This window comes from Crassostrea angulata, chromosome 2, assembly GCF_025612915.1.
Source record: "Crassostrea angulata isolate pt1a10 chromosome 2, ASM2561291v2, whole genome shotgun sequence".
NCBI classification, from domain to species: Eukaryota; Metazoa; Mollusca; class Bivalvia; order Ostreida; family Ostreidae; genus Magallana; species Magallana angulata.
Genome location: NC_069112.1, coordinates 21,638,481 through 21,709,908, shown reverse-complemented (window position 1 = coordinate 21,709,908; position 71,428 = coordinate 21,638,481). Strand labels below are relative to the sequence as shown.

The 71,428-nt window shown below is 33.1% G+C and overlaps 4 protein-coding genes, 1 long non-coding RNA gene and 1 pseudogene across 6 annotated transcripts in view; 3 read left to right on the top strand and 3 right to left on the bottom strand.

Moving 5' to 3' along the window:
* Nucleotides 1-6,023: 6,023 nt before the first annotated feature.
* On the bottom strand, nucleotides 6,024-9,721 carry LOC128174022 (tigger transposable element-derived protein 4-like). Its single transcript, XM_052839669.1, has 2 exons — nucleotides 9,659-9,721; nucleotides 6,024-6,905 (listed from the first exon to the last, which is right to left on the bottom strand). The coding sequence occupies exons 1-2, from the start codon at nucleotides 9,719-9,721 to the stop codon at nucleotides 6,024-6,026; spliced, it is 945 nt and encodes a 314-aa protein (XP_052695629.1).
* A 1,145-nt stretch (nucleotides 9,722-10,866) lies between these two features.
* LOC128172554 (uncharacterized) lies at nucleotides 10,867-17,614 on the bottom strand. Its single transcript, XM_052838309.1, has 3 exons — nucleotides 17,476-17,614; nucleotides 11,889-12,036; nucleotides 10,867-11,560 (listed from the first exon to the last, which is right to left on the bottom strand). Exons 1-3 carry the CDS (start codon nucleotides 17,539-17,541, stop codon nucleotides 11,073-11,075), a joined length of 702 nt encoding a protein of 233 aa, XP_052694269.1. The 5' UTR covers nucleotides 17,542-17,614; the 3' UTR covers nucleotides 10,867-11,072.
* Nucleotides 17,615-18,999: 1,385 nt separating this feature from the next.
* On the top strand, nucleotides 19,000-53,561 carry LOC128172549 (uncharacterized). The gene is made up of 4 exons (XM_052838305.1): nucleotides 19,000-19,114; nucleotides 21,313-21,762; nucleotides 24,416-24,625; nucleotides 51,834-53,561. The coding sequence occupies exons 2-4, from the start codon at nucleotides 21,369-21,371 to the stop codon at nucleotides 52,484-52,486; spliced, it is 1,257 nt and encodes a 418-aa protein (XP_052694265.1). The 5' UTR covers nucleotides 19,000-19,114; nucleotides 21,313-21,368; the 3' UTR covers nucleotides 52,487-53,561.
* Nucleotides 25,520-28,487, top strand: LOC128172550 (uncharacterized). The gene is made up of 2 exons (XR_008242308.1): nucleotides 25,520-25,920; nucleotides 28,187-28,487. It is a non-coding gene; the product is annotated as an uncharacterized LOC128172550 (long non-coding RNA).
* Nucleotides 53,562-54,758: 1,197 nt separating the features above from the next.
* LOC128172899 (uncharacterized) lies at nucleotides 54,759-63,022 on the bottom strand (annotated as a pseudogene).
* Nucleotides 63,023-68,646: 5,624 nt separating this feature from the next.
* Nucleotides 68,647-71,428, top strand: part of LOC128173260 (uncharacterized) — a 3,775-nt gene continuing 993 nt past the window's right edge. The window contains exons 1-2 of one of the 2 annotated variants that reach the window (XM_052838976.1): nucleotides 68,647-68,883; nucleotides 69,379-69,434. In XM_052838976.1, the coding sequence (XP_052694936.1) occupies nucleotides 69,394-69,434 (41 nt within the window). In that variant the 5' untranslated portion in view covers nucleotides 68,647-68,883; nucleotides 69,379-69,393. Of the gene's footprint in view, nucleotides 68,884-69,302; nucleotides 69,435-71,428 lie in introns of those variants that run through there. The other variant, XM_052838977.1, reaches the window with a different exon arrangement.

Genomic DNA, 71,428 nt, shown 5'->3' with positions numbered 1-71,428 from the left:
GGCAACCTTTAAAGGGGCATGGTCAAATTTCATTTTTCTGCTTTTATTATTTACAATGCTTTAGGAATACATTTCTAATGATCAAATGAAATTTGGATGTCAGTCGATGAGTTTTAATCAAGATACAGGGCTCACAATTCTTCGTGATGAAACAGGCTCCTGCCCTGCTTTTGTGACATAGATTCAATATACCAGTAAAAATACTTTTTCTACCTTCCTATTCATTCTAAGCATAAATAAACAGTTCCTATCGATTAACACATTTATCTGAGGTCTAAAACTGGAATTTTCACTTCAACATTCAAAACGTAAACAAACGCTTTGTTTACATTGCAAAGAATTGTAAGCTCAGTAACTCGCTTATAACTCAACAAATGACACTCAAATTTTGGTTGCCTATTAAAAATGCCTTACTGAAGCATTGTAAACATTAAAATCGTGACCATGTCCCTTTCACAATAAAGCTTACATAAGTATAATGTATAAATGACCCTAACCGGTCTCCGTACAATACATTTAAACAGAGTGAATTTTCGTTTACACACCACACTGAACGGCACAGGTAGCTAAACTTCATTTTTTACTAAATATTTAAACATAACATGACACTATTAGACTAGAATGCACAAAAAGTGTGACATACACGCGGCACTATTGAACATATAACGCTATAGTTACTTTTAAATTGCAACTCTTGTTCGCCTTTATAGTAATATGAAGTATAACTATTATAAGCTTTAAGATTCACTAAAACGAAAATGATTTGATTAAAAAAGCAAAGATTTAACTTACCCCGTCTAGAGATTAAGTTTCCAGGCAATTACAGAATTCTATGCGTTCTCTTTGCACTTTTGTGAAATTTTTCCTCTCAGCATCATGGTTGTCATTCTGTTGATCCTATGAATGAAATGGCGATTAACATATAAACAATCAAAGCAGTCAAGAATTCAATTAAATGATGTTTAAACCTTTATGATGCACATGAATACAAATTGCATTACATACATGTATTATGTTCTGAATCTTAATAGATTTTACAATACCAATCAAACGTTTGAAATGAACCAAACCAAATATATGACGTTATAGCCTGTGTCAAATACGAAATACAGAGACATTACCGTGCAAGCTATATAGATACTAGCTAGACACAACTGAAGCAATATGTGGCAATTTACATGTAACTCATAAGAACGTTACCTATATGATAACATATGGGAATATACCGTATAACGGGTATTTTCTGCGGTTTTTTATTTTTTGCGGTATTTTGCGGATAAGAAAAATCCGCAAAAATTCAAAACGCAAAATATTCTTTTATAAAAATCACTAACTTTGACACTATTTAAAATACAACCTATAATTTTCAAACGTGATCAGTCAGTTATTAGGGGGCTCTGCGTCGTATTTCACACCTAATTATCTCATGTTACCTGTGCGATATCAATTATAGCTGACCAGATATAAGGACTGTGTGTTTAGTCGAGTATGAAATAAAAATGATCTGAGAAAAGTTCCTAAGCAGTATTTAGTAGACTTGTAAAACAATTGAGAGTTAGTTCTCATTCACCGTGAACACGGTAAGAATGTCGATTTTAAGATATGTAAAGCGCGGAAGAATTCTTCCAAATCCTAACGGACAGTTATCGGCAAGTTTTTACCCTAGATCGATCCAAGAGTGTAACACAAGGCTGTCTGAAGTTATGGATAAATCTACAACACCAAATTCAAGCAAAAAACGTGGTTCATATTCGACCTATTCGCCCAGGGACCGAGCCATAATCGGGAATTAGTTCTCGATTGGTTCTCTAGTTTACCTTCCTTAAGGCAAATCCGGTAAACATATGTATTTTTTTGCGGTCTAATGTAACCGCAGAAATTGAAAACGCAGAATATAATTTGATACTTTTTAGGGGTTAAACCGCAAAAATTTCAAGCTGCAGAAAATACCCGTTATACGGTATGCTATTATTTTTCTTTGAAATTATTTTTTTTTTGCACTGATGTAAGGTTAATAACTGTGTTAGGCCAGGGATTGATCAATGTTCAATATTTGCAGGGAATTGAGCTGCAGGACACTATATATATTGTATTGAATGATTTTTGCCTGACTAAGAAAGGCCAGGAAAAGTCGTCGACGAAACGTAAAAAGTGTTTGAATATTGAAGGTGAGGAAACAGATACCACAATGCGTTTTACAGAATATTTTATTTAATTCGTCAACTTAACGACCGTTTAATATTTAGTTCAATGAACTGAACGATAAACTCATGTCTTTAAAATGTAGTCACCTTAAGTTTCTATTCAACATTAAGTCGAATGAGATCATCAAGTGTTTGTAAAAAAAAAAAAATAAAGGTCATCGTTGAAAAAATTGATTTGGTTTAAAATGGGTTTTTGATTAAAAAAAAGCCAACACAGAAAAATATCACATATCTATGGTCTTCACATCACAACCAAAATGCTTAACTGTTTTCTGATATATCAGTGATATTTAGACATAACAATATGTTTAAAACTTAGTATTCATGTTGGTACTGTTTGTCTTAGTTGATTTAAAATCAAATGGGGAAAAAAATTAAAACCCATAAAGATTTTCCACCTGAAAAAAAAAAATAATAACGCAACCTTTAGCAAAGAGTATGTTTATTCATGTTATAACAATAGTATTTAAATCAACAATATACAAATATTGACTGAGGTTGAGGGCATCATGGATTATACCGACGCGAAGCGGAGGGCAATATTTCCGTCCCAAGGGGGCTAATATAATCTACGTTGAGTGAAAACACAGTCAACATTTGTTTTGTTATATGAAGAAACAAACCAAAATTTTAGAAAGTAATTGAAAACAGATCGCCGTAATTTCTCAGCTCAAGAAAGAATTCACGAATTCAGTTTTGTGCAAAGTTCATTTCCAAAATATCCTCAGCATCAAACGGCCACCGGTGATATTCCGCCGACCGTAAGAATTAACATACAGATGTTCTACCTGATTTTACTTCACAGTAATTTGCAAATCCTTATATCCGTTATGATAGCAAACCGTCGCATTGCACATCCGTTGTTTACTTGCCTTGACTGACTGTCTATAATGACGTCACCTTGTTTTGGAGTCGCGAAGAGTTATTCGCGTCATCGTTTCCGAATCAATAAATCAGAGGCGATTATTTGAAATAGAGGGAATGTTCTCTAGATATTATTCCTAGCCGGTCAATATCAAAAATATATTGACCGGTCAATATTTTTCGGACGAGCTAATATTACAATTATTGACTATTTGTCTATATAGAGTTATATAGTGAGAATATACTACTGAATATAACAATATGATAAATATCTTATATTATATGTAATATATATGATTTTGAACATATTCATGCACACATTACATTATGAAAACTGTTTTTTAAAGTTAAATTCAAAATTTGATGAAACTATTAAAAGCAAATACATCTACACAAACATGCATGATATTAACACACAAAGCGCTCATTATCTTACACATACCCATACAATATTAAATGTATTTATGATCATAAATAAATACGGAATTAAATATATTTATATAATCATATCATAAGGACATTTCTAACACACACAGGTGTGACATCATAAAGATGATTAATTTATCTTACAAAAATAATCACATGTACATGTACATATCTTAGTTAAAATTTATAGCACATAATAATTAATCATTACATGTTTAACTAAAGAAGAATTCATGCTCACTGATTAATTTTAATTAATTAATTTCAAAATTAGTTGATGGCATACCTTTATCACACTTGTCGGAGCCCCACCCGTCCTGACAACCTCCTATGCAAGTCCCGTTTTCTTGGTGACACTCAAATGAAGTGTTACAATGACTACTGCAATTTTGATCGCAGTACTTGCCATACTTACATAAATGGTAATGGTAAACCATGTTTTCATTGTGCACCTGTACAAAATATTCATATGGAATTGTAAACAATTACAATAAACATTATGCTACAATTCTTATTTTCGTTAGATGAGATTTTAACTGCACTGCAAAATAAAATTCCATTTTTGAATGTAATTGATGCCATCAGAAGTGAAATTTTGAGTATTTTGTATTTGATTGATATATTCGTTAATTTATCTAATATTTAATTTATTTCGTATGTGATTCAGATACCATTGCTAAAAGCAAAGTTGAATATTGCCGAATGTTTACAGTTAAACTCAAGCAACATAAAAGAAACATTTCTTACAAATAGGCTTTGATGTCAAAGGAATTTGTAAAATTGATATTGAAAGCTACTTTACAAAACAAAACAGAGTAAATAGTACAAAAGATATTCCACTTTATTTGTAATTACACGGTCAATTCTTTATTACACTTGTTTACATTTTACAAACGTTTTGTGATTCTATGATTACTACAAATCAAAATAATGAAGGTAACAATTGATTTATGAAAACATTACCACGTTAACAATTCAAATTATTTAAAACAAATGTTATAAGAAATTTCGTAACGTTAGGTCTATGATTTTCCAGACTATTTGTTTCACAACCTATAAACCTAATCTACAGGATAACGTTGCACAAACAATAAAAAAAACCATGAAATATTGAAAAGGAATCCTATTCTCCTCAAGGCTAACATATAGTTAATCGAAATATAAAATAGACATCCACTTAAACTTTGTGCTTGAAGTTTATATAGAAAATACGAGGTTATTATGATTGCTGTAACATACATTTTAGATAAAACATTTACCTTGAGGGCAAAACATATAAGGATAGTAAGCACCGCAAATACATGATCAACCTAGTGGGTCACACCTTGAAAGATGGCACCCTGAATTACACTTTCTGCAAGGTGTGCCGTAAGATCCTATTGGACAACGTTGAAAGAAAGGATTTCCGTATATTTAACAGAACAACTGTATTGAGCATGCAAGGGTTTATCTCATACGTTAAAAAAATGACTTTTGATATGCTTTGACCTTAATATTGCCAAGATGACGTTGTTTTGGGCATCAGTATTTGGAGGTCATTTACAATCTTTATTTAAATTATAAGGCTGCTTTTATATTTCAATAATGGACAGGACAGAATAAAATTGTTTTGCATAAAGTAACCTTGGATAAACACAGTTGACTTTGATTTAAAGTGCCCAATCTATGCAAACTCTGTATAAAATTGCGTAAATTTCCCTCAGTCGAGATCATGGCACGCTATTCTAATTTTTAGACCATACCGAAGCTCAACGCTTAACTATACATGTAAGAGGGAAAATAGAAGAGCGAATGAACGTATCTTGAACGTACCTTTTTGAACTATCATTCTTAAAACAGGCATATGACATATGAACATTTGAGTTAAACACGAGGATAACTGAATTAATACACTTTAGTTGATTGTGTATAGGATTAATAAAACTAATTTCAGAAGTATTTAAAGCAAAACATTCAAATCATCTTACTCCTCAATGTTGTTGTATCAACAATTTCTTGAGAAGTATATCATTGAAATCTGTAAACAAAAAAAAAACATTTAAAAATACAAAGATAATGAAGGTCAGTATTAATCCCTCTGAATTGTGATTTGAGTTAAAGTTTTCTGCAACTAAAATACAGTTAAATATCGATATCTCGAAGTTCGGGGGACCACGGAAAAACTTCGAGATATCCGGGTGTTCGAGATATCCGAAGTCGAAATTCTTCTACTCCATTAGCGTTTTTGTTTTTGTCCTGACATGGTAACACAGGAAGTCCTTATATGCACTATAATTTGAGAACCGGTATGAACAGAAAAAAAAGACGGAATATTGCAGCGATGTTTTATTTATAGACATTTATAGACATTGCACATATACACTTAAATAAGAATTTATATGAAACGTTACAATTATTTTAAATAACAGTTAATCAAACATACAAGCATAATGTACATGTATACAACTTTTCAGAATATAAATAAATCACGTTCACACTATTGTCAAATCACATAACACACATGATGATATTATGGAACACTGTCAGTCTTTAATTCACATCGCGATCACTGGCACAGTCACTGAGGAGCGCGGTGAGGGTACTCTGTACTAAAACAGATGCACGGACTTGTGCTGAAGTCACTCGTCGATGTATCTTCTGATAGCTGGGAAGCAGGTCCTCTGTGTCTTCTGTCATCTCGATCCAGTCGTGAATTACTTCGAGGGCGGCGTCGACTTTCTGTAGAGTAGGCTTCTTCTTTGGTGGCTCCAATGGTTCTGATACTTCTTCTTCTTCGTCTTCTTCTGCTTCTTTGTGTCTAGCTGCGATGATGTTGTCCACGATGTCTTTATCTGAGACTGCTTCTGTCGTTATCACTGTCTCGTCGATCTGGGCGTAGTCATCAAACGGCACACGAAGGCGGAGGGCGGCTAGGGGGATGTCATCTTCTGGATCTTCCTCATCGCTGTCAGGGGAATCTGCATGCTCATTGGTGGCGGCACTTACGAAGTTGGCGTGACGGAAGCAGTTTTTGATGGTCTTCTCTGTGACTCTGTCCCAGGCCTGGTATAGCATCCGTAATGCGTCGAGTACTGTTATCTGTAGTTCTTTGTTTCTTTTGATGGAGTTTAGCTGCTTCATGATGACGAGCTTTCGGTAGTGGATCTTCAAATTCTGGATGATACCCTGGTCCATAGGCTGGGTCTTGCTGGTGGTATTCGGCGGCAGGAAGAACAGGGTGATGGCTTTCAAGTCTTTAACCTTGGGGTGGGCGGGGCAGTTGTCAACGATCATGGCGACTTTTCTTTTCTGTCTCTGGAAGCGGCGGTCAAGCTGCTTCAGCCATGCGGTGAAGAGCTCAGACGTGATCCAAGCTTTCTTGTTGGCTTCGTATGCTGTCGGTAGGGTTTTGATGCCTTTAAAGCATCGCGGCTAGTATTAGGATTTGTTGTCAGTTTTTTGATTAAGGAAACTTATTTCCTCAACTATTGTTTTAAATATGCACAATGGTCACACTGGATAGAAAGATTGCAATAAAATTATCAACGAAGCTGCATATACTTTTTGTGATCTATTTGCACTTAAATAGACAATTTATATAAAAGTTTCAATTTAATGTGGAATAAAAGGTTAAGTTTATTTAATATCAAGAATTTCATAAAATTTATCCAGTTTTCTCAGATATGTATTCAGAATCATTTGGACATGATAGAATATGGGGGTCAGTGATGTCAAGTTTAAGATATAGGGTTTCAAAGATAAAATTCTCGAAAAATTTAGCTTTAAAATATTTCAGACATTTTATATATATATATATATATATATATATATATATATATATATATATATATATATATATATATATATATATATAACTGTTCCGAGACACAGTTAGAGTATTCAAACTAAGCAGAGTGTAGTGGAATAAATATCATTATTGAAGTCTTAAAGCTTGGTTATGTAAATGTCAACAATACGGTGTGACGATGTATCTATTTCGTAAATGTCCGATATTATATGCAATGTCAACCCCACGCACGGATCAAAGTCTAAAAACTGGAGAAAAAAAAGGATTCCTTTTATATATAGATAGCTAGAAGCAATCAACATGATGAGTTTGATGTAAAATAATTTTAAAAATGCTGTATTTCTACAAAATATAGAATATTCAAAATCTGAACACCATAATTTCATCATTATAAACCGTCAACAAATTTAATTTTGAAATAAATTTGGGGAGAGCCGTTCGTTAACTCCTTGTCTTGTTTATATTTTTAACGTAATTATTAAATGTTTCCCCCGGAAAAATGGCTATATAGCAGTTTTCCCCCACGGAACAATGGCTATATAGTGGGCTTTCCCCCTTTTTATAGCCAGATTACCCCCACGGAAAACCTCCTATATAGTGGATTTTCCCCAATTTTTACTTTCCGGCCATGTTTATTGCGGACCATTCGTGACAATAATTTGCAATAATTGATATGATATTAATTTCTCACAAAAAAGGATAATTATGGCATTTATTTATACATAGAATAAAATACATGGTTTTTCAACCCCAAATATGAACTAAGGCATGCGCCTTAATAACATTCATGTGTCATCATCGTTTATTTCACCTGTTCTCACACCTTTTTGGAACGCCTTTTACACGGATTTCGGAATACCTCGAATCTTTTTCATCTAATCGATGCTTATCTACAGTTTTGACTTCGACGTTATGAACACGCGAGAACACATTTGAGCGAAAATACGCCGGTTTGGAACTTTAATTTCCCAATGAATTACCATCAATGTATCAGCTTCTCCCAGGGAACTAACTGACCAATCTTGACTGAATTTTGTAGATGAAGGAAATAAAAAGTGGAAATGTATTACTCCCTTAGTCCAAAAGGCTATCAATTTCAAATGAATACCGTTAGAATTGACGACCTTAAAAACAATTATATATTTCTTTTTCTAAATATCAAACGGGAGACAGCAATGATATGATGATAAACTGAAATGTTTTAGTTTTACTTTGATTGATGGGGTTCTAAATCATGGGTAATGGGTGTTTTAATTATGTATTAAAAGCATGTGTAAAGTAAGTGTTTACCATTTCGTTTTAAAGTTAATCATGTTCATATTTTAAGCACATTTCTACGAAACGCGAGATATTATGATGTAAACATTTAAAAAAACAATGAAATGTCTTCACAACCTGAACAATGTCGGTATCTTTGCTGGTTACTTTGGAAATTGTGAAATGGAGCCTGAACTATCTTTATGTTTATATTGTCACTCATCATTTGCTAATTTTTCCACTTTTAAGTTTTCAACGTGATTTATAAATATACAATTTTTAAGACGATGCCATATAAATCAAGATATACGATTCAATTACCTAAATATTTTATACTATTTGTTTCAAATTTTTGCAATAAAGATTTACTTGTGTACCATATTATTTCTTCGAACAATTAAACAAGGGTAATTAAAAAAAAAACCAATAAACAAACAACACATTTATTGTGATGAGCTGACTTTTTTTAAATATAAGCTTGTTTTTCTAATCATCTAACAAGTAAAAAAAGTCGTATATGCGCATAGGTTGGTTATTTATTTTTGATTTTAGGTTTCTCCTTTTATGAATAAAAGTTAGTTGATTTATTTATCTCATTATTTATTATATCATTAGTCATCGTATGAATTGACTTAATGTTTTGAAGAATAAGGAATTTGTAGATGAAGGAAATAAATATACCGAAGCCACTTAGAATACTGTAGTTTCCTCATTTAACGCAAGTACATAGCTCTGCGTTCCCGCTGTTTTGTATCAAAACGCGAGTATATAAATTTTTAAATCGCGAATGCAACACCTTTATCTTAATCTCTCATATTTCTCAACTCTCAGAAAATTACAACAAGATTTAAGAAATCCCCGAGGTGTGCTTTTCGCGATTTTATCGCATATATCCCTTTCTTCCTCGCATATGATTAAGAATCTACAGTGCCTCTTGTTCATACGGGTATTTTTATTTCTTTTCAATACAATATCCGTGAAGATATTTTATTTTCAGCTGTGTATTGTATTATTGCAAGCTTCAATATTGTTGCTTCAAAGAAAATAAACATCATTTAAACCCTTGGTATTTGAAAAAAACTAGTAAAGAAATAAACTGCATGAACATCTTGGGACATACTTTAATAGTTTTTTTTATCTTTATTTTCAGCTGAGGTGAACTAAGAAAAGGATTGGGGTCCATGTTGCCCTTTGCCTGTCGGGGCCCTAGATAGACCTATATGGTTCAATAAGCAAAGTTCAAAGACGTTTATAAATTTTAAAACTTTTAGGAAAATAACGGAACCGTAATATTACCTTGCTATTAAAGTTTTTTCTTGTTCCTGTTAATGTAAGCATTAGTTATTGCGAAGAAAAATTTAGATAAGAAAACTACAACGAGATTTTTGAGTTATCAATTAAGAAAACAATTTGGGACTTTTATGTTAAAAGTGGTTAAAAGTGAAAAAAAAAAATGACTATATGATATGATGTTCTCTCGTCCAAGTTGAAATCGCAAAGTGAGAAATAACATCTTAAACTGGAAATTGCAGTGGATTCCGGGAAAAAAGTACACATCTATTGATTTCAAACGATCACAATCTCTTATGATTGCCGTTGCTGATACCCATACTTACTTATTCCTTTCTGTACTTTAGTTAATATACAGTTTATAGGATTTAGTCATGTAACATGACTTTGTCCCTATGACCAATCATGGATGACACTTTGATTTTAACTTTTAATATTACATTGGCACCTTGTTATGTGTTTATATTCAAATCAATGAATCGTCTAAACAATCTACTTAAACATCATTAAAATAAAAAAAAATAAAAAAATAGAGGAAGGGTACGTTTGGTACGCCCTCGTTGCATAAACCTTTTTTGTAGAAATGATCCCTTTTGTCTTCCTATCTTTGGTTTTTGATTTGAACTGTGATCAATTTACATGAGATTAGTAACTTCTGGATCAAAAAAATATCGTCAGCAAAACCAAACCTATCATTCGTCTGTGTCAATGTCTTATGATTCGGTTTCATCTGAATGAATTTACTGAATAATGGATGTAGTAGCTATTGATGAATAAAAACAAATGTTTAATCACGTTTGAAATGACATTCATGATTTTTGTACTTTTTTTTACAATTCTTATGAAGTCATTATTTGTACTAATGTGTTTTCGCCCTATGACCAACTACGCAAAATGGCAGTGAAAGTCCTAAAGTGGTTTTCTTTCAAAATATCATATAAACAATGTAAGTTGTACATGTATAAGCACACCTTTACACAATTTTAAGTGTTTGGAAGTAATGGAAAATTTTAGAGCATGCGTCTTGTACATGTTATCAAAACAATCGTTTATTTAGTTTTTTCATACATTTTTATTAACCTTTTTCATTAAAGCTAGAATAATAGACATTTAGCTTTTTATTTACCAATTGTTTAAAAAACTTTGAAGTCAAGATATAGAAAAAAGCTCCAAATTAAGCTTCAGTTCAAAGAGAAACACTGAATAAAATAAATCCGTCAAAAAATGGTAACGGCCGCCATCGGTTAAAGTAGTGAAAACCACCACTTAACACTCCTGTCAACGCTATACAAAGGCCTAACGCGAACCTCTACATAGAGATTTTTTACTGTAACCCCATCACGTCTTAGGTTTTGAGTATTTAAAATGATGTCGTACGAGCCCGTTGCCACATTATTTGCAAAATCGACATAGTCCATAGCGCTGCTAAGAATAGCGCCATTTTGTTCCAGTTGAATCTTGAAATCGTAGTTGATGTATCTTCGGTCGTTGCCAGAAGTTTCATCGCGAGTTGCCGTGCATGAGTATGTTGTGAATTGGCCGTCGATGTTCCTTGTGATGCCAACCTGCCAGTCTGTCTCTCCGTATACATAGCTTTCTGATGGGTAGTCCTCTAGACTGTCTCCCAGAAAGAACATCATTTGTTCCGAGGCGGTGTCTGATTTGTACAGTATGGCCCTCTCTGTTACGGGGACTGTTGTTTCAAACTCGGATACACCACTAAAATCGGATACTGCAGAAAAACAGGTGATTGTTTGTTCAAAATGCTAAAAACATAGATCATCATTGCTTTAGAATTATTTTTGCAATGACGTAGAAACTTAGGACGAAGTTGACTAAGTGATGAAATAATATACATGTACACATGTAATGGATTTGTGTGTTAAGTATTTTTACCTATTAACTATTACTGACTAAAAATCCCTAACTTTTAGATTTGATCATATCATAATCTTCTTCAATCAATAGAGTCTAAAAATACCCACAATCATCCAGCCTTTGTAATGGTACGTTTTCAGTATTTCATTGAAATAAAACATTTAACATTTTGTATAAATTACCTTGGACACGCGTTGTATCTCCTTTTCCAGTAAATTCAATGGTCGTATCGTGGGGACCACGGACTCTCACGTGACTGGTGGAGGTAAACTTGTAAGCATAGATGGGTTGGATAGCCATCTTTTTCATGGGTCGAATCGTGGTGAGTACCTATAAATACAAAGTATCTATAATCATAAATAATCCAGGGTGGGTTTTTGTTTTTGTTTTGTTTTGTTTTGTTTTGTTTTGTTTTTTATCAAAACGCTAAAATACTGAACTGTAGGTTCATATCATGTTTAGATAAAATGATTTTTTTTAGCATGCATCTACGAAAGCCGAGAAGGATCATTCGAGATTCGAGATTCGAAATACGAGATTCGAAATACGAGATTCGAGATTCGAAATTCGAGATTCAATATCTAAATTAACCAATCAAATCAAGGATCTGAAAATATGTATCCTAGCGACATCAAACTGTTCTAAATAAAAATCATACGTACATGCTCTTATATACAAATAAATGCTATGTTCACTTCTCCCTTCCTAACTAAATAATTATTTGTATTTACTTTTACACAGAATATCTAAGTAGACTAGTAATAATGCAGTGTGCTTCGCGGATCTAAGTGATTTTGTTTGCCCTGGTGCATTTCCACCTGATGAGTTTGAACCCTAAGGTATTTCACCACCAGTAATAGTTTAAAACCCCGGTTTTATTCACCCCTTTTGTGTAAAAATGCGGTTGTGGTAGAGAACTTCATAAGCTTGCTAATTTTTTCTGTAGGGGGTCCTAGGCCAATTTTAAAAAATTTTACTATGTAAATTTAATAAGCTCCAATTTTCCCGAGGAGGGGGTCCAGATCCCCTGACCCCCTCCTTTCTAGATCCCCGCATGAAGATTAGTACATGTATCTAAATAATCTAAATGTAAATAATCTGTCCTGTTTCACTAATAAATATAAGCATTACTTATCGTTTTTATGTATGCATACAGTGATACACTAGTACTATGATTATTAACAAATCATTGAGATATTATCACATCATACGGAATTATTAATAAATACATTTTTTTTCCTTTTCCTCAGTAAACAACTTATTATGAGTCTTACTTTTGGAATTGTTTTCAATATAGAAGGATACCTACTCTCTACAATTAAAGGAAGGGATGATAGGGTGCCAATTTGTTCACATTGCCGACTTCTTGTGCAGAGAACAGTAAAACCTTTTATTTGATTGTGCATGAATATTTCAAAATTAATTGTTGTACATATATTTTGTTATAATTCATTCATTGATATATCAACAAGAAAAAATAAAAGCATATGTTTCTCCGTAGTTTCCTACCCCCCTACCCCCCACCGCACCAAAATTGACAATAATTACATATTAGTCATACAAATGTTTACTTTTTTTGTAAGTAAATCTCTAAAGATGTAAATAAGCACTGCAAACAAAGATGTGTGTATTACATATACTACATTACACTTAGCCAGATAAAATGTAATCAGGATGAAGCTACAAGGGGTGAGTGGTGCAAATTTACCAATTTGTCGCCATACACACAGAACACCAAATAAAGAAACTGTGAGTGGTGTGTGGAATGCATAAAAGATGGCGGCAAATTATCTCAAATAATCAGTGCAAAAACCCACAAATAGGCTGTTATTTGTTACATATCCTGCAAAAACATTGATAAAAAATGTTATCGTCCCATAACATAGCCGATTAAGTTAATGTGTACATATGGTCTGACGTACATGTAATTCTATAATATAGAAGAAGGCGGACGTATCAGGCGGGGATCCAGAAAATTAAATTTCAAAAATGATCGGTTGAATTACATTAAATGCTTTGAAAATTGTTTTAAACTATCGCACGGGTCAAAATGCGTGATAGAAGCCATGTACAGTGTAATTGGAAACTTTCATTTTATATCAATATGTAGTATTACCTATTATAACAAATGAGAGTATAGCACAACTGCCACAAGCAATACATGTCCTTTACCGGCACCACCTCCCTCCCCTTAAAAAAATGAAACAATTGTCGTTTTATTTGCTAAAATGTGTGTGGTTCAAGATCTTTTTAAAGGACATACCCGATTAGAATTGAAAAAGAGTCGTACGTTTAAAACTAATTTTGTTAAAATTTTTAGATTCATTTGGTTATATTTTAGTCCATTTGGGTAAATATATGCACCAGCGCAGCTCTAATTTATATATAATCAGGCCATAAATTCAAAATATTTTCAAAAATTAATAGCTTTAAATCCAGTGGATGAAAGAAAAGGAAAGCAAGTCGAACTCGATGAGTGCTAATACCTGTGTTGAATGAATGGTACAGTAGGATATGCGCAAAAAAGTCCCGTCTACTCTTTCCTACCCTAAATTAATGGAATATTAAATCCAATTATAAGACTCAAATTAAAAATCAAGTACGGATATGTACCTGTTTATCAAAAGTAAAACTACTCATAATTTATCTACAGTGCATCGTTATGGAGCTACACAGAAAGTTTTATATTAATTTGCCGAGCCAAATAAAAAAAAACCTGGAAAACGAAGAAAAAACAAAGTGGGGACAGAATAACTGACAAATTAATTAGGACTATATAGCCCCCCCCCCCCCCCTCTTGAAATGTATATACTGAAAAATATTATTGGCGTGCAACATCCGCACATAATTTAAAGAAAATTTCATGTTTTTTTTTTATCATTTTCGCTAGCTAATGTAAGACATCACAAATACCACAAACCCCCTCACGGAAAAGGAAATGCTATGTGATGAGAGAGAGAGAGAGAGAGAGAGAGAGAGAGAGAGAGAGAGAGAGAGAGAGAGAGAGAGAGTCGATGTAAATCACAGGTGCGCTAACACCGTTAAAATTAAAGCTTGCTAGTTGGTCTGCCCTACCCTAGCTACCTCCTCTCTTTTCTCGTTTTAGAGGCTTAATTATTGTCTATATATGCTTGTAACAAATCAAACCTATTTCAAGTTCTAAATCAAACTGAATTTGACACTACAAAACTGTCTGTCTGTCTGTCTGTCTGTCTGTCTGTCTCTCTCTCTCTCTCTCTCTCTCTCTCTCTCTCTCTCTCTCATATCAACAATGGCATTGCCATACCCTACAATACACTATTCTTATCTGGATTTTTGTCTTATATCTTCTATGTCTTATATCTTATTATATCTTCTATGGTTTAAAACTTTATCATAACCTTTATTTTGACATGTCGATTATTTCATTGAGTTTCGTTTCATAGCTAAAACATTTAGATTAAACAGATCTTTCTTCGCGAGCCGATTTTTACACAGTTGGGGCGAACACACTTCGGGTTAAAATTGTTCGGGGGGAAATACATACAGGGCAAACAAACCCACTTAGATTCGCAAAGCCAACAGTGTTATTTCTAATTTAATTGTTTATACTGTGTGGGGTTAATTCATCAATGTTAATTTAACCATTTTATAACCACTATATAAGAGCTATTAAGACATTTATTTGTAGGAAAGAGCATGTACGAATGATCTTTATTTAGAACAGTTTGATGTTGCTAGGATACAGGTTTCAGATCCATGATTTGATTGGTTAATTTAGATATTGAATCTCGAATTTCGAATCTCGAATCTCGTATTTCGAATCTCGAATCTCGAATGATCCTTCTCGGCTTTCGTATGCATCAGATGAATACTGTGGAATCATTTTTATTCGTTGGGGTCAATGTTTGTGGTTAGGAAAATATTCCTTGTTCGTGGTGACGTAATTTCATTGGTATTAATTTCGAATTTGTAATAAATGCTAAACAAATGCTTGTATAACGTTCGTGGGGATGTAAGCGCGTGTGCTAGGGTTACCCACGAAAGACACGAACATTAGTCCCCAAGGAACAATGATGATTTAACAATAGCCGTTTTCATCCATCGAATCGTGGTAAGTATCAATAAAGATTCATAGATTAAACGACTATATCAAAATTTTGAAACACACATACTGTAGTTTAATTACGAAGGTCCAGAATGAATCGTGTCCAAAAGTCCCTGTTAAATGGCGAATCCTCGAAATACTTATAGAAGTTGAACATTCAAATCACCGAATTTTGGCTTTTATTTTTTGATTCATTTTTAGTTAAAATACATTTGTTATCAAGTCTTTAGCCTGTCACATGATAGAGCTATTGCTATATTGCCACAAAAACATTAAAACATTTTTAATCTTAACTATTGACTGGTGCCAGCCTAACACTTTTTAGCTCACCTGAGCTGAAAGCTCAAGTGAGCTATTCTGATCACATTTTGTCCGTCGTCTGTCTGTCCGTCTGTCTGTCTGTCTGTCTGTCTGTCCGTCTGTAAACTTTTCACATTTCGAACTTCTTCTCTAAAACCTTTTAACCAAATTCAACCAAATTTGGCTCAAAGCATTCATATGGAAATATGAATATAAATTGCAGAAATGAAAGAAAAAATTTCATTGAAAGCGGAGAAAGCCTCAAAACTGTAAAAAAAAAATTGACCTTTGTACATACATCTTTACAACAATAAAACATAATTCATAATATTATTAAAGACAAAAACATGTCTCTACAATAATGTTTATCCATAAAACTATACTTTGATCTTTAAATTCAGGAAACATTTCGAACGTTGATATATACCAGCACCATACAGGGGGCACCGTTGTCTTAAAATCAGTCTAACGTTCGAACCAATATTGTCGAGAACAGGCAGCCGTTAGTTCAACATGTAGCTCAAGTACTGACGGTATTTTTTTTTTGAGACTCATTGGCGCCGTAGGATGGTTGGAAAATGAGTTTATTTTACTTTCTAAATAAATCATCATTAGTGATTTCAAAATGGCAATGTGTGATCATAATGATAAATTCGTTTGAACTTACGGATAAATGTCCGCAAGCTATTAAGATAATTTGATGAAATGAGCATTTCGAAATTCCACATTTGCAAATTATAGCAACACAACAAATGTTAACCTCCTCTCGAATGAGATCAAAGTGAAAATGCACATTATGTGCTAACTACTGTTGAAAAATAGATATACAAATCAAACTAACATTTTTTTATCATTTTTAAAGGAATTTACGGTAAGTAGCTAGAGAATATAAAACTATTTGCAATTTTAAAAAAAAATGAAATTGCTAGAATTACTGAATTAAAAAAATGTGTATCGGGTAATAATACATCTATGTTATCCTTCCTGGTTGTGTCTGTGGTTCTCAAACATTACCGACTAAAAATATTATATATGAAATAATCGGCGAATTTGCCTTTTGCAAATATAACACGTAACATTGCAGTTGAAGGGATAAATCATTGGTAAAATGAATTAGGATTGTCCAAAAATTATTCATTGGATATACATTAAATTTCTAAATATGGTCTTTTTAACCTATAAATTTTTATTAAGTAAAAAACAAATCTTTAAGATTTAGCTTCAAAAAAAAAATACTCAAATGTCTTTAAAATACAGAGTTCTTCACCACGAGAAGGTAATTATGATACAAATAAATGAGTTCCGCTATCCATCTTTCTTAAATAATTTACAGTATCGACTAGGAAAGTCCTAACAATAGAAAGGTCAAATAAAACACTTACGGAAATACTGCATTGCAAACACAAGCACAGTGTTAACAGCCATAGAGACTTGCTTGGAGAATCCATCCTCTCCCGCTGTCAATGACTGCTTTGAAAATCATTAGATGTAAGCCAGCAAAGTGTATGCAGTTATATAGCCAGATAGGCAACAACTATGGAAAGGTCGAATAAAATTAAGGATAATTGGTCCATGTCTATTTTGAAATAATTTCAAGTTAATGTCAGTTATTTCGAAACCCGGCATAATTTAGTTCAACTATTAAACAATATCAATGTTTTTCCTACTCATGTCATAGCAATTTATATAAATATACGATGTAGGAAATCATTTTTTTTTTCTGTGTTTGCTATAATAATTCATGATAGATTCGGATGTCATGTATTTGCAATGTAGCCAGTCACTTTAATAGTATTCGCATTATAACTGCCTTATATGAAATTTGCTATTTTCGCCAGGATAGATTTGCCTGTTACATGTAATGGTTGTGTAAACCCAATATCAACTGGTCTTTCCTAGGGCTCAAGCCTGTTGAATATAAAAACCTTAATATGTGATTGATGATGTTAGCCAGTCCATTGAAAAGTTTCCCCATTAATACTATACAATATAAACTTGGGTATTTTCAAAATGCTAGCTATGCATGTAAATTGCAGTGTGGACGCAATTTTGTTCGATAGACAATTGGATTTCCCACGTGGGGCCCAATCCGGATGAATTATGAAAACATTAAAAATATAGAGTTTATGATGTAAGCCAGTCCTAATAATTGTATTTTCAGTATAACTGTGTCGTATGAAATTTGCTTTTTTCACCAGGATAGCTATGTACAGTGTATGTTGATGGTTTTTGTAAACCCAATATCTTTTGATGGTGAACTTGTCTATTCTAGATAGGGCTCCATCCTGACGAAATATGAAAGCTTTAACAATATTGAATTTCATTTTGGAATGTTAGCCAGTCCATTCAAACAAAACTGTAATTAGTTGCATTATAACTGCAGAATTATGTTAAATTCTATTTTACCAGATTATCTACTGTATACAGGGAAATATTCGCCCCCGTTTTATTTTCGTCCCTTTCGCCCTCGTTGTCAGTGGGCGAATTTAAGACTGGGTGAATTCTAGGTCTCAAATAATAAAAAATAAATAATGCCAGTGACAATTTTTTTTTACTATTGTACTGCGTCTTTCGAAAATATAAGGAAGTTACGTTTATAAGATTACTTACGGCAGTTTTAATAGTGAACAATCAAAGGCTAATCCACGCAATTTTGCCTATAGAATATGTACGAAAGAAACCGATCCGGGAACTGCATGTACTGTACGTTTTAAACTGGTAAAAAATTAATATATTGCTAAATTAAAGTTTAAATTTGATAAGGTTAATTCGCATAAAATGCCATCAATGTTATTCAAAGATTCAATTCCTCTATGTAAATATTTCGAAAATGTAACTTTGTTGGATTCAAAACTATAGAAAAGGTCGAAATTACCAGGTCCGAAAGTAATGGCGATCGAAACGATACTGTTTCAAAACGAAAGTACGGTGCCTGACGTCACGAACAAACTTTACAAAAAATGTCAGTCTCATAACTAATCGTAAGAGAAGTTTGACAGCTCTTAGTGTTAAAAGCTTAAGGTAAGCGGTATTAAGATTACATTAAGAGAATTTCTTTCGTTTTATATCGGCCTGCGTGATATACACTTAACACTTCTTGCAAATGAACTTAATTTACTGTAAGTTCTGAAACTTTGTGTCAAGGAATAGGAGTTTGTTGTGGTTGTGGGATTTGTAATTCCCTGTGTGGTGGTACTGGTAGCCTAAGAAAATTAGCCTAGTATTTATCGTTACGTAGCAGCCAATGTGGTTGAACCTATAACACCGTATAGAATCTATCTGCCTAACGCGGGAGAGTCGACAAAGAGTATAGGGGAGTCTAGCTGCAATAATGTAGCCCTCTCCGAAAAAAATAATCAGGAGAGGGCTACCTTAAAGCTTGTTGCAGCTAGGAGGAGTCTATTCCAACGTATGATTTTCTCCGCTTCGGAGATGGAAGGGTTTTAGGTCATGCCTCATGTAATTACATGTTATAGTATATGTATATTTCTCAGTCACTATCTGATCACTGATGATATCCGTGGGTTGCCACTGGACTTGCCTGTCGCCTCGTCTAGCACATGTCCTACGTCTTCTCTCGCTGGCTGCAGACGGTAGAATCCTTGCTCGTGCAGATTCCCGTGTGGCGACGTCACGGGCTATTAGATAGCCCGTACGGGGAATGAGTCCCCAAACACTACAATGTATTTATTTCAAGTAATTCCAAAAATATATATGTATAGTCTGCCCCAAAATATTTATGCAGCACATTTGGATGATTTTTTGATAAAAATACACATACCTGTGAAAGAAGTGCAATTGGAATCGATGAAAGGGAAAATGTCCAAGATAACTTCATTCAAACATTATCATTTTTCACTCGTAAAAATTCACAGGAACGAAAACAGATTTTCTACGGAGATTTTTATTGGGGAATGTTGACATCTTTTCTCCATTTGGAAGTCACTTGGAATACCTCGCACACTTTTTCAGTGTTATCATCCGGGCTTAACAATGGCTGATGCAATGCAAAATCTCTGTAGACTTTCTATTTTTACCTGTGTATTGAAACCCGACAAGCTAGAGGGGGCGTTTCAAAAGGGAAATCTTTGGATTTTTTAATACCATTGATTGAACATCGTTTTAATCAAGAGGTATTTATAACTATTCAATAATTTAAGAAACTGTGGGGAAAAAATAACTTGGGACATACTATAGATCTACTGTGAAGAAGAAAGCGATAGTCAAACTTTGTGTTATTTATTGGTCCAAGTGTCCTTTGCATCTGTACTCTGTTCCAAGTTTTTGCTTCCACAAGTCTTTGTGTAATACTGTCAAACTTGTATTAAGCAGTCACATTTGGGAGGCACACAAAGTGACCACTTACATGTAACAGAGGTGACCTTTGAATAGATCTAGAAACTGAAGAATTTGTCATCATCAAAAACCTCAATAAAACAATTATTAGCCTCGTTGCGATCATTTTTGACACCTATTTCATGAGATTATATAAAAAACAATCACTGTAAATGCATGTTTAAACAATTTTACTTTTTTGCCATCTGTATGATGACTATCTGAACTGCCAGTTATATATTACATCAATTGATTTGGCCTCTTTTGCTTCAGGCATATAAATATTGTGTACATAAGTTACCTGACTTTCAGAAGCCATGGTTAAAATCCCCGGGTGTAAATCGTGAGACTGACCAAAATGGTTGCCTAATCAAATGCATGTTGAAAGTTCAGTTTCGAATCAAAACATGATGACTGCTGACCACAATAGACAGGTGGCTGCCTTTTAGAGGGCAATCATATAGGATATTTAACCGGGAGGAAATAAAATGACAGCATTTGAAAGGTGACCACTTTGGCAGTTTTGACTGTATCTCGATATTCATAAATACCTTTGTGCCGAAATTACATTCATTCACCAAAATGAAAAAAGTCCAGATTATTTTAAAGGCTTCAGGTTTATACATATCCAAAAATAGAAAGTCTATCATGGGGATTTTTACATTGCAAACAGTATTAAGGATGATAGGATTAATAGCTTTAAAAATTGTCACAATTTATGCAAGGTGTTCTGCCAGTTTTAGTATTGTACATGCTTTACTATTATGAAATACATGCTATACGTTTAAAGTAATCCAGTATTTCTTTATGCTTAACATTTTGATTTCATTGGCATTCATTCTTTGCTTTGTGGTATTATTTTTATTTTTAATTTTTAACTTCAGAATTGGAGGAAGGAGTTGGCCAGCTTTTCTGATCCACCCCATCCAAAAGTATTGTCATGGCAACTTCAAGCACAAATGACTCTTCTGTGTCTACAAGTCTTGCAGCTTCATTACCTGCAAAGGCAAATTATGACTTCCCAGATATTTCTGATTATTTAAAAACAGAACTAGCCATAGCACTTGATGGCCTATGTTATGAGGCATACAGACAGTCGGTAACACTTCGGCCAATCAGAATTCGTAATTGTAACGCAGCGGATTCCAACCGCGGCAAATCATTCTCTGAAGCGTATTGTGACGTAGAAATGGAGTCGAATAAAGCATTCTTGTTGGGAGATATATTCCGCCATGGACTTGACATGCTTATAGAATTCATAGAAAATAAAACAATACCTGAAAGCAAGGAGAAGCAAATTGTGTTAAGGAAGTTGCTGTCATTCATTAAATCAAGTAAGTGACATATTTCTGTAGAGGGCTGTCACTAAGTTACACCTCAAATTTGAACCAGAGAAACTCAAAGGATCCATTACTATGAGGCCATTCTTAAAAAAAAAGGTTTGTTTGGAATTGACGCCTGGAGGTTTCTAGACCCAGGGGGGAGGGAATTTTCTTGTTAATTTTTCAAACTAGAAGTTTAACTAATTTTAAGAATTGGTTAAAAATAAAAATCTCCTGATAAAAAAAAAGTTGTTTATTTTTTGCAAATAAAATTGGCAGGAGGCAATTCTAAACAAACCCTAATTTTATTTTGGCCTTACAAAAAAAAAGGAACCAAAAAACCCCCCAGATTTTCCAAATTTCATGAAAAAAATTCCCACTTCATTAATTAAAAGACAGGGATTATTTTTTTCTTATTAAAATATACAATAAAATGTTTCAACAGCATATGTGATGTAAAACTTGGAATTTTAGAATGTAAATAAATGATAATCATGATAAACAGTCATTTCAATGAGAATATAAGTATGTTCAATTTTTCCATTATGACTATAAAAAGATCTATGTCAACGATTTTCCAAATTGAGAGGGTCCTGTATTTCTTGTACCAAAAAGTGCTGTCACAGCCCTACTATTAGCTAAAAAAAATAGAATACTAGGAACCCTCCCCCTACCCCCCCCCCCCCCCCCCCACCCCCTTTCTAACTTGTCTCCAATAAAACATCATATTCCATGTATTCATTGGCAGGTGAATTAATTTAAAACAAGCAAATTGAAATTACTTGTTGCGGCATGCTACTTTGGTCTGTTTTTGTAAGGATGGAATTAATTAATTGAAATATATTGAAAAGAGAAATAACACAGCCAGGAATAAAAATAAACACATTTACAGTAGTAAACTAAGTCTTGTATTCTTTAATTGATCGTCTAATGTTTGATGTACCTACGGTGATAAAGGGTGCTTGTATGGAAGTGCCAGAGATGACCAGTTTTGACCAGTTTTAAACATCATTTCTAAAATGACTTTGATGTAAGCATGAAATTATCCTATTAATTGTGTTCTCCATAATCACATAGGTCAAAATTTAGTTTAACTGTATCATTATAGTAAACTTTACGTTTATATGGTTTTTTATACCCCCGCTCCGAAGGAGAGGGGATATACTGTTTTACCCTTGGGTGTCTGTCTGTCTGTCCCTCCGTAACAAAAATTTCTGTCGCATTTATCTCAGCAACTATTTATCGCAGATGCTTGAAATTTTTACAGTGTGTGTTAAGGCATGCCATATCGTGGGATATATTTTTGTACCAATCGGATGTCAACTTCCTGTTAAATGATGACTTTGTTTATTTTTAGCAATTTTCAAACAAATTTATCTATAATCACTTTGAAAATAGTCAAATTTTATATACTACGAACAATTTAGATATTTTTGTAGCCTAATGTATTCCTACGCCAGAGTTAATATAGTCTCGTTCAACAAGACGCTCGGCTGTCTCTGTAAATCTGCAACAAGCAGAGAGGGGGCTCTCTTGCTTGACGGATATTAACGGAGACAGCCGAGCGTCTAGTTAAACGAGACTAATAATTATAATAATTGCAAGCTTTTATATAGCGCTTTTAAATTGCCTAAGCATTTCTCAAAGCGCTTTACAATTATTACCCCAGCAGACCTTAAAGCATTCCAGAGCTTTCTCAGTGCGGCAGCCGTTAAGACGCTCAGACACTCGCATTCTGACAATATCTTTCACTGTCTATAGCCAGGTACCCATTTTACACTTGGGTGGAGTGAGGAAATACATGTAAAGTGTCTTTCCCAAGGACACAACGTCGGCCTGCTGTGGCCAGGATTCGAACCCACAACCTTTCGGTCATGAGTCCTGCACCTTGACCACTAGGCTACCGACGCCACAATATATGAAATATGAGACTAGAGTTCAATATCAATAGTGCTTGGATCCATACAAGTTTTAGAATTGTTTCGATAACTAATTCATACTAGTAGTTGAAATCTATCTTTAAATATTACACAACATGATTCATAAGGGATTTCTCGAAATTTTTGTCATAAAAGTCTAAAAATTCATATTATAAAAAAGTGCGTAATTAAATACAAACTAGAAACAAATTGACACTCAAGATAGATTGATATTAAAATAAATGATAATCGATAAAATCAACTCCCATCAGTACTTCAGTACTTTGGGTTTTTTTTATATGAATGCTGCATATTAATGTACATGTTTTCATTGAGAGGATCGACGTTTAAAAGTATCTATCTTGCTGTCTTAAAAACATGTATATTAATACATGCTCATACATGTATATATTAATATATACACATAAAATAATATGCTTATTTTTGGTAGATAATTTGGTTACCAAATTACCATAAATAAATTTACATGTTGACATTTTTTTACAATTTCATATATATAAATGAAAAATTATGCAACAAAATATAAACATTCGATAAAACGTACATGACATTGTATATAAATTTTCTAGATAAAAAATAGCTACTGGCAGGTAATAGTGACTAGTCTCTTTTATTACTAGTACATGTACCTCAAATTAGAAATATGGTGAATAAAGGTTTATTTTGTTTTAGTTTAATTAATATATTTTATATTAGGTTTTTATGTTTCATTTAAAATGTTGCAGTTGATGAAGGCAATGGTTTACCTGTTGATGACCTTGAGCAGCTGTCAGAGACAGAGTTATCTCTTCTTTTGGCCAATCATTTTTATGGGAAGCTGGCAACAACCAATCGTTATTTGATCAACAAAAATCGCGCAGATCAATGTAAAATTGGTTGCCCCTGCGATCAGCGCAATTGTGAACTTAACGGAACCTTTGGTGATACTAGTTTAGGTATGGTATTTTTAGGGTCTTCCGTTTTCCAACGGAAGACCCTTTTGTTTTTCTTCGGTTTCTTTTTAGGGTTTTCCGTTTTTCAACGGAAAACCCTTCTGTTATTCTACTGTTTCTTATTATTATTTTTTTTTTTTTCCCGCAAATTTTGTGCACGAGATTTCTCGAACATTTTTTGTCTGATTGCTATGAAACTTTAAGGGTATGTAGATGATATTAATATCTCTAGACGTTTTTTTCAAATTTTTAAAATTCACTTCCGGTTATGAGTTATTGCCCTTTAATTGAAAATTGGGGGGTCTTTTGTCCAGAGTTGATCTCGGGAACTACAGATGATAGATGCATGAAATTTTGCGAAATTGTCGGTAACATTTTATAGTTTTGCTGGCATGAAAATTTTGGTAATTTCTTTGTTAGTTTTTGAGCTATTTGTCGCCAAAGTTTAAGATTTTTTCGGGGCTGAAATTTTGTTGCTTTTTGTATTATAACCTTTAAACTAAAAATATTTTGTTAATACATATAGAACAAAAGTTGTTTAGAATAACGAGAGCTTTCATTTAAAATTAAGAAAAAAGGGCTGGCCCCTATAATTAGGGGTCAGCAGCTCATACACGTATTTTTCTGATAGCAAAAATCGTTATCATTTTATGAAAAAAAATTAATTCAGTTATTGTTAATATATTAAATAATGTCATTTGGTATCAAATTTAAAAAGTTCTGTGCCCTATTTTTTTCAAATTTCATAAAACAAATATGTGTGAATCGTAACGTTACATGAACGAGTTAATTTGTCTACATAGAGACACAAGCGAACAAATGCCACTTTAAGGCCCAGGCATATACTGCATTACGTTGTGTTGCGTCTTAGATAAATAGTTGTGATTCAATTTCATTTTTTTCATCTATATCATTTATGAATTCAATGAACACACATTATTTTAACGTTCTGTGTGCAACTATTTGTCGGGGCGCCCCTGTTTGTAACCCCCGCGCGCGCGCCGAATGTAAACAGTAACGAACGGCATTGTAGAAAAGAGAGAGCCGTAATGCAGAAGAGAAGTTGTGTATTCTTTCGACGTACAAATGCATTTTCAATTTACTGTGAAACATATGAACATGCACAGGGAACAATACTACATATTTGTTTAAGGAGGATATTTTTCTCTTGGAATCGTTTACGAGGAAATTCTGACAGCCACACTTCTGTCGACGATCAGCCGTTGATAAGCTACGAGTAATAAAGGGGAAAAGATGGACATTAAAGTGTGTGATTTATGTGGATGTTACTGAAGAAGGTGAGGCTTTTACTCCTTTTAAAGTTTAAAAAAGTTAAAGTTAAAATTTAGTATATAGTATAGATGTACATGTAAGTACGTGCACACTGTTTGTTTTTGTTATGGTGTGGGTGTTTGTTTACTAGGCTAACGTGTAATTTTTACATGTTTCATGGATGTTTAGACTCGCTCGAGGTTCATGGGGGACTGGAAAGGGTAACTGAATTTATCTATTGAAAAATATAACAGATTGTGAATTTTCAACTCAAAATTCAAAGCAGGGTCTAATTAGAAACATATCATATATTCTTGTGCAGAAGACTCCAAATGTAGTCATGAATATCCTGTAGACATAACTTCAAGTAAATAAAATTGTATACTTCAGACTTCAGAGTTAAAACATGACTTTAATATCTTTATGATGCCAATCATTGTATCATTAGAAAGGTTTAGCAGACCAACGGGTACCCGGTACATGTACTTGTACATGTAGTTTACAAGTTAAAACTATGCGTACCATTCTACCAGTTCACATAATTTTTCTTGTTTAGCAGTTATGATGTGTACTTAAATTGTCCTTGTTAATGTTTTAAATGTAATTTTTTATTCTCTTTTTTTAATCTGACTACTGGCAGTACTGGCCTGCGAGCAGTTCTCGTCGAGGACCATTTCTCGCTGGTGCACTGTAACATCATATTTTCGTATATAATTTTATGTGTTGATAAAATGACGTAACAATGCACTGGTGAGAAATGGTACTCGGCGAGAACTGATCGCACGCCAATATTGATTAATTACAGACAAAAACTGAAGGTTGCGCGTGTTATTTTTTATTGAACGACATTGTTTAAAATAATTCTTTATATATGTGATGATCAGACCGGTTTGAATACCAGTGCCAGATAGCTCAGTTGGTAGAGCACCTGACTAGAGATTCAGGGGGCCCAGGTTCAAATCCCGGTTTGGTCCTTCATTATTTCTCCCATCCTGTTACAATATTGGTGTTGTGACCAACCCCAGGAACTAACAGGTTAACTCCTGCCAGGGGTGATCTTCGAGGGTGAAGATCATTTAAGGGGGAAGGAATGTGACGGTCAGACTGGTTTGAATACCGGTGCCAGATACATGTAGCTCAGTTGGTAGAGCACTTGACTAGAGATTCAGAGGGCCAGGTTCGAATCCCAGTTTGTTCCGTCGTTATTTCTCCCATCTTTTACATATACATGTATATCAGATATATGACAGATAAGGGTCATCACATGTTTTGCAAGATGCAATAAGCGTCTAAGTGTTAAAAACCTTTACTTTACAACACAATACATATAAGTGAATATTTATGTTTCCTGTTATTATTTGGTGTGGTTTTCTTGACAGTGTCGCATAAACAATTTACCCGCTCCTAAAACACAAACTTTCTTTTTGTGGATTCAGCTTACCGCTGATTGGCTGATGTTGCAGCAGACAAATAAGATATGCACGCACAAAACACAATGAACTTATCAGAGAATGAGTTGAGTTTATTTCAACTGTTGGAATTTGGGGTTGTTTTTTTTTAAATGTATACTTGTGACAAAACATATTTGTGGTACATACAGCTGTAGCTTTGTGAAGAAAATTTTGGTTAGACCATATATACCTATCATGCAAGTAAATGATATTTACAAAAAACTTGCAATTTATGGCGCATGAAATATACGCTAGTTTTATAAAGATTGACATACATGTAATGTACCACATTCTGTGAAAAATAATTTATTAAAAATTCTTCATTAAGTTTACTCATACATGTTTTATGCTTATTACACATAGTATTGTTTTTAAAACATGTAATTTATAAGAAAATAAGCAAAAACCCTTGCTAAATTTATTTGCAAAAAAAAAAAACACAGTAGAATTGATAAAAAATGGTATACCAGAAGCTAATACCAGTACATGTACTTTGACGCTGTTCGGTGGGTAATATTCGTTTGTAATTTACGAATTGAAATATTGACTGTTGCACTACAAGTACGGTAATAAACTCTCTCTCTCTCTCAAACTCTCTCTCTCTCAATTTGATAAGTGTTTATACCTATGAAAATTTTTTAATATTATATTATGACTTGATATGCAAATTTTTGATCTTGTACTGCCTAAATGTTATGTCATGTATTGGGATAAGTCATACCTATTACACTGCATGGTCAGTGTATTTTTTCCAGAAATACTATGCATATGTTAATGTAAACACAGCTATTACTAGTACATGTATGTAAACACAGCTAATTATTTTTTTTTTTTATTTCAGCTCAAAACAGACTCTTGTTGCCACATGGCTTTCACCGGTACCTGTTGATTCTTGTGGGTCAGCTCCTGAGATTAACCTGTCACCTCTATCCACATGCATATTCCTTGTGTTCTACAGACTATTTACCGGTAATTCAAATTAAATCCGATAATGCATAAACAATAATGGAACTTGAAGAAAGCATCATGCCATGTTGTGGTTTGTGTTTGATAAGAAATTATGAAAACAAAATTAAGGCTGTTTATAAAGAAATTCATAATTGCTGTGAAAATTTGTTTTTCAATAAAAGTATGCAATTATGTTTCCTTTATTTTTTATTTCATAAAGATATTTAGATGTGTTTACATAATTGAAAAATCCCCCCCCCCCCTCTATTTAATTGTCTGCATTAAGATTACATGTAGGATATGTAAATGTACATTTGACTTTGAAATAACATCTGCTATGATAATTACTTTTGAAATGAACAAGAAACAACCTATTTCTACCTTTCTAAGGTATATATGCATAAAAAAAAGTAGAAAAACATGTCAAATTTGAAAATTTTTCATTGAAATCAACTCAATCTGTCTCCAGCTACCTGGGTGTGTTTGAATTTAATTTTAATTTAAGGCAGATGTCTAACTTGTAGGTTGTAACTTACTGTTTTAGCATGGTTAGAAGGAGACTAGAAATCAGAATAGATTAGATATTCACTAAATATGATTGTTAGCTTACTTTTTTCACGAAAACAAGAAATCACAAGCAGGACAGCTGTCTATTTGTTAATTAAAATGGTACAAATCATACAATAAACAAATAAAGATCAAATTTTAGAATCATTGATGATTGTTTTCATATGTGTGAGAAATTACTAAAGGAAATTGCCACACGTTTCATAAAATTAGGTAAAACATTTCAAACCCTGACTTTTTATGAAAATCAAAAGATTGGGGGGTGGGGGGTATACATGTAAGGGTATTTCTAAGTGATGTGAAGCTTTTATCATGATTATATCATGTAGGGGTATGTTGTATTGAATAAGGTTTCTTTTTAAAGGTGGTTGAACAAAAGTTGACCTCTAAAAGGTCAGGTAAAGATGTTTTACTATGGAGAACCCTGTAAATCTGTGTTTACTAAAGGAAATTGGAAATGGTGGGTTCACTTAAATGGCCATATTTTTATTAAACCTCAATGGAATTGGCAATATGTGGTATTCTTTTTCTCAGAATTGCATTAGCTTTCTTAGTCTTTTCATAAAAATGTTAGTGTACTAAGTTAAAGGTACAAGGAACAGTTTCGGATAAAGTACCGTCAATATTTTTCACTACTGAATTCAAAATCCACTGATATTCCCAAAAATTGACTGACATTGTCTGACATCTACTGTATAACCACTGTACCCTATTGTAAATCCACTGTACACCCACTGTACAGAGCTACTGTACCACACTGTATCCCACTGTACCCCACTGTACAGAGCCACTGTACTCCACTGTACTCCACTGGACAGCACAGTACCTACCCACTGACCAGCACTGTACCTCACTGTACACCACTGTACGGGGCACTGACCAGCACTGTACCCCACTGTACACCACTGTACAGGGTACTGACAAATACTGTACACCACTGTAACCCACTGTACCTAGTATGTTTTTATAAGTTATTATGTTTAAACAATAAATTGAATATTTACTTTATTTGAGACCAAAATCTGGATTTGTTTTGATCCTTTCCTATTGCTTACAAGAGAGAAAATGGGCTTCTATATCTTTAATTTCATATATAATTACATGCGCGGTCAGAATTCTTTCCAGGGAAAGGGCAGGGATACTTGTTTTCTGAGGGAGCTTAGACAAATTTTGGATAGTTGTACTATGTAAGTTTACAAAAAAATTAAATTATCCTCTGACCCCCCCCCCCCCAATCCTCCGATCCACGCATGTATTTATCTAAAAACTCGGAATCCAATTATCATACAAAATATAGCATTTATTCAATAAAAAGGGGAAAATATTTTTATATATTTCAAAATCAATGTTTTAGTAACTTAATATCTAGTTGTCATGATTTTTTTTTACAATGAATTTCATTTAATCAATATTGTCAAATACATATTAGTATATATGTTACATTATAGTTTTGAAATTAAGAGAAATTAAAACTATGAATTTCAATTTATAGATAGTTTTAAATTATCTGAATTTTAAAACTTTAATGTAAGATGTATGTGGAGGCGGGACAACTTTTTTAACGATAAAAAAGATTCCACTATATTGCTCAACATACTGACTTTTTTTTCAAAAGAGAGAAGATAACTGGTCTGGACTTTAAAATGTCTTTGAAGTTTTACTTCACAGGAAGATCAGCGAGTCAGTATCTGTGTATAGTATACATACTTTCAGTAGATCAAAAGGTGTGAATGTCCCAATATTCAACCTTGTAAATTGTCCGTCTGACACCTTGTTCAATATATTATGTAATTCCCTTATAAGGGTATTTGTGGTCTTTTGATTATTAAATCCATTTGAAATATATTTTTTTTAAAACAAAAAATGTATGAATAAACGAAATACTCTTTATATTAATCATTTTAAATGCGTTTTTTTTTTTTAAATCAAGTCGGATATTAAATATGTTAAACAGTTATAAATCCTCACCCCCCTACCAGTCGCTGATATCAAAATAAGTATTGTGTTAAATTAAAAATGAAATATGGTGATAACGAACAGTGTTCAAATAATATTTCACCCTATTACGTTACTTTTAAATATATACTATTGAAATTAAACACTGTTCATTATCAACACATGTAATACATCTGCATGTATCTTCTCTTGCACAGCTAAGAATGTTGCCATAATATACATGTAGTAACAGTTTTAATAAGAAAAAATATACTCCCCTCCCTCCCTCCCTCTCTCTCTCTCTCTCTCTCTCTCTCTCTCTCTCTCTCTCTCTCTCTCTCATGTAACTATTCTCCTCTTAAGTCAGGAAGGCATACATAAGTCCCCCCCCCCCCCCTCGCGCGCAATATTTTTGCTGCATCACTAATTAATTTTAGCATCTCTTCAATTATAAGCGACACCTTATTTAATAGTCAAACATGTTTATTTTCTCTTTCCGTAATAAGTGAATTGTGTAAGGGTCGGATAAATGAGAAAAATAGTTTTATTATTCAGTTATTGAAAATACGCAATTTATTTTTGAATCATGTGGAATGTATATGACCTAATGAATTTCACGACGATGAATGAGCATGCAGCCCAAAACATGCATACAAAATTTTCTTTTTTACAACAAACTTATGAGCTATTAAAGCTGTATTTACTGATTATACACTCAATTGGAACTTGTTGCACGAAAACGTCACTCCATGGAAAACAAACTCCATTAGTTGTCATCGTATAATGGCTGCCTTTACATTCAAGTGAATATTTTTACTGATCGTATGGTTTTCTTATACAATTATATTTGTTAAAATTAACGTCTTAAACAATGTCAAGTGCTAAACAAAATGAACTGACTTAAATCTTTAAAGCAGAATTAGTTTACTGAATTTTTTTTATTGTGCTTTACACACGTGCTCGGACGACATTTCCGTATAAAATCGCTTCGTATGGTCATTAAAACAAAAAGATATTCAAACTATGACGAATTCTGACTAATTATTTATATCTTGTGTAATATTTGCTTCCTGGGTATAGTGATTAGCAGCGTTCACGATCGCAGGTAGACTTCCAGCCCCGGAGGCTTTCACACCTCTAGAAATTAAGCCCCGCCGTCACCTGAGATTTACCACCCGGTAAAAAAGTTCGGCCTTTAAAACGATCTTTCGTTTTTTCTTCTGTTTTTTCTTCATTTACTGAAACCAGTATATTGTATCGTAGCAAACATTTCAAATCTTCTATAAAATCTCTCTCTCTCTCTCTCTCTCTCTCTCTCTCTCTCTCTCTCTCTCTCTCTCTCTCTCTCTCGGGATAATGTCCATGGATTCAAATGATTTGAAGTTCGTTATGCAATGATTGTCTTAAAAATTCTTAATGATTGAAAGTCAACGCTAAAAAGTAATATTTTATATCGACAGTGTACTGTCTCCTTTGTGTGTGTCTACAGAAAAAAATCTTATGTCTGTCTGGGAACAACGAAAAACCCGGAACTAACAGAAAGGCTCAGACTATACACACGGCCGGGTGACTGTGTCAAGGTGTGAAAACTGACCACCTGTGTATATGTGTTGGGGCCTAGGAATAAAGAGAGGTAAACGTCGGGGAAATACACTGTTAAAATAAAAAATCTGAATTTTCACTTTTGATTAATAACAATCATTATGGTTGCCGGGTGCATTGGGATCATAATCATTTTATATATGTCTTAAAAGATTATTAAAATTTACTTACATGTAGGACTAGTTTCATGTAATGTTTGCACAAAAGTGGGATTTATTATATCTATTTAATAGTGATTACACATCGAGGTCAAAATTTAAAAAAAATCCATTAATTTTTATAACCGATTGCTTAACATGAATCGTTTCGACATAACACAGTACTGCAAGGGGTATCAAGTGGATTCGGAAAGAAAAAGGGGGTGGGGGAAGGTGATATTATCCATATAATTACATTTCATTTTTCGATTTAAAGTTTGCAGATATTTTTCTAAAACCATGGAGTTGGTCGGCAAAAATAAACGTACAACATAATTAACGAAAAATAATCGATTTGTAAAAGAAGCAGATTAATAGACAATCAATTTCTTATTATTCTAATCGATTTCTGATAAATGGGTCTCTCTCTCTCTCTCTCTCTCTCTCTCTCATGAATTTTCTAGTGCTAAAACTTGAGGCCCCGAGTCAGAAAGGTATAAGCACGTTAAAATCCCCTTATGGCATCACAACCGCCACTTCCAACATAGATTTTATTGTGAACTTTTCTACGCTTGCAAATGACACCAATACAATATTGTCAGAAAGTGATATACCTGTAATCTCTCTCTCTCTCTCTCAATCTCTCTCTCTCTCTCTCTCTCTCTCTCTCTCTCTCTCTCTCTCTCAAACACACACATTATACAAAATAGTGTGTAGCGTAGGGCATTTTATATATCTTATTTCTTAAACATTTAAAAGTAAATCATATATTAAGAAAACTGTACAGCTACGCATATTACAACATGTTACAACCTTCCTTGATTTAAGTCCTTCCTTTTATTTCTTGCTGAAATTAATGATACAGTTAATTACCGCTTAATATGTCACTGGTTATGTTTAAAATTTATAATGTATTCTGCAGTAGGTGTTATTTTGTAAAATTAAAACCCGACATTTGCAATGTATATTTAAATATTTTAATCAAAAGAAATCAATTAACAAATGAGCTAGAAACTCGCACGCTATCTTCAAAATGTACCTGTGTAGTCAAGCGGGCAGTCATGATATTTGGACATGTGTACAAAAAAAACAAGCATGGATATATTTTGTGGATTTTATGTTTAATTGACTGTTTTTAGTGGTTAAAACACAGCTTATGAGACACAGAGAATTAACAACCCGATCATTTAAACGAGGGCTTGTCATATATCATCAATAAGAAATTATTATTTAACCTTGCTGGTGGGGGGGGGGGGGGGGGGGGGTATTTTCGAATGACTGGCAGAATGAACATAATGACAAGTACTTTTTTTAATAATTATATTCAACATGTAAAATTCAATACTTTCACCTTATAGCTAGGGAAATTATCATAATTTTATGATCGTAACATTCAATAACAATAGGCATTTATTAATAAAGAAAATGCATTAAATAAATTTAACGACCTGTTGCATTCTTCTGTCAAGTTATCTGTATACATAATGCTAATGCTACATGTATATACAGCAGAATAAAAATAAATATCGAAGAAAAAAAATGTACTGAAGATTTAAAAATCAGATTTTTTTCTCAAATTAATAGTACAGTGCCGTACAGTGGGGTACAGTGATGGTCAGTGCCCGGTACAGTGGCGTACAGTGGGGTACAGTGGAAGTCAGTAGGACTTTACAGTGGTGTACAGTGGGATACAGTGCTGTTCAGTAGAAATGTACAGTGGGGTACAGTGGAAGTCAGTGAAATGTACAGTGAGGTACAGTCAATGTACAGTGGATGTCAGACAATGTCAGTCAATATTTGGGAATATCAGTGGATTTTGAATTCAGTAGTGTTTGTAAAATTGAGAGTGACTGTACTTGAAGGTTTATCATTGTTGCGTAGATTCATGAAATGAATTTTAATGATTATCAATAGTTAGAGGGATGTCTCTTGTTGGAATTGGTAAGCAATATTAAGGCCCCTGATTTTAAGTACATGAGAAGCAGAAATAAATTGTGAAACTTGCGGCTATGACAGATATGTTGACTTTACAGTGAAATTGAAGGTTACAAACGGGAGGTTATATAACATGAAATGTAGGTGGATGGGATATTATATGCCTATTTAGTATTTACTGGGTATGAGGACAATAGCAAGTTTATTGTCCCCAAAGACAGCAACTATTTAATGAGGCAAAGCCAAGGGAAATAGTTGCTGTGGAATGGGACAATAAACTTGCTATTGTCCGAATAGTCAGTTAATTGGTATTTCATTATACAGAAGAAAACTTTATTTGTCAGCGATGCACAATTTCTTGATGATAAACAAATTAGAGTTAAATCAAACTTTGTATTTAATGATGCGATCTTATTAGGTCAGAGGTGTTCCGAGTTTAAGGTGATATGGGACACTTCCATGTTGTGACGTATTGTTTATCGAAATAAACAATAAAATAAAGTGTAATTATATAAGTACATGTAGTTTCTTTTCAAAAATGGTCACATAACTCCTTAGCACAGTGGGTTAGAGGGTTACTAGGAACCTGTAAGTCATGAGTTCGAATCCCGCTGGGGTTTTTACAATTTTTACCTTTTCAAATATTTTTAAAAGCTATTTTTTGGTTAAATATTGTAAATATTGATGACTATTCACCATGGGCAGATAGCATGGATACTATTTTAAATTAGATAAAAAGGCATGTTTATGCGGGCGCCTTCTAGTGATCAATTTGTCCGTCTGTCCATCCGAGATGGCTTGACTGAAGCATAGCTTCTCTCCCCTTGGCCCAATCTGGCTCATTCCTCATCCACAGGGTTCCTTTGGTTGAAGGATGTGCAGTGACCTTGAACCATGTTTTTAGGTATAAGGTTAAGGTCATAGCAGAATTATATATATAAAATCCTTGTCTGGGGCATATCTTTTTCCCTTTGGTCCAATCTGGCTAATACTCACAGAGTGTCTCTATGGTTAAACGATGTGCAGTGACCTTGCATGAAATTTCTAGGTAAAGGGTGAAGATCATATCGGATCATGCAAAAATCCTTTTTTGAGAGCATATATAATTTCTACTAACCCTTATTTGGCTCAGACTTCACATAAGCAGAGCGTTTGAGTAAAGGGTGAAAGGGTGTGTAGTGACCTTGAACCTATTTTCAGTGAAAAGAAACTGTGAAGGTCATAGCAGAATCATATTTTTACAAATCCTTGTCCGGAGTATATCTTCTCTCCCTTTGCTCCATTCAGCCTCATACTTCACCCACATGATGCCTTTGATCAAAATATATGCAATGACCTCGAATGATATTTGTAGATGAAGAGTCAAGGTCATATCAGATCACACAAAAATCCATATTTTAAGAGCATAGATATACTCTCCTTTTAGCCCCAATTTGGCTAATATTTTACCTTTACAGAGTTTATTGGTTAATGGCGTGCAGTGACCTTGAACCAAGTCTGTCAATGTGAAGCCAGGTCATAGCAGATCTTTTTAAAATTAGTTTTAGACAGTAGATTATTTTCCAAATATGCTTAATCTTGGTCAGATTGAACAAAAATGCATGTATGTTAGGAGGAATGAAATTGAATTAAAAGTTCTATGCCAGCTGGAAAAATTTCAAGTTATAGCTCAAGGTCAAAGCAGAATTCTCTGAAATTACATAAGCGGGGCCCTTTGAAATGTTCACCATTTCAATGTTGTCTGGTTCATAGTAATTTTACATAGAAAATATTCACAGAGGTACAGTAAAGTAAACTTTACATCGATAAGTTTCTGACAATTAATGACGCAACGAGCACACAGTACGAAAGGTCAACCCTTTGAAAAGCAGTGAAGAGAAAAAGTTGCTCAGAATTATGTTTTAAACAAAATTGATTTTTTACGTAAATTTTAATTTTGCATTCTGGGTTAAGAAAAAAGATGTTAGTTCAAGGTAAAGTAAACTTGTACCTAAAATGGAGTCAAATTTGTTAAGTCATACTTAAACACATTGGGTTTTTTTGTTAAGTCGTTCTTGATATGGTTAAGGGTTTTTGGTTAAGTCGTACTTAAAAACATTCGGATTATGTTAAGTTGTACCAAGACTCATTCGATTTTATTTTATCTTTTTGTACTTAGGTTTCTTTGTTACTAGATAAAGAACTCTGCTTCTTAGACGTACTTCTAGCGTTGCTTTCGACATTAGCGGAAAACCCACTCGTTGCTTTGCAACGAGCTTTGCTCTAGTTAGGGTTTTCCGTTTTTCAACGGAAAACCCTTCTGTTATTCTACTGTTTCTTATTATTATTTTTTTTTTTTATCCGCAAATTTTGTGTAGGCCATTTCTCGTATATTTGTTGTCTGATTGTTATGAAACTTTCAGGGTATGTAGACAATGTTAATATCTCGGGACCTTTTTTTCAAATTTTTAAAATTCACTTCCGGTTATGAGTTATTGCCCTTTAATTGAAAATTGGGGGGTCTTTTGTCCAGAGTTGATCTCGGGAACTACAAAAGATAGTTGCATGAAATTTAGCAGAATTGTTGGTAACATTTTATAGTTTTGCTGGCATGAAAAGTTTGGCAAAATGTTTTTTAGTTTTTAAGCTATTTGCCGGTAAAATATAAGATTTTGGGGGGTCTGAAATTTTGTTGTTCTTTGTATAATAACCTTTAAACTAAAAATATTTTGTTAATACATATAGAACAAAAGTTGTTTAGAATAACGAGAGCTTTCATTTGAAATTAAGAAAAAAGGGCTGGCCCCTATAATTAGGGGTCAGCAGCTCATACACGTATTTTTCTGATAGCAAAAATCATTATCATTTAATGAAAAAAAATGAATTCAGTTATTGTTAATATATTAAATAATGTCATTTGGTATCAAATTAAACAAGTTCTGTGCTATATTTTTTTTCAAATTTCATAAAACAAATATGTGAGAATCGTACATGAACGAGTTAATATGTCTACATAGACACACAAGCGAACAAATGCCACTTTAAGGCCCAGGCATTTACTGCATTACGTTGTGTTGCGTCTTAGATTATTTGTTGTGATTCAATTTCATTTTTTTCATTTATATCATTTATGAATTCAATGAACACACATTATTTAAACGTTCTATGTGCAACTATTTGTCGGGGCGCCCCTGTATGTAACCCCCGCGCGCGCGCCGAATGTAAACAGTAACGAACGGCATTGTAGAAAAGAGAGAGCCGTAATGCAGAAGAGAAGTTGTGTATTCTTTCGGGGTATACATGCATTTTAAATTTACTGTGAAACATATGAACATGCACAGGGAACAATACTACATATTCTTATAAGGAGGAATATATTCTCGTGTGAATCGTTTACGAGGAAATTCTGACAGCCACACTTCTGTCGACCATGTCGACGGATGTTTATGTTTCCATTGATCAGCCGTTGATAAGCTACGAGTAATAAAGGAGAAAAGATGGACATTAAAGTGTGTGATTTATGAGGATGTTGCTGAAGAAGGTGAGGCTTTTACTCCTTTTAAAGTTTCTTGTTAACTGGTTAAAATTTAGTATATAGTATAGATGTACATGTTAGTACGTGCACACTGTTAGATGTTTTTGTTATGATGTGGGTGTTTGTTTACTAACGTGTAATTTTTACATGTTTCATGGATGTTTAGACTCGCTCGAGGTTCATGGGGGACTGGAAAGGGTAACTGAATTTATCTATTTAAAAAAATAACAGATTGTGAATTTTCAACTCAAAATTCAAAGCAGGGTCTAATTAGAAACATATCATATATTCTTGTGCAGAAGACTCCAAATGTAGTCATGAATATCCTGTAGACATAACTTCAAGTAAATAAAAGTGTATACTTCAGACTTCAGAGTTAAAACATGACTTTAATATCTTTATGATGCCGATCATTGTATCATTAGAGAGGTTTAGCAGACCAACGGGTACCCGGTACATGTACTTCTACATGTAGGTTACAAGTTAGAACTATGCGTACCATTCTACCAGTTCACATAATTTTTCTTGTTTAGCAGTTATGATGTGTACTTAAATTGTCTTTGTTAATGTTTTAAATGTAATTTTTTATTCTCTTTTTTTAATCTGACTACTGGCAGTACTGGCGTGCGAGCAGTTCTCGCCGAGGACCATTTCTCGCTGGTGCACTGTTACATCATATTTTCGTATGTAATTTTATGTGTTGATAAAATGACGTAACAATGCACTGGTGAGAAATGGTACTCGGCGAGAACTGATCGCACGCCAATATTGATTAATTACAGACAAAAACTGAAGGTTGCGAGTGTTATTTTTTATTGAACAACATTGTTTAAAATAATTCTTTATATATGTGACGATCAGACCGGTTTGAATACCAGTGCCAGATAGCTCAGTTGGTAGAGCACCTGACTAGAGATTCAGGGGGCCCAGGTTCAAATCCCGGTTTGGTCCTTCATTATTTCTACCATCCTGTTACAATATTGGTGTTGTGACCAACCCCTGGAACTAACAGGTTAACTCGATCCTGCCAGGGGTGATCTTCGAGGGTGAAGATCATTTAAGGGGGGAGGAATGTGACGGTCAGACTGGTTTGAATACCGGTGCCAGATACATGTAGCTCAGTTGGTAGAGCACTTGACTAGAGATTCAGAGGGCCAGGTTCGAATCCCAGTTTGTTCTATCGTTATTTCTCCCATCTTTTACATATACATGTATATCAGATATATGACAGATAATTAAGGGTCATCACATGTTTTGCAAGATGCAATAAGTGTTAAAAACCTTTACTTTACAACACAATACATTTAAGTGAATATTTATGTTTCTTGTTATTATTTGGTGTGGTTTTCTAGACAGTGTGCATAAACAATTTACCCGCTCCTAAAACACAAACTTTCTTTTTGTGGATTCAGCTTACCGCTGATTGGCTGCTGTTGCACCAGACAAATAAGATATGCACACACAAAACACAATGAACTTATCAGAGAATGATTTGAGTTTATTTCAACTGTTGGAATTTGGGTATTTTTTTTTAAAATGTATACTTGTGACAAAACATATATGTGGTACATACAGCTGTAGCTTTATGAAGAAAATTTTGGTTAGACCATATATACCTATCATGCAAGTAAATGATATTTACAAAAAACTTGCAATTTATGGCGCACGAAATATACGCTAGTTTTATAAAGATTGACATACATGTAATGTACCACATTCTGTGAAAAATAATCTATTAAAAATTCTTCATTAAGTTTACTCATACATGTTTTATGCTTATTACACATAGTATTGTTTTTAAAACATGTAATTTATAAGAAAATAAACAAAAACCCTCGCTAAATTTATTTGCTAAAAAAAACAAAACACAGTAGAATTGATAAAAAATGGTATACCAGAAGCTAATACCAGTACATGTACTTTGACGCTGACGGTGGGTAATATTCATTTGTAATTTACGAATTGAAATATTGACTGTTGCACTACAAGTACGGTACCGTAATAAACTCTCTCTCTCTCACTCTCTCTCTCTCTCAATTTGATAAGTGTTTATACCTATGAAAATTTTTTAATATTATATTATGACTTGATATGCAATTTTTTGATCTTGTACTGCCTAAATGTTATATCATGTATTGGGATATGTCATACTTATTACACTGCATGGTCAGTGTATTTTTTACAGAAATACTATGCATATGTTAATGTAAACACAGCTATTACTAGTACATGTATGTAAACACAGCTAATTATTATTTTTTTTTATTTCAGCTCAAAACAGCCTCTTGTTACCACATGGCTTTTACCGGTACCTGTTGATTCTTGTGGGTCAGCTCCTGAGATTAACCTGTCACCTCTATCCACATGCATATTCCTTGTGTTCTACAGACTATTTACCGGTAATTCAAATTAAATCCAATAATGCATGAACAATAATGGAACTTGAAGAAAGCATCATGCCATGTTGTGGTTTGTGTTTGATAAGAAATTATGAAAACAAAATTAAGGCTGTTTAAAGAAATTCATAATTGCTGTGAAAATTTGTTTTTCAATAAAAGTATGCAATTATGTTTCCTTTATTTTTTATTTCATAAAGATATTTAGATGTGTTTACATAATTGAAACCCCCCCCCCCTCTATTTAATTGTCTGCATTAAGATTACATGTAGGATATGTAAATGTACATTTGACTTTGAAATAACATCTGCTATGATAATTACTTTTGAAATGAACAAGAAACAACCTATTTCTACCTTTCTAAGGTATATATGCAGAAAAAAAGTAGAAAAACATGTCAAATTTGAACATTTTTCATTGAAATCAACTCTGTCTTCAGCTACGTGGGTGTGTTTGAATTTAATTCTAATTTAAGGCAGATGTCTAACTTGTAGGTTGTAACTTACTGTTTTAGCATGGTTAGAAGGAGACTAGAAATCAGAATAGATTAGATATTCACTAAATATGATTGTTAGCTTACTTTTTTCATGAAAACAAGAAATCACAAGCAGGATAGCTGTCTATTTGTTAATTAAAATGGTACAAATCATACAATAAACAAATAATTAAAAGATCAAATTTTAGAATCATTGATGATTGTTTTCAAATATGTGTGAGAAATTACTCAAGGAAATTGCCACACGTTTCATAAAATTAGGTAAAACATTTCAAACCATGACTTTTTATGAAAATCAAAAGATTGGGGGGGGGGGGGTACATGTGAGGGTATTTCTAAGTGATGTGAAGCTTTTATCATGATTATATCATGTAGGCATATGTTGTATTGTATAAGGTTTCTTTTTAAAGGTGGTTGAACAACAGTTGACCTCTAAAAGGTCAGGTAAAGATGTTTTACTATGGAGAACCCTGTAAATCTGTGTTTACTAAAGGAAATTGGAAATGGTGGGTTCACTTAAATGGCCATATTTTTATTAAACCTCAATGGAATTGGCAATATGTAGTATTCTTTTTCTCAGAATTGCTTTAGCTTTCTTATTCTAAGACAAACCGTCTTTTCATAAAAATGTTAGTGTACTAAGTTAAAGGTACAAGGAACAGTTTCGGATAAAGTATCGTCAATATTTTTGTAAAATTGAGAGTGACTGTACTTGAAGGTTTATCATTGTTGCGTAGATTCATGAAATGAATTTTAATGATTATCAATAGTTAGAGGGATGTCTCTTGTTGGAATTGGTAAGCAATATTAAGGCCCCTAATTTTAAGTACATGAGAAGCAGAAATAAATTGTGAAACTTGCGGCTATGACAGATGTGTTGACTTTACAGTGAAATTGAAGGTTACAAACGGGAGGTTATATAATATGAAATGTAGGTGGATGGGATATTATATGCCTATTTAGTATTTACTGGGTATGAGGACAATAGCAAGTTTATTGTCCCCCAAGACAGCAACTATTTAATGAGGCAAAGCCAAGGGAAATAGTTGCTGTGGAGTGGGACAATAAACTTGCTATTGTCCGAATAGTCAGTTAATTGGTATTTCATTATACAGAAGAAAACTTTATTTGTCAGCGATGCAGAATTTCTTGATGATAAACAAATTAGAGTTAAATCAAACTTTGTATTTAATGCGGCGATCTTATTAGGTCAGAGGTGTTCCGAGTTTAAGGTGATATGGGACACTTCCATGTTGTGACGTATTGTTTATCGAAATAAACAATAAAATAAAGTGTAATTATATAAGTACATGTAGTTTCTTTTCAAAAATGGTCACCTAACTCCTTAACGCAGTGGGTTAGAGGGTTTACTAGAAACCTGTAAGTCATGAGTTCGAATCCCGCTGGGGTTTTTACAATTTTTACCTTTTCAAATATTTTTAAAAGCTTTTTTTTGGTTAAATATTGTGAAATTTGAAAATTCTAAACCGGTGAAAATTTTTCAATTATATAGTACTTTAATCCACATTAATATCGACAGATGTCCCATACCACCTTAAAAAGGAGGGAAATCAAATTCTGCTGATGAATGGTTTTGATGACTATTCACCAAGGGCAGATAGCATGGATACTATTTTTAATTAGATGAAAAGGCATGTTTATGTGGGCGCCTTCTAGTGATCAATTTGTCCGTCTGTCCATCCGAGATTGCTTGACTGGAGCATAGCTTCTCTCCCCTTGGCCCAATCTGGCTCATACCTCATCCACAGGGTTCCTTTGGTTGAAGGATGCGCAGTGACCTTGAACCATGTTTTTAGGTATAAGGTTAAGGTCATAGCAGAATTATATATATAAAATCCTTGTCTGGGGCATATCTTTTTTCCCTTTGGTCCAATCTGGCTAATACTCGCAGAGTGTCTCGATGGTTAAACGATGTGCAGTGACCTTGCATGAAATTTCTAGGTAACGGGTGAAGATCATATCGGATCATGCAAAAATCCTTTTTTGAGAGCATATATACTTTCTACTAACCCCTATTTGGCTCAGACTTCACATAAGCAGAGCTTTTGAGTAAAGGGTGAAAGGGTGTGTAGTGACCTTGAAACTATTTTCAGTGAAAAGAAACTGTGAAGGTCATACCAGAAATATATTTTTAAAAATCCTTGTCCGGAGTATATCTTCTCTCCCTTTGCTCCATTCAGCCTCATACTTCACCCACATGATGCCTTTGATCAAAATATATGCAATGACCTCGAATGATATTTGTAGATGAAGAGTCAAGGTCATATCAGAACACACAAAAATCCATATTTTAAGAGCATAGATATACTCTCCTTTTAGCCCCTATTTGGCTAATATTTTACCTTTACAGAGTTTATTTGTTAATGGCGTGCAGTGACCTTGAACCAAGTCTGTCAATGTGAAGGTCATAGCAGATCTTTTTAAAATTAGTTTTAGACAGTAGATTATTTTCCAAATATGCTTAATCTTGGTCAGATTGAACAAAAATGCATGTATGTTAGGGGGAATGAAATTGAATTAAAAGTTCTATGCCAGCTGGAAAAATTTCAAGTTAAAGGTCAAGGTCAAAGCAGAATTCTCTGAAATAACATAAGCGGGGCCCTTTGAAATGTTCACCATTTCAATGTTGTCTGGTTCATAGTAATTTTACATAGAAAATATTCACAGAGGTACAGTAAAGTAAACTTTACATCGATAAGTTTCTGACAATTAATGACGCAACGAGCACACAGTACGAAAGGTCAACCCTTTGAAAAGCAGTGAAGAGGAAAAGTTGCTCAGAATTATGTTTTAAACAAAATTGATTTTTTACATAAATTTTAATTTTGCATTCTGGGTTAAGAAAAAAGATGTTAGTTCAAGGTAAAGTTAACTTGTACCTAAAATGAAGTCAAATTCGTACTTAAACACATTGTTTTTTTTGTTAAGTCATTCTTGAAATGGTTAAGGGTTTTTGGTTAAGTCGTACTTAAAACCATTCGGATTATGTTAAGTTGTACCAAAAACCATTCGGGTTTTTTTTATCTTTTTGTACTTAGGTTTCTTTGTTACTAGATTAAGAACTCTGCTTCTTAGACGTACTTCTAGCGTTGCTTTCGACATTAGCGGAAAACCCACTCGTTGCTTTGCAACGAGCTTTGCTCTAGTTATTATTATTATACTTTTTCTTTTTTTTCTGACTCCTTTTTTGCTTCATAACTCAAAAAGTTTTCAACCGATTTCAATGAAACTTCCGGAGATTTTAGCAAGTTATCGTCCCTCCAAGATGTTAAAGTTTTAAAGACAACGTCACTTCCGTTTTGACGTTACGTCATTTTTCAATTTTTAAAAAAGTCATTTTGTCCGGGAGTTTTCTCAAAAACGCTTTAAGATAGAGGCTTGAAATTTTAAATGGTTATGATTTGGTCGATTTACCTCTGTAATGAGGCTATATGATAAAAATCCGTCACTTCCGGTCGAATCTGGAAGCGAATCAAATTTTTCGAAAAATTGAATTTTTTGATCAAACAATAAACGTATACGTATTTTGTAGAGCTTTTTAAGCTGAATCTAATGCTGAAAACCGTTTAAAATTCGGAGGATGCATTACAGAGATATCGGGGTTTAAAAACTGATTTTCCCGGAAATTTTGATGCCGCGTTCTTGGCTTCAAAAATAGTGCAAAATTCACACTGAAAGTAACTTCTACTGTAACAATTCGTACTGATCATAAAACTTTATAAAAAACATCAAATTATATGCATAGTGTATAGTTTGCAAAGCTAAATACAAAACTTAAATTGGTTTTAAAATCGGATACTGCATTGCAGAGATATCGGGGTTTAAATATTGATTTTTCCGGAAATGTTGATTCCTCGTAATTGGTTTAAAAAATAGTGCAAAATTCACACTTAAAGTAACTCCTGCTGAAAAGATTTCGTACAGGTCATAAAACCGAACTCCTTTTTTATATAGTTAATCAGAGTGTTTATTGAAATAATTTCGTTAATTCGGTCGATAATTACGTTGTTAGTTTTTTATTAGTCTTATTAGCTTTAATCGAAATAATTATCGTACGATTCACCATGTCAACTCGCCATGTTTTGACTGCGAACAACAGCTGATAGCGGTTTGTTAGAAGAAAGGCCTGCAAGACGGTGATAGTGGAAATTTCAGCTCAACTAACGTATGACAAATTATAAAGGTATGTTTCAATACAGGATATGTCGTATTGACTTTTTCTTTTCAAAGTGTTTGTGCACTTTTCAATCTAATCCCGACATTCCTCTGACTCTAACCTCCGCTTTTGGCGTGCGTAACAATATAAAGGCGGGTATTTGAGTCAGAGAAATCTCGGGATATTATCTGTCCAATGTATTTTCATGTGTATGTTTTGCTCACTACTCTTTTGAATTTCTATTTATATATTATGTATATGTATGTCTTATTTTGTATTGAACAACACACCACACACTGTAAAACAGTGCAATTAAAAAGGGTGGGGGTCCAAAGGCACACAAGAGTAGAATGTTGTAATTAGAGTGCATGTTTGCATGATGATAACTTTACCCTAAATATTTGAATATAGCAGATCTTTACCATATCACCTCCACTTAATTAATGAATTAAAGAACTCAGACAGCCTTGTGCTTAATTAAATAAATATTTGACATGGTAAATATTCAATCTAATTAAAATTAGAACTTTTGTCTGGCTCGCCGTTATATATGATTATCGCCTGTGAAAGAGCATGTAAAACAGAGTGCAAGATGAAAAGAACTTTAAGTTCAGATTTTAGGTTAATGTTCCCTGATATCTATAAAACATTCTTCTCAAGATTTGATTATTTCGCAGAACCATTGCAAATTTTTTGAGATTAGTTTATCTTTTATATATATTGAATTTTATTGATTCATTTTAGGTAAACTTTACATGCAGAACACATCTACATTGTAAACAATTTTTACAGTAAGACAAATGTATGTAATAATGTTTACTACATGTGCCTCAGATCTCTCTCTCTCTCTCTCTCTCTCTCATGCTTTTAATCTTTGCAAAGCATCACAGAGCAACATCATTTTGTGCATATCTCCATCTAGTAAAAGAAATCAACAATGCTTTAAATTTCAAAATGAGCATGTATTATCATGCAATCCCTCATTTTTTCATTGTGCAACTAAAATCCAAAGCTTTGTAAAATTGTTTATGGAATTTTATACATGCTAAACTTAATATTGTTTTTAAAACCTGTCATTAATAAGAAAAGAGAAAAAAATCCTCGCTAAATTTCTTTGCAAAAAACCCCCAGTAGAATTCATTTAATAAAAAATGGTATAGCAGAAAATTATACTTTGAGGCTGTTCGGATGAAATACTGTCGTTTTAAGTCGTTTTAATTCCACTGTGTTAAAATTTCATAATTTTTACTAAAATATCAATTGCGATGGTTTTAATTTCACGCTGCTTAAAAATTCAATTGATCAGATTAGAAGCATTTAAATTTCATAATATTTGGTTAAAGTGTTCAAACTAATGCTTCTTAGGAAAATCAAAAATAGGGGGATGGTATACATGTAAGGGTATTTCTAAGTGATGTGATGCTTTTGTCATGATAATATCATGTATATGTATGTAGTTTTGAATAAAGTTTCTTATTTAGGAAGGTTGAACAACAGTTGACCTCTAAAAGATTAGGTAAAGATGCTTTATTTATGGAGAGCCCTATGAATCTGTGTTAAATAGAGGAAAGTGGAAATGCTGGGTTCACTTAAATGGCCATATTTTTCTTAATCCTTAATGGATTTGACAAAATGAGGTATACTTTTTCTCGGAATAGCATAAGCTTTGTAAGTTTAAGACAAGATGACTTTTCAGAGAATGTTAGTGTAAGTTTCAAGACTACATGGTATTTTCAGATTTCTCATTTAACTGTAATTTTTAGTGGATTTGCACCAAAAGTAGTTTTTTTGGGGGGAAAATGGATGATTTTGTTGGTAATATATGTCATTACATGATTTTTTAGCTATAATATACAAGGGAAGTAACTCCCTTTTAAATGTGTAGAATGACCACCACTAGAGTAAATTGGCTTAGAGAGTAGGCATTTCCTACCCTGATGACAATTAATAGGCTTAAGTTAATTACCGAGATAAGAATTAATACTGTAAAAGAGTTTTGATCAATTGAATTATTTAAATTATAAATTTGCAGCAATTTTGCTGTCTGATTTCATGAAATAACATTAAGCAACTTGACTTATATAACTCAATTTTTTTAAAACAGCATATTTTTCTTTCAAATAAAATTCACACGTAGACAAATACAGTTATCAAAATATACAATATGTCAAAAAACTCAAGTTTTTGCTCCTTCCTATCCAAAAGTGATATTTTAGATATATTTACAGAATTCAGAAAGCCACCCCCTCTTTCCAATAAATTGTCTCCATTACCATTACATGTTTGATATGTAAATGTACATTTGACCTTGAAATAACATCTGCTATAATAATTACTCTCGAAATGATCAAGAAACAACATATTTTTACCCTTTTATTGTATATATGCATCAAAAATGTTGGAAAACATGTAAAATTTGAACATTTATCATGGAATTCTCATCCGTCCCCAGGTACCCGCTTGTGTTTGAATTTTATTTTAATTAAGAGCAGACATCACACTTGTAGGTGTTACTATTTTAGCAAAGTTAAAAGGAGACTAGAAACCAGAATAAATAAGATATTCACTAAATATGATTATTAGCTTACTGTTTCATGAAAACAAGAAATCACATGTATGGCAGCATGTCTTTTTGTGAAAAAAAATGTTACATTTCATCCATTTATCAAGAAAAGATCAATTTTCAATATCAGTGATGGTTGTTTTCAAATATTTGTGAGAAATGACTCAAGGGAATTGCCATAAGTTTCATAATATTTGGTTAAAGTGTTCAAACTAATGCTTCTTAGGAAAATCAAAAAATAGGAGGAGGGTATACATGTAAGGGTATTTCTAAGTGATGTGATGCTTTTGTCATGATAATATCATGTATATGTATGTAGTTTTTAATAAGGTTTCTTATTTAGGGAGGTTGAACAACAGTTGACCTCTATAAGATTAGGTAGAGATACTTTATTTATGGAGAGCCCTATGAATCTGTGTTAAATAGAGGAAAGTGGAAATGCTGGGTTCACTTAAATGGCCATATTTTTATTAATCCTTAATGGAATTGGCAAAATGAGGAATACTTTTTCTCGGAATAGCATAAGCTTTGTAAGTTTAAGACAAGATGACTTTTCAAAGAATGTTAGTGTAAGTAAAAGGTAGCAAGGGACAGTTTCGGATAAAGTACCCATCAATATTTTTGTAAAATTGAGAGTTGCTGTACTAGTAGGCTTATGAATGTTGCTAAAATTCATGAAATGATTTTTAATGATTATCTTTAGTTAGAGGGATGTCTCTTGTTGAATTGATATTCAATATGTAGGCCCTATATGTTAGGTACATGAGATTCAGAAGTAAAATGCGAAACCTGCGGCTATGACTGTTGTGTTGACTTTAGACAGTGAAAATGCAAGTTACAGACGGGAGGGTAAATAACACGAAAAGTAGATGGATGGGGCATTATAAACTATACACCGGTAAGTTTCTGACATGTGATGGAGCAACATGCACATGGTACGGAAGGTCAACCCTTTCCAGGGAATTGGCTGGGGGAGGTATAAAAAGCTGAAAAATCATGAAAAATTAGCAAAATATGGAAGGGTCAAAATCTCATAAAAACCAATATGTAGAAAATTTTACAGGTTTTGACTAGTAATTTTCTTCCGAAATTGGTGATTGGCCTTATAAAGAGTGAATTAAAGGTATTTGTGCTGAATGGGAACTGAGGAAATTCTAGTTACAGGGTTCCGAAGACACACGTTCCCAGGCTACAATGGAATGTATAAAAAAAACTGTCCTGTGCCATCTAATGTCACGTATCGGGATATGTCATACTAATTACACTGCATGGTCAGTGTATTTTTTTTTCAGAAATACTATGCATATGTTAATGTAAAGACAGCTATTATTAGTACCGGTACATGTATTAACACAGCTTATTGATTTTTTTAATTTCAGCTATTGGTGGCCACGTGGTTTTTACCTGTTGATTCTTTTGAGCTCTTGAGGTTAACCTGTCACCTCTACCCACATGCATATTCCTTAATGTGTTCTACAGACTATTTACCAGTAATTCAAATTATTAATCGGATAATTCATGAACACTTACTGTAATGGAACTTTAAGAAAGCATCATGCCTTGTTGTGGTTTGTGTTTGATAAGAAATTATAACAAACAAAATTATGGCTGTTTAAAGTAATTTACAATTGTTAGCTATGAAAATTTGTTTTTCAATAAAAGTATGCAATTATGTTTCCTTCATTTTGTTTTTAGCTCACCTGAGCCAAAGGCTAAAGTGAGCTTTTCTGATCACAATTTGTTGTTGTCGTTGTTGTAAACTTTTCATATTTTCATCTTCTTCTCAAGAACCACTGGGCAGATTTCAACCAAATTTGGCACTAAGCACCACTAGGTGAAGGGGATTCAAGTTTGTTCAAATGAAGGGCCACGCCCTCTTTAAAGGGGAGATAATTGAGAATTATTGAAAACTTGTTGGTATTTTTCAAAAATCTTCTTCTAAAAAACTATTCGGCCTGAAAAGCTTAAACTTGTGTGGAGGCATCCTCAGGTAGTGTAGATTCAAGTTTGTTCAAATCATAGTCCCAGGTGGTATGGTGGGGTCACAATGGGGGAATGGATTTTTACATAGGAATATATAGAGAAAATCTTTAAAAATCTTTTTCTCAGAAACTAATCAGCCAGGAAAGCTGAAACTTATGTGGAAGCATCCTCAGGTAGTGTAGATACAAAGTTGTGAAAATCATGATACCGGGGGTAGGTTTGAGCCACAATGGGTGGGGGGGGGGTCAAAGTTTAACATAGGAATATATAGAGTAAATATTTAAAAATATTCTTCTCAGAAACTAATTAGCCAGATGAATCTTTATAATTGTTAAGTTCTTTGGCCTCACAAGAAGGTTAAGAGTTTGATGTAGGTTTATATCCCATATATAAACTATTGTTAAGGATCTTTTTGAGAACTGCAATACTCAACATGTGATATGACTATAAAATCATCCAAAAGGGACAAATGATTATAAACATAAGAGTATCCAGGGGGAAATGGATTTTATTTATACAGGATCTACATGTATTATTGTACATTGTCCAGATAGTTTGTATTGGGACTCCATTAAGCTAATTTTATCATACCTATTGTTCCTCAGGTGAGCGATGTGGCCCATTTGCCTCTTGTTTTAGTTTTTCATGTTTTTCAATAGTAAAAATTAAACATATGTAACTTTTGGTAATTTTTATGATGAGTACAAAACTAAAATCCGTTTTTAAATCGGACGATGCATAACAGATATCGTGGTTTAAAAATTGATTTTTCGGAAATTTTGATTCTGCGTTTTTGGAAAAATAGCGTAAAGTTCAAAGTTAAATAACTCGTGCCAAAAATAATTCGATTTTTGTTAAGTACTTTGATACCTTCGGAATTTTTTTTGTTAAGTCGTTCTTAGAATGGTTAAGGTTTTTGTAAATTCGTACAAAGTATCATTCGTATTTTGTTAAGTCGTACCAAGAATTATTCGATTTTTTTTAATGTTTTAGTTTAAGTTGCTCTTGTTATTGATTTAAACAGTCTGCTTCCTGCAGGAACATGAAGCTTTACTCTTGACATTAACGGAAGACCCACTCGTTGCTTTGCAACGAGCTTTGCTCTAGTTCTTATTACTTTTGTCTAATCAATACTGTATACAGGGTTATTTTTGCTCCATGGTATTTTCGCATATTTTCACTTGCAAATTGTTTCGCTGCGTCTTGAATTCACCCAGACAAAGTTGTTAGTAAAGAAAAATAGTCTCAGACATAGGAGTTTGCCCACTCTTAAATTTGTTGGCTTACAACGAGGATAAACAGAGCAAAAATAAAACATATATTCCCCTATATTTCTACAGTATTCAATACTGTATACAAATTTATTTTCACCCCATTTTTTTCTTTGTGGCCTTCAACAGTTGTAAACAGTTTTGCTCCATCTTAAATTTGACAAGACACAGTTTTGTAATCATGGTAATACTGGTAGACAATCCGTTATGGTAAATAATCTTTCTCATGAACACAGTAATTTAGAATTTGTTTTGAATTTGTTCAGTCTTAAATAATTGATTGGGTTGTTGACAACAAGGGCTAAATGGGCAAATCCATTGTAACATCAGTTTTTTAAAAATCATATTGCGCTCACTTTCATCAATATTTTGATTTTTAGAAAAAGGCTTCACCAACATGACCAATGTGATTCTTTACTTACTTTGATGAACATTTGATTTTTTGGACCCATGCAACTAAGAAATTCCCCCAAAAATGTTTTTTAAGGAACAACCATGAGACCAAAATATATACATACAATGTATGAACAACAAAGTTAAACTGTTGAACTTATGGCGATTTTGATTCTAATAGCTTTGATCCTTTATGTCATTCAATCACTTAATATTTGTTTTGAAAAGCTATAAATAATACTTTCAAACTTGAGAAGTTTTAATGATTGAAATTTAGGCCAAAATGATTAATTCTTTGTTTCTTGGGTCAAAAGTTTTAAAATACAATGTGGCAGGCAGGTACATGTATTTTTCTTTGAATTCTTTATTTGCAAGATTTGCAACTAGTAACAAATTTTCATATTTTTACTTGTTTAAAAACTTGAGGTTTTCCTTTTTTCAAAATGGCAATAAAGTAAATTAACATTGCAGTATTTGGCCTGATGCAGCGGTGCCCAAGAAAACCATTATTTTTTTCATTGTCTAAGTCTAATTTTGTTGCTAATTTTAAACCATGTCCTATCCATTCAGGTAACACACAGGTCTGGCATGGAGACATAGACATCCTTATGAACAATGATATCATCCTCGAGAGTGTCAATGAAGAAAAGACGGGAAACTCTGGTGGAAAATCAGCTGAAACAAAGGCAGCAACAGAGACTTTGTCGAAGAATGGACAGGTAATTGCAGAGACAATTGTGTTTTCTTTCCTACAGAGACAAACTCATCCGGAATGGAGTAGTTTCTTAACACCATGTGTTGCAGTTGGAGGACTTAATATGCTTGTTATGTTTTATGATTGTGAGCATGATGTTCTCTTGGAAAGTTCAATGATTCCTTTATTTGAAACAACAGAAACATCTGAGGAGACACCAAGAAGGATTAACATGGCAGCCATCTTAGTTTCATGGCTCATTGTCAACTATAAATACTTCTGCTCTGGCTTGACTAAAGACATGAAAGTCACATATAAAGCAGAGTTCTTCTCTCAGATGAGGGACAAGGTTGATATTTATGAAAAGAGGATGTCATTTGGAAATGTTGGAACTTCAGATTGTTCAAGGCTGAAAAGCAGAAAACGTGAAAGAGTTGTACGAAATGAATACCTGTATGAAAAACACAGTAAACTGAGTAAAATGATGTTTGAAAGGAATCATTGGAGTTGGAGTGACATTTATGAGTAATGATTTCACCACTTATTTTTCACTAGTTTAATGTTGATGATAAAAAAAAAATTCCTGTGTGAATGTTTAAATGGACAGATGAATATTGTACTCTTGTTGGTTTTTAACCTTGCTAAACCAATTCTTAAAGTTTGTAATCAATATTTCAATATGTCAATAGTGATGATCAGATGTCAGTGATGATGATGATCTTATTGATCAGATGTCAATAATGATGATGATGATGTAATTGATCAGATGTCAATGATGATGATGATGAAATTGATTAGATGATATAGTTGAGGAGTGCTTATACATAATGCTGTTTTTTTTCACTTATTAAAAGTCCAAAAGCAATTATGATTGATTCTATTTTTTTTAAATTTTAATTTAACTATTAAAGTTATTAAAAGGAACTGTAAAAGAAATGCAACAAAAGAGATCAATCAATAAATGAAAGCAAGTAATATGATTTACTTAAGCAAAATCATATTTGAACAATCTCAAAAAAGGTTTGTTCCTCTGCTTTTAAAGAGATATTTTTGTTCACTTCTAGTCTTAAAACTCTGCACTATTTATTAATTTGTATATAATTATATTTATCACATGTTTTTCTCAATATACGATGGATATCACTCATGGGATAAATTTTTGATATTACACTGTGTTTGTACGCCACTTGAGGTCATAAATAAACATTACGTAGCTTTAGGGGATGATTGACGTATAATAAAAAAGTAACAGAATAGTTCAGTTAAAAATATATAGAGTTATAGATGTGAAGCAATTTTTTCTGTTTTATTTTTTTCATAAATTGTATGAAAATTCAATACTTGGGTGTTACTCTTGAAAGAACTTTTTTTCCGTGCGTGAGGTTGTTGACCTCTCTCAGTAAATGTGTTGTGCGGCTCACATTTATAATATTTACAGAAAAAATTGAGCTTTAACAAAATATGTGGAAAACGTGATGAAAAGAATCTCTCATGATTTGCAATGGTATATGATTTTTATCCAACCCGTTGTATGTTTTCTATCCCTTCCTCAAGGCTCGGGAATAGAAAACACAAAACTCCTATATTTATACTCCAAAATGCCAAAATAACATTTAATCAACATTGTAGTACAAATGTAGCTAAGTAAATTTGTAAGAAGTCATGGTTCTTAAGTCTCTTACTAATATATGTAATAGATTTAACCTTATCAGAAACTGATTCAATAATATATCTACTCCTTTTAGCTAACAGATAAAGACAGAGGTACAATAGAAAAATGCACAATTTTTCACAATACTTTTTCATGCATGGCTACATCATTAATGGCAGAGACCATCCACACATTTGCTAAGAACTGCGAACACTAACTCCCGTTTCCCGCCTACATTTTACATCCAAATATTTCAAACTTTCTGTCAGATATTCAAAAACTAAGTTTTCTAATAACAAGTATAACCAAATCTTATTATTAATTTATAAAGAAAAGATTTGCTAACGCGAGGTCTTAAAAATTTTCATTGAAATCGGTCTCTATGAGTTAGGTAAATATTATTTAGTGGCCGATATGTGCGTAAAAACCTAATATTTGTATGTCCATTCTTCTTTTCCACTGTAAGTCCATGCGGAGAAACTGCAATTTTTTTTCTATAATCGCAATTGTTCTCTCTGTATACTATGACGTTATAAAGGCGTGACACCATATACTTTTCCATGACGTTATAGATTTTAAAAACCACTATACGATACATCATGTGATTTTCTCCAACTCCATAAAATTGATGTATTCAATTAAAACATGTCTTATAATAACATTTTAAAGAAATTATTGTTATAACATAAGATTGATTCTATTAACAAATCTAGGTGAATTAAAAAGATACATTACAGTCTGAATGTTTATTTTTGATGCAATAACTAAATGTGAAGGTATAGGTTTATACAGGGTACATGTATTTGCGGGTGGTAAAATGCAAATATAAGTAATAAACAACGATTTTTTAGTGAACATGGCGTTATGAATAGCAACAGCTCTGCTGGCATATTTTAATATATTTTAAGAATATGCCAACAGAGCAATTGCTATTCATAACGCCATGTTCACTAAATAACGTTGTTTATTTCTTAAATTTTTTCAACTATGAACTAAATGCTAACACCAGCTTTTAACTTGTTATCAGTGAAACACCATGTATGAAATAGTTAGATTTAAATTTCAAGCCCCCCCCTCCCCCTTCCCCCATATCATCAAGACAGTTATTTGTTTTTAAATCGTACATAAAATGATACTCAATAAACCCTCCTACAAAAAATTATCAACAATGCGAAATACAGTTTTGAGGTAAAATTTAATCTAAAGAACATTATAAAGGGGGATTTACTATCTTTTCGCTCCCAACTGAAAAATACATATCTGGGTTATTAAATAAGATGTTTAATCAACATACAAGATTTCTTACGTGCATATTAAAATTGAAAACAGAAATCGTCACACATTATCCACACCTCAAGGGACATCTCTATGCCACCACCGAATTCTACCTGGGTTCATAGAAACATTTTAACAAAACCTTGGACTTTCTGTAGGGTAAAGCTATCTATTCTTTGCATCAAAACAAGTTAAAAATGACGCAGTTTCAAACGAAATATGCATCGATTGCGTAGTTTTAGCTCAAAAGCCAGACAAATTTTGTTGATTTCAAAGAGCCATGGCTGAGTGGCTAGCAATGAAATAGACAGGTCTACGTCACCTTGATGTTTGACACATCTACCCAAAGTCCAAGCTCTTGTTAAAATGGTTCTAAGAGATTTCAAAAGACATTGATGTAAAATTCAGTACATAATGTCAACAGATTGAAAAACATACTAAGAATAAATGATAAGAAAACAATAATTGATAGCTGTAGAGCTCATGTGCACAGAACACACATTCTTTTGATGATGCATATTCATGTTTTCCTTATATCAGTCGCTTCATGAATAATCATATTCAATTCATTCTTTTTAGCATGCTCCATCAAAACCACGAGGTGTATATACATGTATAAGGCCTTTATTTATTGGTAAACCGTCAGAAGTGAAGCATCAATTATAAAATATAGGTACACATGTTCAAGGATGACGGACATATTAAAACATTTTACATTAAGGTGGCTCACTACACCGCGAAATATTTTCTCAAATCAGTAGAAAAATACTTGATTATGATAGATTTCATAATGGATAAGAAGTATATACATATAAGTCTAATAGGCAAAAATGTGCAATTTTTCCTATGAAAAATTACATTTTCAAAAATTTAATTCAGTAAACATGAACAATAGTTCCAGGTGGATTTGAACTACTGATCTGCGGTTCGGAAGCCACATACTCTATCCACTGAGCTACGACGATATACAACGCAATTGAACGATATAAACAGTTCAACAAAACATTTAAATCGCAATCTTGTGACGTAGTGTCTTAAAAAGTCTAAATGTAGGTGTAGTGAGGTACCTTAATGATCAACACCAAACTGATGCAACAATCGTTTGGTGTTTACAGTGAGAAATTAAGAGTTGTCAGTAGTGCAGTCCATTTTAATCATATACAGGTCGTTTCAGCTCTAGATGTTGGAAAAAAAGACAAACATTGACATGTGTGGTTATTAGAACAGACTAGATTTGTACAGAAATATTTACAACCGGTCAGTATTCAAGATTTCCCCTTTTTAGGCAGGTGTTGTGCTGGACATGGTATCCCGATCAGGACGAAATGTATTTGCATCTACAAATCATTAATCAGTTGTTAATATATCAAATTCATACAGATTATGTATAAAAATAACTACCTCTAAAATGAAAAAAATAAACTTGTTAAATTGACACTTCCTTTAGCATTTATCATTTTAACATGATTAATTGAATTAAGCCAACTAACATGTAACAAAATAACCTATTACAATTACTTGCGTCACAAAATTTATTTAATTGAATAATTAGAATGATTTTTTTTTCTAATTAACTAATTTCAGCGACATGTGATTGTACTTTAAGTACTGAAATAATGTATATAAATGCTATCTATTTCTAAAAAACGAATTATTCATAATGACTAAATAGATACAACAAACCCTGTTACAATGGACTATTTATATTGACAAACAATCACACAGATAAACATGTCTTACATGTATCATATCAACTAATAATTGACACGGTATCATTGATAATGACTCAAGCTTACCTGCCATAGTCTGTTGTATGTCTATATACCTGTAGACACACACTTTGTTGTTGTCCCATGATCCTGATCCAACCCAGAGACGATGAGAGTTGACATCATAACACAGGCTGTATGGATCAACATTCTCTGATTCTTTCAGTAGATGTGACAGGAACTGACCGTCCTTGTCTAAAATCTGTACTGTGTTGGTTCTACAATCACACACCAGGATGTGTGACAGCGCGTCAGTACAGATTCCCCTTGGATCTAGTCCTGATCCTGTCGGATGTCCTGTGTAGGTAAAACGATGTCTTCCTCCACGCTCTGTCACCACTATAGCACCAGAATCAGACACCACGACATTCCCATTGTTGTTCTCTGTTATATATTGAGGTACACTATACATTTCCAGTCCTGTGTTGTCATATTGTATGGTTTGTGTCAGTTGTCCACTCTGGTTGTACCGGGTTACCTTGCCTGTGACTGGTTCCTTTCTGTACATCCCCACCAGTAGATCCCCAGTCGGCGGGGACCAGAACACACATTGGGGTTCCCATGTAGTGTCTGTTCTTTTTAAAAATGTGGTGGTTGTATTCATATCCTTTGACAGTTTGTTGATATTATAGTTCCGATCTATATAAATGAGTTCACTCTCACTGTTCACTGTGTGTAATCCATATGAACCACAAAAATCATTCAACCGATGTAGAGGGACACCTGTTGTGTTTGTCAAGATGATGTTTATGTTATATCACTGACCCAGACCCGGTCTGATGTCACACGGGAAATGTGAACAGGACAAGAAATACCTGTCACTGTGAGGGAGTGAAGTAACTCGGGGGGAGACATCAGTTTCAGCAGACACTCGTTTCCTTGCTGTTGATTTCCTGTCTCTGTTGTTGGGATTCCATTCGTTGACTCCATCACATCAGCGGTGGCTGTACTCAGATCTGCATACATCAGAAATGAACAGTCAGATAGAACAGATTGATTACAAACATAAAATATTTTATAATGATTGTTTGAGCAATGTTCTTCTATCACATATATAATCTATCAATATAGAACCATTATCTGTTAATAATACACATATCCGTACAGGTTATTAACTAATTAACTATTTGGTTTTATTTAGGCCACATCAATAACATTTCTTTTTCTTGTATTTGCGTGCGCCGATTTTATTGGAGTTGTAGAAATACTATTCTAAATTTCTCATGTCTGGTAAATTGTGTATCGTTTTTCACTCCGGTTTTTGTTTCAGTATTTAGACTGAACGGAAGTCTTAGTTAGGAATCTTTTTGAAATATTGTAATCCTCAACAGTAACAGAAAAAAATAATCGATTCAACAACACGGTGTTTGGTTTTATGCAGCCTGCTAGTTTTCGAATTTGTCCTTGAATAATGATATTTGTAGTGGGAAAATTCGGATATGAAAGTGAACAATATTTTGGAGACACTTGGTTGTAAGTTTATGACATTGATAAGTTTACTTACTATACAATGTAACCGCTTGCATTCCTACTGCTTAACATCTTTATAAAACCATAATAAATCACCTGTACTCATGCAAAATATTAACACGGTGGCGTTGCCACAGAAACCTAAAACTGAAAAGAACCTGGTAGGCATACAAAAATTAGACTTTATAAATTGGATGTCGTCGGAAGGTTATGGTTGGAAGAAAGATTCCTTGGATACTGTTGATTTTGTAATCAAAAAATCTTAGAATTAATACACCGTGATGTAAAGATTATGCGCATGATAAGTTTAAAGAAAATGCATGCCCCCATTTACTTCGTTTACTGGTTATAGTTAATACAAGTAACTTTATAATAAGACAACTGTTTTCAAATCTACAGATAATGAATTATTTTTCACTTGATCTAACGTAAACCCTATCGTTTCCTTTAGTGTTACCGTTCAGGCATAAGTAATTGTCAGCAGATTTAGAATTGTTTTTGGAATGCATTTGTAATTACAAGTAAAAATTAGACAAGGGCATTGTACACCACCAATAATCATTAACGAGATTCGTCTTGTAAGCGAACACCAAAATCCAAAAAAATATTTCTATAAGAAAAATACTTCTAAGTTCTTGTTTGGGATTGAAATAGATATTTCGTTTATGAAAGATATTGCTGAAACAATATAAAATCATTTTAAAAATTTTTACGTGCATTAAAATTTCTAAATTCAGTTAATTGTTTACACGTAGCAGCGAGAGTCCCCAAACCATTAGGTTATAAATAGTCTTTTACTTAAAACGAAAACTGCCGATTATTTGATACTGGTTTTAATATGAATGTATTTTGTACGTTTAGCATTAACGGCAGCATCTATGTAAACGAAACATGCGTTTTTTTACGGGTTTGATATAATTCACTTTTAACGATAAGATACATTCCCTGAGAACTATCGATTGCAGATCGTGACGTCAAAGTTTATTATGACGTCATATCGTATGAAGTACAGACAAGTGACTTTATACACATCGCTTTAAGGAAGGCGTCTTTTCTGGTATTCGACTTGTCAAACGTAAATTTGATTAATTCTTCATTAAATCAAGATGAAAGGAAATTAAAATAGTATATTTTTCTTACTTTTTTACTATTATACAAATTGGCATAGAAAAAGTAATTGATGTTTAGAATCTAACGAGGACTATATTTTTGGCGGAATATTGGCGTAGGAAAATAGCAGATGTTTCGCAATTCAGAATTGCTGTGATCAATGAGCCTGTTTTAGCATTTTTAAAACAATAACATTAATATTGGATTTTTTAACTAATTTGAACTATTGATATGATACTTGGTTTTCAGAATATGTTTTTAAAACATAATTTGCCTATCAAATTAGATTTTTATAAGCTTTTTCAAGCGCTATTCTATACATTCATTTGTGTGAAAAAAAATCACTAAAATCAGTATTTCTCTCTTATTAAATGGTCAATATATTAGCTTTTCTTTCAATTTATATTTTTATATAAATTCTTCATTATACGTAAAAATCAGAGATATCTCATTATTAGAAACATAAAAAAATAATTATAACATCTTCAAAATTAAATAAAATTAGAGGAAATGCGTGCTAAGCAATATCACTTTTAGTTCAAATATTTATTCCAATTTAGTAATATAAGCTGATAGACATTCTAATACTCTATCATTTCATTGAGGAAAAGAATCTTCAAATATTAAACAAATGTCTACAGAACTACAAAGAGTTACAATTATTTTTATCATCATTTACGTTGAGGAAAAAGGTAGTTACCTTGACCTGACCTTAATGCGAAAACAAAAAGATCAAATTTGATTAAACTCGTAGAATCATTTGGTAATATGATCCGTTTGACTGTGTCAAATTTTCATGAATTTCTTATTATAAGAAGTATGTTTGATAACAAGAAGACTCCTTCCTTAAAATCATTCGGGAAGCCTTAACATGCCTGCGATGCGAAAGGATTTCATAAATCGGTATTCGTAATATGTCAACATCCATAAATCCTTATTCAGAAGAAGTATAACTGAAATTGATGAGAGGGAAAATATTAAAAATATCATCACTGACACATTGTCTTGTTTCACTTGTAAAAATTCACAGGAACATGAACATATTTCTTATTAAGATTTATAATAGGAAATGTTGACATCTATTTTTGTTCGGAAGTCGCTTAGAACAGCTTAGTCTAGCACAATATCTTCAACGTAATCATCCGGGATACCTTTAACACTTTAAATGCAAAATCCCCGTAATTCTTTTAATATTTGGCACTGTATGAAAATCTGACAAGGTAGATGAGACGATTTAAAAGCAAAATCTTTGAATTTTTCTCTATATCTGAATGAACATCATTTGAATTCTGAGATGTTTATAGATATCGAATAATTGAGGAAACTTCGCTGCATAAATATCATGCGAGAGAGTATACATACCACCGAAATCGACATTGCGATGTGTAGCTTTTTTGTCATCAACATAAGTTAAATTTTCTTTAACTACTTTCAGACTAATGGCCTTATATATACACTATATGTTAGGTTTTAAATACCGATCTATCTTATTCTGTCACACACGTTGCGTGCAAACAGTGGTTAGTATATATCTTTGAAAGTGTTTTTTTTAAAAGGTTCTTCATTTTGTTCCAAAGCGTATTTTTCCCAACAGCTATTTTACTCAAACCACTATTATAACACACTTCGGTTATTCTTAGAGCTTGGACTTTGATGTTGTGAACAATTCCAAAATATTCTTTTTTTAATTAATTGCAGAACGTTTTAAGCACACTAACGCTTACATTGATACCATTACATTGATACCATTGATACCATTTGTCGTATTTGCCAAATTGTATTTGCCAAATCAACTATACTATCAACTTCCTCTGAATTTACATAAACAAAACGCAAACATGTTCAGAATACGCGAAGCAGTTTACTTTTGCATATCAACTAATTATATTTTTTTTAATTTCGAACTCGACGTAACTGATATGCATAATGTTTGCTTTCAGGAGTGCAGTAAAACTGTTTTCGGAGTGGTTGAGCGGATTTTGGGAGTATTGTAATAACATTGTCTCATTTATGTCATACGGAGAAAAATAATTAAAAACGTTAACAAACAAATATGTACTTAGATTTTATTGACAATTTTTTTATATTACATCATACATATGTAATACTTGTAACTAAATATTATTTAACTTACGATAATAATTAATCAGACTTACCCGGCGGAGTGTCCTGTCTGGTGATATACCTGTAGACACACACCTTGTTGTACTGTGATCCTGAGCCAACCCAGAGACGGTGAGTGTTGGTATCATAACTCAGGCTGTGTGGTGAGAATAACCCTGATGGTCTTACCAGTAGATGTGACAGGAACTGACCGTCCTTATCTAACATCTGTACTATGTGGGTTCTACCATCACACACCAGGATGTGTGACAGCGCGTCAGTACATATTCCACGTGGTTCTAGTTCTAATCCTGAAGGATGTCTTCTATAGGAGAAACGATGTCTTCCTCCACGCTCTGTTACCACTACAGCACTAGAATCAGACACCACGACATCCCCATTGTTGTTTTCTGTTATATAGTTAGGTTTACTATACAGTGTCAGTCCTGTGTTGTCTTGTTGTGTGATTTTTGTCTGTTGCCCGCTCTGGTTGTACCGGATTACCTTGCCTGTCATTGGTTTTTCTTTACATATCGCGACCAGAAGATCCCCAGTGGACGGGGATCAGTACACACACCGTGGTCTCCATGTAAAGTCTGTTGTCTCTATAAATGTGGTGGCTGTTTTCATATCCTTTGACAGTTTGTTGATGTTATAACTCGTATCTATATAAAGCAATTCACTCTAACTGTTCATTGTGTGTAATCCATTACCATAATATAAATCACTAAATGAATCAACCACACGATGTAGAGGAGCCCCTGTTGTATCTGTCAAGATGAGATTGTTTTTATCACTTACCCAGATTCGGTCTGCTGTCAAAAAGGAAATATGAAGACAGCGATCAATACCTGCCACTGTGAGAATTTGATGGAACTCAGGATCAGACATCAATTTCAGCATACACTCGTTTCCTTCGCGTCGGTTTCCTGTCTCTGTGATTTGGATTGCACTCAGTGACTCCATCACATCCGCTTTGTTAAGTGACTCAGTCATGGAAAACTGGCTAGCGTGGAGTGTAAGATGTATCTGGGGGAGGACTGTCGTTATGGAAGAGAGGAATTGTAGCGCATTGATTGCTGATTGTTCATATCTGTCAACATATATCTGCAGGCTGACGATATGTCTGCTTATTTTTATCTTTTGGTTTAAACACCTGTGTCTGAAATTAATGTCAAAAAACACATTGAACATAAAATCTGTTTTTACTTTGACGATGATAGCCTTCATTTTCTGAGCCTTTGTTAACATCTCTAATTCAAAGTGGGAATATCCTTTGAGACAGGTTTTCAAATCAGATTTGGCTCGTTGCAGGAGAACAGGTCTGTAAAAAAATAGTTTCACTTCTAATAGTGTGAATGGTTCTTTTGTGTTGTCGCTTTGTTTTATAAGCTGATATATCATCTACAGTAATATGGTCTTTATCTTTTGGACAATAGAAACAGGAGGAGAGTTCACAAGGTTCAAAGTGCATGTTAGAATGTCTGACACAATACTCTTCTTTTTAGATGTAGTCAAATTTATCACAGTGTGTCACAACATCATGGTCTATTGTTTTGAGATCTTCATTATGGTTCTCTCTACATCGGGGACAGAGATCACATGGACACGATACACAAAAGTACTCTGTGTCCCCCGGACACTTAGAACACTAATGTACTCTATACGTCGTTAATTCTGTGTCCATGATGTGGATGGTGTTGGTCTCAAAATCGCCACCTGTTAAATGGGTTTTACAATTATAGTTTAAGTATAGATTTAATAATATGTCCCTTTTTGGACGTCCGGTCTATATACTTCCGGTTTACACATGCAGAAAAACCCCCAAATATTAAAAGGACCTTTGTATCTATTTTATTTTTTGATTATAGACTAAGAAATTTAGGATTTAGATACTTCATAGTTTGATATACAAAATTGTAAGCGACAACTTTTTTCAATCTCTTGCTGTTTTTGAGATATTAGACTTCAAACTATGAAAAAAGGGGGGATGAAAAAACTAAAAATTGAAATAACCACCCAATTTTTAAAATGAGGAATGGAAAATGTTAAAACTATCATAATTATCATATCTTTAAAGTTTCGTTTAAAACCATTGAGTATTTCCTGTTTTATAAGTTGATAAAAAATCGTCTAAGGGTGTGTTAATGTTAAACTGAATTCACGCGTGCAACGTTTTCTCAAACAAGTAAATATTTTCAGATTTGATAATTATAGTGACGGACCTAATTTGCAGACTGGAAAATGTTTTGGGATAAACATTTTGAAAGATAAGGGATCTAGAGGGGTTAAAGCTGAACACAACCCTTTAGCTGTATCTTTTTTATTTTTCATCCGATTTTAAAAATCTTTACGGTTTTTAGTTTTGAGTAAAGAGTACAATTTAAAAATTATGGTCCGTAAGGCCATTTTTTGACTTCTTATAGGAGTTTTAAGGGTGTGAATATTGCAACTTTTTAAAGTTGAAAAATTGATTTAGAAAGAGTTATCTCGCTTTGCTCAAAGAACTTAGGGCATTAATACTCTAGGCATACCACGTTTACTATTTCAGAAATGAATACTTACTTTTTATGAATTTTTGGAAATATTCTTTTAGAAACTAATAGTACATTTTCTTTTAAAGTTCTGAAGTTATCTTTTTTGACATTGCATTATTTATAAGGTTATATTTTTAATAGGCAACTGATAATACCAAGGCGGTGAAGAATGTTTAAATAAAAATAGATACGATTTTACCTGACATTTACGATCAAAAAAGGGAAAGGGGATGTCGAAAAGCCCTTACTTTTTGTTGAAGACAAAAAAAGTTCTAGTTAGATATATTCTTGGTTAACGTTTGCAACCGTATGCTGCATTTGTGGTCATTGGGTGTATAATAGTCCTGATTTTTTAAGAGGATTTCAGTTGCAGTTTTATATGACCTTGACATCTGATAACGTGTCAATGACCTAGATTGGTGATGCTTGTACCGGTTTAATGGACACATGAGCAAATGAAATGAATCTGAACTTTACATGCCTATAGTTTGCTTAATTGATAATCGCCTGTATACATGTATACGACAGTGCAAAGTATAGATTCGGCATTTCCCATGTATTACAAATCAAATAAGTAAAGAAAAAGATTATCAATTATACCGTTGTCATCACTAAATATATTTAAGAAGAGCGAAAACGTTTCACATTGACCTCGGGTTGATATCGTACATCTGATTGATTCAAACATCAAGTGTTGCCAAGTTCACTCAATTAATGTAACATAATAGAATCATTGCAATTCTATTTTATAGGTTATTAATATCAAAACTATAAACGACCACATGTTTTATTATCAAAATGTCTACTCACATACTCCTATGGATTATCCCCAGTTGGACCCACCAACGCAGTGTATTTATATCTGTTGTTCAACAAATATTCTCAGTGCATGTGATCTGTTGAATTGACTCCAATCAAAATGATGCGTTATTCAAACAACAGTACTGGCTGTTATCGGGATAAAGTCGCTCTGAAGTTGTACCAGTATCTCGTGACATATGTCCCAATCTAACCAAAACAAATATATGTAGGACACTCGAACGGTTGATATTCATGTTTTATACTGCACGTGTCATTTATTTTACTGGCCGTGATTGTTTAGGTGTCCCCGTATTAAGAGAGAAGTGTGTGACTTTACCGTGATATCTACTCATATCTTATCCAAACAAATAGATTCGGGACACTTGGGAGCACATGCACAAACAACATAAGTAAATCGAAACTGTGTTAAAATTACAACCCAGGCTCTGGTAGAATCGTTAAATCAGATTAAAACTCCAGCATATCTTCATATCAACTTTCAAAAGAATAAAACGACGCAAACTGAAACCAACAGTCCTTTCCACTTTGAGGTGTACGTCTGTTGTAAATGTGCGCCTGGTGGTATCTGGACTATAGTCAAATGTTTGTATTAAAAACTTAAGGTGTAACGTAGCATCCGACATAAGTTAAACCGAGGTTAAACGCTTGGTCAAGGATACTTGTATTTTTTTTTTTGGTAATTCAAAAAAATTGCTAAGGTAACTGTTATACTATTATCATATCGTTGCTCACTATTATTTGAAATTGTATAATTTGTAAAGGACTATATATGATATGGGCCTCAAATGGCCCCCTAATATGAACATCATCATATAACTGTAATTCTTTATTTTCTTTGTTCAATTATATATATATGATGTTTTAACATAATGTTCATTTTAATTCAACTGCCCACAATTTAGAAATATAACATCGTAAAGACAACCTTTTCCGGCCATTTTTGAATTTTTTGCACAAAACAACTTGTTTTCAAGAAGTGTTTTTTTCAAAAAACATAGAGCGCATGCTTGAACAAACAAAATATTTTGATCGGAGATGTATCTATCCAAGGCTAATAGGTGACAAACAAATTTTCCTTGTTAAAGCATGCGCTCTAAATTTCCCATTCATAAAAAGAAAAGAAAAATGTACATTTTTGACTGATTTTGATTTAATTATAGAAATAGCGTCACTTCTGACTTCATATATTGCCAGTGAGTGTGTACTGGCCAGTGAAATGAGGAAACTTTGGTCACTTTTGTAAATGCGTCTTTATTTTATTTTGGAGAGTGACAAAACATGTAAGATGTATGACGAATGACGAATGACGAATGACGAATGTCGATTTACTACAAAAAATAGAGAAAAAATATTGTAAATAAACTAATTCAAAAAACACACACATACAAATTCATCCTAGTAAATATATGGTTGACAATGATGAAACGTATGACTATTTGATGTATCAGTATAACCTAATTCAATTAGTCACAATAAGATATGCATCTAGATATATAAATCTGAAATGCTCTAGCAAAGTTTGGCGACAGAAAAATGTAAACAAAGAGGCATAACTCTAGACAACCAAATGATATCATACATGTTGCAAATGGAGTTACCTCCCGTAATATATCAATTATAAACCTAACATAATCCAGCAAAGTTGCACACATGCCTCATAATTACATACAAGTACCTCTATATAGCTTTATCAATATATCATTAATAATGACCTTGAAATATCCATGCATATGCATAAATAGTAACTTTATACCTACACTAAAGTATGAAAATTATCAAATGTACTGTAATATAATTCTACTGCACAATGTACATATGCATTGGAAAAACATTCTAACAATATACATATATCATAACACTCACCAATTAAGTAGTTTCCTCCATAGAAAAGTACATTCAGCACAAAATGATTGAAGACATGAGCCCGCCTCACACAAGTTCACGGGCTCTACACACAAATATATTGAGCTCAAAAACTGATGACTTCAGATCAGGTATGACTAACTGCAGTACCAGCATAGATATGACTAATTGCAGTATTGGCGGTAACAGAGTGCAAACAAATCAAATAAATAGGTGAAAAATATAATTCACATCAACTCTTCTAAAATATAACATAACATTTTATTTTACCAGAAACACAATGTCATTTAGAAATTGCGAATTATGGGGGTCAAATTTAACTCATAACATATATAGTTCTTTATCTGTCTATTTACATATCTCTATCTAAGTATATGTTTTTAATTTTGGTGTAAGTGAGCATACATGAAGGCTCGTTGTCAATGACGTAAATCGGCCTTAACTTAGTCGGATGCTACTATTTACGGTCAAGCGTACGCCCTTTAATGAAAATCGACCTAGCTCTAACTAACTAATGGCATCCGTCCCGAGGATTAATTTACGTTTTTTGGTAAGTTACGCTTTAAGTGAGAAGAGCTCACTTATCACGGACTAGATATTCCGAGGCTGGAGTCTGTTTCACGAAAGCGTCGCAAATCGTACGTAGTTCATATGTGCGACGTAGGTAGTACTTAGTTTTAATATTTTGGGCGTTTCTCGAAAGCGATGTAAAAAGGCAGCGTCGTATGTAACGTATCTAACGTCATACATCTACGTTACCTTCGATGTAACGTTATTCTACGTCCTAGCGTTACTATCTGAAAATGGTGGTTTATATGAGGTTTGATGACTTTAAAATGTACGTATGAACACTGTTTTGTAAAGACACAGTCCCAGGGACCTTAACAAATTGCAAAATTTATATCCTCCTTTTTTCAATATTCTTAATCTGTCGTTCCTTATTACGAATTTTATGAACACTTTTTTATTTATTATTTTGAAATCCAAAAGGTTAATTATTAGGAAAACGATTATAGCTTGCCCTTTATAAACTGTTTTTTTTATTTAAGTTCCATTGACAAAGTATGAATTCATTGACCAAATCACTAGGTCCTAAATTCGACGTTTTAACTAAACTGCATGGTCAAATAAATCTGTCTTTACATTGTCAACATTACTTGTCTTTCATTTTTGAATCATCAGCATCTGCAGATGATTTGTCATTACGATTTTTATTTTGTTGTACAATGATTTCAATTTAGAGTAAAGGTGTATTAACAAAATGTGCTCTTTTTATGCGTTATCTGCTATTTGGTTGTTATCGGACATTCGTTGGAAGGAAAGCAATTCTTAAAAAACGGGGTGAGTCCAAATTTCTTAATGCAGCGACAAATGCGTACTCAAATAATTGGTTATTCTTTCAGCAGCTAAAAGCACAGATCGAATATCTCTTTGTAGAAGTTGAAATCTGCTTGTTCTGACAACCAAAATGGTTTATCAATTCTATGCACACGCACATAGCTTTACATAAGCAGGCAGAGGTAAAATTTCAAAATAACAGTTAGATAACAGACATTTTAAAACCTGAATCGTTAGGCGAAAACATGTTATTGTCAACAAGGTTGATAGTTGTCGGTCCATTCGGTTTTGACGGGTTTACGTTATCGGAAATTCGGGTTGAAAAAGTGTCCCCCCCCCCCCCCCCGCTTCAATATAGATTTTAAAAAGTGAATTAAGTCCAATTTAATGAGTGAAAAATTGACATGTATCGCCAATAATAACATATCCAAACGTATTGTGTTCTGCGTGATTTTTAAAAGGTGTTCTAACTATCAAATATAAGGTTGTTTTGATATAGAATAGAACAGGATATTACCAATTCGAGGCAGTCGTACATTGAAAATTAAGTGATAATTCAGTTTGGTTTTTTGATATCAAGCTAAAATCAAAATGGCTAATAATTGCGTGTTATATTATTGTAGTACTTCAGGGAAGATAACGATTGTGAGCAGTTTATTTAATCGATATATGTGTTCGTCTATGTAGACTAGTAAGCCTCTTATTATCAGCTTAAATTGAAACGTATTTTTTTTTGTCAATTGATCTATCCAAAACAGCTGCGATCCTGTATAGTTTTCTTTTTATTCATAGCAGATGTGATACTGATCAAAACAACGTTTTTGAAAATAAAACGATGTAAAAAGATTAACTGAATTCTGCATTCTAATCTTTTATCAATGAAATTTAAAAGTTTTAAATGTGCAATCGCCAGGGGGACATTTTAATCTCTTCAAGTAGACGTGAATTAGCGATGGATGACAACTTGATACTGTGAGGTTGTGAACAGGTAAGCGGCAAAGTTTGTCAAGAGTATTAAATTATTTTGTTGTATTAATTATACATGTAAATACTAAGCGTTAAATTTGCGAACTTCAATGGGTACACGATAAGCCTATGACATTTAATCAACTGTATGTTTAATGTTAATTAAAAGGTCTAGAACTGGTCACAATTGAGGGGGAAGGGGGACTAATTGCGCGATGAATGCTTCTTTTGATTGGGTCGTTTGTTTCTACATGCATTTAAAACTGTACATAAAACTAAACTGCTATTAGAATTGTGGTTTCATTAATTGTTATACATTGATTAAAACAGGAGTTTTGTTCACGTAAATCAGATATTTACGAATCAATTGTTAACAATTTGCTTGCATCCAAGGCACAGCTGGCGCGTGTCAACGTTCGTGTATTGATTATATTGGCCATGTGCATGCATACAGTGTACGTTTACACAATGACCCGCCTCACCCATTATTAAGTGTAATCTTTTTCGTTACCTTTAGGTAAATTCTAGTGAGATGGTCTTTATAAGCAAGGAAGGTGACAACTTTTTCTACCAGTAAGTATTTATTTTCAAAATGCACCTGATCCTACATCTTATGTTTTAAAAGGTCCGTGTTTGTATTTTTCCTTTTGACGTATGATTTTGATTTTGAACACTGTTCGTCATCACCACAAGTCTTTGATATTTTTTTCGATGATACATTTTCCCTTAAGGAATCATTGTACTGTTGACTATTAAACATCTTTAAAAAAACTTCATCATTAGCAATTCATATTTTTGTACAAGAAAGTATGTAAAACGGGTCTTTCGCAATTTAAAAGTATTCAATCTAAATTTATAAAAAAAGTCTGGCCACGCATAGTCACCAATTTTCCTTATATTTTATACATGGACACACCTAGGTCTCAAACGTAAAAAACCCACTAAAAGTTCGTTGCTGGAGGTAATCGTTGCCATAGTAATCGAGGCTAAAGATGGAAAAATAACACAACTTACCTGCTATGAAGCCATATTAGGAGGTTTTGCCCACTAATGTATGTATGTATAATGATATATGTTTACATTCTACTGTATTTTTCTTTAAATTCTTTAAATGCCTCTAAAAGCAACAATTAATCATTGCGTATGAATTTACATGTAATTTACGCAAGTAGTTTTCAAACAATGATTTCTATGCTATTGGTTAAATAGAATTGTTCCTGAATGTTGACAAAACATTATGTTTTACAATAAATCAACAAAAAAGTTTACTTTATTGTTAAAGGCAAAATTTCAAGAGTTATTTTTCATTGATTATAGTTTCATGCTTGTCGATCTCAACCCAACACTCTACGTCTTAACCAGTTTTTAAACCGGTTTTGTAAAACAGCTGTTCTTGCTGTTACTAATTTACTCCCTCCGTGATCTACAATATCTATCGATTTATCTAAGTAAATGATTGATTTCATCAGTAAGGGAATGTAAATATAAGCACTATATGATTTATTTTTGACGCGTTGTCGAGTCAATACCTACCGTCAGTTACGCAGACAAATCAACATAACGCGCTAACGCTCGTTAATCAATTTGTCTGCTCAACTGACGACAGTTATTGACACGACGACGTCAAAAATAAATCATTCAATTCTATAGAAACAACCTTTGTCCTATTTTCAATTCTTTAATTATATCAGAAAACTGATGGAGAAGCTAATACTTTTAGAGTATTATTATGGAAACCGTCACAAATTTTTTAAATGAGGTTTTTTGCGTTTTTTAATAAGCCGAAATGGGAAACTGTTAGTTTTTTACATCCATATCAATGTCCATGCAATATATATATTTTATTATGAAAATTGACATCCGTTGCTATGACAACAAGGCCAAAAAATTGGAAAAACTAAGAAATTTAAGATGATTTTGATATGCTTTAATTACTGATTTAAGAAATGTTTTGCAATTGTTTTAGTGGGAACTTGTAAAAAATGTACCTAAATTTTCATTATATACCACAAAAAGCTTTGTTTTGCAACACACAAATGTTGTTGCTATGGAAAATTAAGTTGCGAAAAGAAAAACCACACAGAAATTCTTACTTTTTGAAAAGTCCATAGCAACGGCAATTATTTAGAGAACCTATCAGATTTCTTTCAATTGTCATTAACGTTAAAGACATTCTTTATTTTTTCTCACCAGTTGATTTTATATATTAATTCATTTTAAGTGATTAATATCTATTAAAAATGCCTAAAAATATTATAATTTTTCCTATTTTAAAACTTGTTACCATAGCAATGGTTCTCAACTTTCATATTTAAATTCTGAATTGAACAATTCTAATAGCGTTTACCAAAAAATCCAAGATTTGCACTTTTACTCAAATTAAATGAAGAAAACAGATTTTAAAATTTCTGTTTAGTAGCTATAGAAACACTCTAAAGATAAGCGTTTCTTCATGAATGTGTTTCTTGCTTTTGAAAAATGAAAACTATTTTTAATGACATATTCTACCCTGGAATCCCCAAGTTGTGCACATTACTCACAATATGTTCTCAGAAAAGCATTAAATG

Coding starts and splice junctions, on each gene's coding strand:
- LOC128174022 (XM_052839669.1), bottom strand. CDS start 9,721: ATGGACCCCAATCCTTTTCTTAGTTCACCTCAGCTGAAAATAAAGATA. Junction 6,906..9,658: donor AGATAAAAAAAACTATTAAA/GTATGTCCCAAG, acceptor TCCTAATACTAG/CCGCGATGCTTTAAAGGCAT.
- LOC128172554 (XM_052838309.1), bottom strand. CDS start 17,541: ATGGATTCTCCAAGCAAGTCTCTATGGCTGTTAACACTGTGCTTGTGT. Junction 12,037..17,475: donor GTTTGCAATGCAGTATTTCC/GTAAGTGTTTTA, acceptor TTGTATTTATAG/GTACTCACCACGATTCGACC. Junction 11,561..11,888: donor AGATACAACGCGTGTCCAAG/GTAATTTATACA, acceptor GTTTTTCTGCAG/TATCCGATTTTAGTGGTGTA.
- LOC128172549 (XM_052838305.1), top strand. CDS start 21,369: ATGGCAACTTCAAGCACAAATGACTCTTCTGTGTCTACAAGTCTTGCA. Junction 21,763..24,415: donor GCTGTCATTCATTAAATCAA/GTAAGTGACATA, acceptor AAAATGTTGCAG/TTGATGAAGGCAATGGTTTA. Junction 24,626..51,833: donor CTTTGGTGATACTAGTTTAG/GTATGGTATTTT, acceptor CTATCCATTCAG/GTAACACACAGGTCTGGCAT.